Source organism: Aedes aegypti, chromosome 2 (genome assembly GCF_002204515.2).
Source record: "Aedes aegypti strain LVP_AGWG chromosome 2, AaegL5.0 Primary Assembly, whole genome shotgun sequence".
Classification (NCBI taxonomy): domain Eukaryota; kingdom Metazoa; phylum Arthropoda; class Insecta; order Diptera; family Culicidae; genus Aedes; species Aedes aegypti.
Window position 1 is genome coordinate 123,945,910 of NC_035108.1, and position 56,849 is coordinate 124,002,758.

At 38.5% G+C, this 56,849-nt stretch overlaps 3 long non-coding RNA genes across 3 annotated transcripts; 1 reads left to right on the forward strand and 2 right to left on the reverse strand.

The window, feature by feature from the left end:
- Positions 1 to 27,836: 27,836 nt before the first annotated feature.
- LOC110675987 lies at positions 27,837 to 28,452 on the reverse strand. Its single transcript, XR_002499972.1, has 2 exons — positions 28,339 to 28,452; positions 27,837 to 28,276 (listed from the first exon to the last, which is right to left on the reverse strand). It is a non-coding gene; the product is annotated as an uncharacterized LOC110675987 (long non-coding RNA).
- Positions 28,453 to 28,554: 102 nt separating this feature from the next.
- On the forward strand, positions 28,555 to 51,105 carry LOC110675988. Its single transcript, XR_002499973.1, has 3 exons — positions 28,555 to 28,675; positions 50,663 to 50,929; positions 50,987 to 51,105. It is a non-coding gene; the product is annotated as an uncharacterized LOC110675988 (long non-coding RNA).
- Positions 43,076 to 43,499, reverse strand: LOC110675989. The gene is made up of 2 exons (XR_002499974.1): positions 43,363 to 43,499; positions 43,076 to 43,308 (listed from the first exon to the last, which is right to left on the reverse strand). It is a non-coding gene; the product is annotated as an uncharacterized LOC110675989 (long non-coding RNA).
- Positions 51,106 to 56,849: the final 5,744 nt, after the last annotated feature.

Genomic DNA, 56,849 nt, shown 5'->3' on the forward strand with positions numbered 1-56,849 from the left:
ATGGTTTACAGCATAAAGTTTCTCCTAAAAAACACTTATTGTCGCCATATAAATATCAAGACCAAGCTGAGGTTGGTGGGTTCGAATCTCACCGGTGGAGAATCTATTCGTAAAGGAAATTTTCTCGGCTTTCCAGTAAATAATGTATCTTCGTTTGTAACACACGATATACCTTTGCAAAAATGGTAAATCGGCAAACGAAAGCACTCATTGTTACAAATTGCACAGGGTTAGTAGATGAAGGGTTAGTAAATGTTATCAATATTAGTAGATGGTAGAAATGTATACAATTTGATTGTTAGTAGATTAGTAGAATTCTTCAATTTGAATAACAAATAAGGAAAACCTGCATGCAAGTTGTGGGTACAAGTACACAACATAAACGATAAGTGGGCCAGCAGGCGTATTACACGCAACAGGTGGTAACAACCCCCAACCCACTATTGAGGAAATTGGAGAGGAAAGGAAAAACATACAAGAGGGTCGCCAAATTTTAGAATCGCCATCACTTCACTGTGAAAAAGGCGTTCGTGTGCTCAAGTGCATTTTTGAAAGTGTCCTCAAGTTATAATTAAAGTGAGTGGTAACCGTGCAAGTTGGGAGAGAAAGTGTAAATCTATCTTAATCTAATGCCTATAATCAATGGCTAGAAAGCTAGTACGGCTAGATAACTCCTCCCATTACCCTCACAGGACCTTTTATCTTACCGCTAAAATTTTGCCATCTTGGCTGGTGTGACAGCACACACACTTAAATAATTTTACCGACCTCAGTAAAACGTTTCGCCGAGAACCCAACAGCTGAGAATTCGGTAATTTTCAATGCCGAATCTCGGTACTTATTTTACCGAGATTTCGGCAATCCAAATTGTTTGCCAAGATCTCGGCGAACGTTACCGAGAGCTCGGTAAAAGTTTTACCGAGAATCGTCAAATGATTACCGAGATATCAGCTGTTGGGTTCTCGGCGAATCCGTTTAATTGTGCATGTTTCGGCCTAGTAGACGGAAGTCTGCTGTGCCAAACCCGTCAAGGATCATCGCTGACATCTGGCCATTTTGGTCATAACCGTGAAGAAGGCCCACAGCTCGGGGTACACACCCCTAAACGAAAAGGAGCTTTCATCTCTTGGCACGGTCACTCCGGTATCGACCTGGGCCGTGTCGATTGCCGTCAAAGAGGGAGGAAGCCTAACGAAAGCCAAACCCCTTCGACACTAACTCTACGGTGTCGTCGTTACCACCTGGTCAGCCTCAGAGTACCATCAGCTTGTTAGCAGCATCATCGAGCGCTCACAGGACATCAAGAGGTCGTCAGCAACAGCAAGAAGAAGCAGTCGTACCGGTACGTGAGAATCATTGAATTACCCACCAATAAACCACTATCAGATAACCCTAAAACCCACTTAGTCCGGTTTGCCAAATAAAACCCTAGAGATTCCCACTAAGTTAGAGTTCTTTCAATTCACATACTGCAATAGCCCTAGTCATGTGACGGTACACTGCACACCTTGGTCGCATTGTCATCAGCTCACCCAGTAGCAAACTGACCCTGAGACCCAGCTCGAGGGGTCTCTTGTTACTGAGAGACTGCCCGATTCATTAAATAGTTACATAACTATGGTAAAAGAACACTAAGCTGAGAAGCATGCCTTTCCAGGTGAGACATAACGCCAGAAAAAAGAAGAAAATGCAATTTTTAGCCCAGTATTTAGACGGTGGTAGGTAATTTGGCATGAGGTCGTTTGGCATAAAGCCGTTTGGCATAATAGTCGTTTGGCATAATGAGTCTGAAACCAACAATTTCTCAATTTTTCGTTTTTACGTTTCTTTTGAATCTTTCTAATGACATCAGGCTTGTTTTGGAGTCAATTGATAATTTCTTGAATAAATTTAAGCATATTGGATTATTGTTATTGCCAATAGTATTTTATTATTTATCCAAAAATTACCCTTGTTTCAAATATTGATTCTTTTTTGGCTATTGGAACAAATTGGAAGATTTTTTTTATATTTAGCACAAATTTACCTGTTGGTATTTACGTTTATCTCTCTATTAGCCATGCTCCAATCTGTCAGCCTATTGTATAACACTTTGTGTCGATGCTACCAATCTACTCGAATCGCGAGTGAGCTAGTGAGAAGGTTGTAGGCTACACAAGAATGGGTTACCATATTCAAGATGTTGCGCATGGAATCCCTAAAATGATGTAACACTCTTTTTGCAAGGCTAGCTATAGGAGATCGCCTAGATCACTTCTTGTCTAGCCACCGAATCGTTAAGATCGGCCTACAAACCAGTCCAATTTTAATCTGTAATTTGTTCAATAAATGTATAGTGTAGTGTTCAATAAACCTTTCATGTAGTGTAATAAAGTGTAAAATCAGTGTAATAAAGTACCAAACGCGTTAAGTACTTGTGTTGGAGTGCCAGAAAATGCATACCTGATTTGGGGACACCTACAAACCTACCCTGACCACAGACTTCGGAAGACTTAAACCTACCCTAGACAAAATCTAGACGAGGAAATTAGTTGTAAAAATTTGTGAGACATTTTTTAAGGCTAAGGTTTTTCTGAAAAAGGGAAATTAGAGCCATAATGTATGATAGGGTGAAATGGACTTCGAAACATAATTGTATTCACTGTATGAAATTTGTATTGTACATGAATTGTTTGACAGTATATGCATTTATTTTTGTTTTGATTTTTTTTTTTGAAATTTCATCTTAAGTTTTTCTCAGTCATAATATAATAGATTAGCGAACTGGCGAAAAAATCTATTTTCTGAGCAAAGTGAGAAACCCAGAGAAGTTGTTTGTTGCTAGTGTGATCGAGGAGTTCTGATCTTTTACGTATCAGAACGATTAACACTCTTTTTAAACTTGAATTCACTAAACTACACGAAAGTGTTCATCTTGATTCGATACGTTTTACCATCCTGTCTTCCATTACGCCCTAAATCTCCCTTATATTACTATATGTGGGACAAAATGGTACGAATGTGTGCAGAAACTCTATTGTTCCATGCGGTTTCACACGCTTATAGCCATAGGGTGAAGCATGTTTAAAAATTTCAAACGTTTTCTCCGACATACATCTCAAAAACATATTTGCGTTATGAGAAACTCATAACTTTGACTCAACCAAAAAAGTAGACTTTTGCTGAAAATCACATGCACCACATACCATCCATATAAGTCCACCGATCCACGGATGTTGTAGAAAATCTGCTTAAAATCTATCCAAATAAGATCTTGCTATTAAGCGAAACCTAAATGAATCAATTAACCATCGTTTTTTTCTTGTGTTTTCTGCTTGTGGGTTCGTACATCCATTTTTGGCCCTTCATATAAGAGATTGACTGCTCACAAACAAAAGTAAATCTTGATCAAACCGCTTTTCAGATTATTTCAGTGCTATAGGAAGGCATCTGTTGCTACAATAGATAGTAGCAGCATATCATCATCATATCATCACAACAAATTTCATATATGTTTCAGCGGCCGATCGACAACGGACCAGATCTTTACTGTACGGCAAATCCTCCAAAAATGTCGTGAATACCAGGTCCCAACGCATCACCATTTCATCGATTTCAAGGCGGCATACGACAATATCGACCGCGTAGAGCTATGGAAAATCATGGACGAGAACAGTTTTCCCGCGAAGCTCACGGGACTGATAAGAGCGACGATGGAAGGTGTGCAAAATTGTGTGAAGGTTTCAGACGAACACTCCCGTTCGTTTGGATCCCACCGGGGACTACGACAAGGTGATGGACTTTCGTGCCTGTTGTTCAATATTGCGCTAGAAGGTGTTATGCGGAGAGCTGGGCTTAACAGCCGGGGTACGATTTTTACGAGATCCACTCAATTTGTTTGCTTCGCGGATGATATAGACATTGTCGGCCGAACATTTGAAAAGGTGGCAGACCTGTACACCCGCCTGAAACGCGAGGCAACAAAAATTGGACTGTTGGTGGATGCGACCAAGACAAAGTACATGCTAGCCGATGGAGCCGAGCGAGCCCTGTTGCCTAGGTAGTAGTGTTACGATAGACGGGGATACGTTCGAGGTGGTCGAAGAGTTTGTCTACCTCGGATCCTTGCTGACGGCTGACAATAACCTACTATAAAGTGGTTATGGCAGCCGGTGATGCTGGAAATGCTTCGGAAAGCATAACCTTTGAAAATAATGAAGTTTGATGCCCATATTGATATGGTTCCGGATATGTTCCTAATTGACCACTTCCCCCAGGGCACCTGGAACGTTCTATAGAGTGGTCTGTGCATCTAATGGTTCTGAATACGCTGCAGGAAACATCATTTTTAAGGTTGGTGTCCGCTTGGATATAGCTCCGGATAATCTTTACATGATTGGAAATACAAACATGACTGACCATGCTTTCCGGAACTAGTTTTACGGAAATGGTCATATTTCTGAAGATTTCCAACCAATCTTAATGCGTCCGGTGGCATTCAACTTCCTATTAGTTCTAGTTTCTAGGAAAATTGCAAACATCTATCTAACTTTACACCACACAAAAATACAAGCGACAGAAAAAATGACATTTGGACATGACCTCAGAAAATCCGGAACATCTCCGGTGTCCAGTGGCCAATATGCATGGCCAAGGAAGTTCCTAAAACTGGACCAAATTTGCCGTTGACTGCTTCCAGATGCATCCAATTTCATCCATTTTTCATAAAGTTATAAGCATTTGAATTTGGGCAAAATTTTGCCTATCTCAATCATTTTGCCTATCCCTTGTACATGCTAGCTGGTGGGGCCGAGCGCGACAGTGCTCGCCTAGGTAGCAGTGTTACGATAGACGACGATACGTTCGAGGTGATCAACGAGTTCGTCTACCTTGGATCCTTGCTGACGGCTGACAATAACGTTAGCCGTTAAATAAGGAGGCGCATCATCAATGGAAGTCGGGCCTACTATGGCCTCTAGAAGAAGCTACGGTCAACAAAGGTTCACATCCGCACTAAATGTATCATGTACAATAGGGACGTTCCGATATTGCGAAGTATCGATATTTGATTCGATACGTTTATCGAATCGAAGTATCGATATCACCGATATATTGAATTAAAATATCGATATATCGCAATATACTGACGTTGAGTTTCGTACGATTCGCAAACAATTCTTTGAACCCTCAATATTATCGGAATGTTGATCGATATGGACATGAATATCTTCTTTTACGATACATCGTATAACGATTGGAAGTGCTTTCAAATACCACCAGTGCACCAGATTCCGCTCATTTAAGGGAAGTTATGTGTTCAAATGTTTATTATAAAATAGCTATTGTGTCGATCAATACTATTCTTATATCACAATGCAGCTCCAAGTATAGAAAATCAGCGACAAAAGAAAAAAATAATTTGAAAAACTTTCATCAGAAATTATTCAATTGCATTTGTTACTGTACTAAGTGTTCCTCATTTCCAATCTGTTCGCAAACAGATTTCGTGACGAACTTACTGAAAAATGCATTATTTCGAAATTAGTATCTATCCTGATTTTTTCTTGGTTAATCCATAGCTACTACTGCAATAAAGAAGCCTGTATATTAAATCGACATTTCTTTAAAATTTTGTTTGATTTTTTTGCATTTTTGTGGAACACACAAAACTAACTAATGATCCAATCACTGCTCACGTTGTTTTGTGTTTTTAATATGAAGAATTTTTATGAAATGAAAATAATGTCAAACGACTTCATTCGAAAATTGTTAATATTGCTAGAATTTTTTTCTGAAATGTCGTTAAAAAAGCGAAAATATTGGTAGTTGACATAAAAATCCATTTTTACATTAGTGAGCGGAAATAGGGGCATGAGCGGATGCTGGTGCACTGATGGTATTTGAAAATCAATTGTTTTTGAACAAAACTCTACAATTGTTATCCAAATATTGGTTTACGATATATCGGAAGGGAATATCGATACCACCGATATATTGAATAGGAAATATCGATACCAAAAGATCAGCGAACGCATTGGCGTAGCTAGGATTTTTTTCTGGAGGGGGCCTGGGGGGGGCCTAGCAAATTCTTGGCTCACCGAAGTAATATTTGGAGATTGTTGATAATTTTCGGTGATTACTACACACTGAAACACGATTATAACGTTTCGGCTTACTGGTTTTCAGCCATCATCAGATCTACAATTTATTTTAAAAAAATTACCGAAGTAATGTCGCTTGCAATAATCATGATTTTCACAAATCTCGTAGTTTGCACAAATTTGCGTTGATTTTATCTGTTTGTGATTTTGTCTCATATCTCTGCATATCAGTGATACTTGTAAATTTCAATTTTCATTACGGAAAATATTCATTCTTTGTCTAATCCAGTAAAAAATCCTTCAAAAATTCTTTCGAAGAACTCACAAGGAATATCCCTTTGTAATTCTTACACGAACTTTTCAGGTATCGGGGTCCTCTTCATAAATTACTTTCGTACTTTTCCAGTACATTCTTCAATAACGCCTTTACCAGTTTCCACTGAGTTCCTGTTGGGACTCCCACGGAAAACCATTCACGGGATTAGTAATTATTATTTAACAGATTTTTGCTTGGATTTTCCCTAGGTTTTCTAATCTATCCATAAAATTTTTCGGAAAATCTGTATCAAATTCCTCAAAATAATCTCTTGAAGAATTCCGAAGTTTGAACGTACTTGTTATACATAAATTAATTGTTAAATGAAAATATCATCCTGTTGTACATTGATAATTTGTTGAAGATTTTCTTAAATTACTGAGGATTTCTCCAAGAAATAGTACAATAAATATTACCAAAATTGTCTTCTAGATCACCAAAAATGGAAGCTTTACACAAATTCTTCAGAGTGCACTAACAGTTTTTCCAAATTTACCTTCGAGATTGTTCCTAAGGCTTCTCTTCAGATTATTTCAACAAATCTTTCAAAAAATCTCTGAGAAATTTTTAAACGGTTGCTTGAAAAATTCACAGCGAGCATTCAAGACTTCCCGCAAATAAAAAAAAACATTGGTTGATTGTTTCGTGACTCATCCATAATATTCCACAAAGTTTTCATAAATAATTAAACAAGATTCAATTCTTAGTGATTTTTCAGAGAAGTTTTTCACAAATCTATCTACATTTTTTCACAGAAAATTCTCAAAGTGCTTCATTAGATTTATCTAAAAATCAATTTGATATTGATTCCCGAAGTCCTTTGAAATTCTGTCTCGAATACAATATTTTAAAATTTCTTCAAAAACGCCTACCTATTATTTTTGTAATTCAGTCATTCTAAAGTTTTTAGCGCAATACGTTAGGCTATTTTTTCAAAAACTCTGCCGTGAAAATATTTAATAATCTCCCAAAAAAAAATGTTCAGAGATTTCTTTGGAGAATTATATTATTGTTTCCTCTGGGTTGTCATCCTGGTCATTGATATTATTCAAGTTCAAATTGAATTTGGAAAAAATACTTACTCTTGGTAGTGTCATTCTCAAAACACACCAAGCCGTTCCCATAGGGAACGTTAGCCACAAGGAAGGACGTATCAAATAATACTGTTTCATATGGTATGCCTTCTTCAACATCTAATCCAATTTCTCTCGCCGTTCCCTTACGGTACCTATCCATCTAGTATTCATTACTTTCTTCTCCATGCTCACTCTTACTTCTAGCAAAATAGACCGATATGCCGGTAAACAAATTCAATAATGCTTAAGTATTTTCAAGAAATTCAAATATTCACCGTAGAATTTTGGAACTTTTTACGAAATTTCTGACGATGTACCTCGCAGAAAAAGCTCTGGTGTTTTTTGTAAGAATACCTACAAAAAATCTTGTTTATTTTTATCGTCGATTGTAATGGACAAAGATTTATGTTAAAACGGAGAGAATATATATTTTGGAGGGATTATTTTTAACTAGTGTGGTAGAACTGTAGAAGTTTAACGTGAAAATATTGGCGGTATTTTTCAAGAACATTGCCAAAGATGTCTTATGGTAAAATTCATAATTTAAAACAAACTTGGAGCAAACTTTTTGCATTGCTTTGAAAAAACGTTTAAGAATTTCTGATGGACTTTCAAAAATTAGGAAATTAGGAGAAGTATAAGAATTCTGATTTTTTTCAAAACTCCAAGAATTTATTTTTTTTTTTCATTAGATTCTTTGAAATTTTACTTTTTGGAGTACGATTTTTTGTACGAGGTTGCGAGGTCATGCGAAGGATAGAGAAACAACAAAATGTTAAAGCAGATAAAAAGTAACAGATGGATAACGAAACAACCAAAGATAAGTGATAATCTATAATCTTTTCTCTTGCGGTGAAAAACTACAGGATAATTTAAATCTCTCTAAGGAATTAAACAAACACGAACACCTCAAGGAGCTCCATCAGCATCTTCTTTAGAAATTATCAATTAATGCTAGCTGAATTCCTTCTTTGACTTCTGGACTCCCCATAATTCCGCCAAAAAGCCTCTAAGCATTCTGCCAAATTTCTTTATGAATTTTTAATAAATCCCTGCACAGTCATTTTGCTAATTTTGGAAGCAAAAGTTTGCCTGGGGTTTTGTCAACAAATTTCCTCTGAAGATTCGAGGCCAAAGAATATTTCAAAATACTTCTCATAGATAATTCCTACATAATCCGGGTAATTGAAGCAGAATTTACAGAAACAAAAATTATAGGAGAATTGATTACACAATTTACGATGTATTTTGAAAGTATTTCTGAAGGACTTTTTTTTGAAAAACTACACACTTAAATTATTATTGTTTTATGGCTATATCGGTCATGCGACTCAAAGGAAAAGGGAGTCTATAGAAGTAAATGATGGAAACGAATAGGTGCATAGGCGTCGCAAGGGAGCGACAAGATTGAAATTTAATTAGGTGGTGAAAACTGAGCAAGCCATTTTAAAGTCAGTAAGCATCGAAGCGTCCTGTATTTTGCCTAGCTTCTCTACTGGAAAAGGGTTGGCTCAAAGCTTTGAGCTTTGCTACCAACACAGGCAAAATACAGGAGGCTTCAATGTGCTCATATACTGACGGCAATCAACCGAACGGTTCTATCGATGCGTGTCAATTCCCAATATCAGTCATCGATGGTCGCACGATTCACCAAAGTCAGAACTGCCACACTGTTACTGTGTACGATAAGCGAGGTTTTTCCCACTATTTTGAGCAAATTAAAAGAACGTAACTACTGAAGAATATTTGTCAATTGATTCAGAAAATTTTTCTTCACTTAAGAATTATATAAATTTTTATTTTTGTTCAAATATTTTTATACATAATCATCCAAAATTCTGGAGGGGGCCTGGATGACTCTGGGGGGGCCTGGCCCCCCTGCCCCCCCTGTTCCTACGCCAATGAGCGAACGCTTACCGTTCGGATATCGATGCGGTTGGATTGAGAGGGACCAAAACGCAAATAAAAAGCGTTCTTGATAGCTCAATCGTGATTGGAATAGTAAATTTAAAAACTTGTTCATGGTTCTCATTACTTCAACGCTTGTTTCAGTGTATCGATTTGGCGTGTGTGGGGTAGAACCGAGGTTGGAAAGATGCGGCCACGAACCGAGTATTGTGGCGTGAAAATGTTGATTCAGTGTTATCTGTCTTTAGATGTTAACTAAATAAATAAATAATAATGCTTCAGCGAATGTACTTTTTATTTCCTCTGAATAACTACAACATTCAAGTGTAAGTCGTATCTGGTGTCATCGTCGTCGTTGGTGTCGTCGTTTTCGGTGGACAATCGCACTCTCTTACGCACTCACCAGTCGCAGTGTTGCGTACGTACCCCGGTTGACAGAAACATCCTCGGATGCACGGGTAATCGCACGGTTTGTCTTCTCCCAAAGTATCACACGTGACTGGGCAAGCGGATGCACATTCCGAATAAACTTCGTATTCCGCTTCGCATTTTGGGAATAGTAGATTACATTAATGGAAGGAATACAATAACAAATTGATTCAACTTACCACAAGTTTGAAGTGAATCGGCGGAGATGACTCCAATAACCGCTAGAACAACAATCGCTACAAGTTTCATTTTTGATGTGAACTATTGGAATGGATGAGAGTGATATCATATTTATATGATTTATCGATATCCGTTCTTTGGTCGACACTGTATACAAACGTGCACATATGATGATAATAATTATGTGATGTGATTCAATCTTAACGACCGCGATGAATTGAGAGATAAAAAACTTACATTCTTCTCCGTGGGGTGCTGAAGTGAAGATAAGCCCATCGGTTTTCATTGAAGACGAATGATATTAGCATGTCTCTTCTTAAACATTTACAATTCGTAGTAGAATGGAATTGGTGTCAGAATTGTACCAATTAGTTGTTGAATATTGACGAAAGAGAAAGTTTGGTCACATCTTGGATATTTACAAAAAATCCAATTCTAATTACGTGTGTTAGATTTTGCAAACATGTTTGGACATCATTTTTGGCCAATAGTGGTACAAAAGTTCAAATAAGCGGGGCAAATGTTCTGCTATTAAAGGAAGAGACTTTGATTGCATTATTGACATTATCCAGCCTTTCATAAAATTTGAATCACCCTCTTCTTACATTTTTTGCCTACACTTTAATTTGTTTATGGCATGATCAAAGTAAGCTTCGTCATATTGAAAATTTAGTGAACGTCAGAGGTTTTCACTGTTGGTTTTTTAAAATATCAATGCATTTTCTAATTTACAATTATATTATTTCTATTGTTTTAGGTTAATGAAAAGTGTTTAACAACAGCATCTTGAAATATATTAGATTCTATTTCTCATGAAGTTTACATGGCTAAACGAACTGGGTTAAAAACATGATGATGAAATGATTTCTTCAGCGAGATCATCAACTGGGTAACGGATCACTACTGAACGTTATGTTGTCTTTGTAATGAGCTCAGAGGACATTATCAGTTTTATAAGGTGCCTAGTGATTTTCCACCAGAACAAAAAAAAGTGGCCCTTAGGACGCAGCATATCCATGGCTGGTTTTTACATGTGATAGCTTCCATTCTACCGCGGTATTCTGCTGATATCCAAATTAAGCCGTGCTGTGGGGAAATCCTACACCTTTCCCCCTCTTTTTTTTCTTCCACGCATTAATCTTATAATCAGGGTTTTATTCCATAGACCCTTTTCTATATTATACAGTAAACGTTTAAATAATCCATCAATGGTACCGTTTCAATTCATATTACGGACACCTAAGGCCTCACTGAAGTATAACTCAACATAGAGTATACAAAATAAATCATTCTGCATGATTCCTCAACGTTATCTGGCGTCGGAAACCCTTAACTTTCAAATGATGGGTAAAGAATATGCTTCCGCAACTTGAATAATATTAAATAAATCAAAATGTGTGGCCTTTTCATGATTCTTATTCCAGACGCTTTCTCATTTTTTACTCATATTCCGAACACTTTGATTCGAATTCCGGACAGCTCATGAAAATCATTAAAAGGAAAGTCAAATCATCAATAGAAATCGTCGAACCACTAAAAAGACGCTTAAGGCAGTTGGGCATTATAAATTTGTATACATTTTTATGGAAAAAGCTTATTAAAACGAGCCTCGGATGTGAGAACTTTTGAACGGCAAAAATTGAAACATTTCGTGTGAAATGTTTCCCATACAAAGTAGAGTGTCCGGAATTTGAAGCTGTCCGTAATATGAATCAAAACGGTATTGCGATCGAGCGCAATTTAAAGCCTCATCGTAACAAAACCAGCCATGTACGGTTGAAGGAGTTCGTACAACTCGACGTTAATCCATTTTCGAACATTTCATTTTCTGACCCCTTTTATCTCAAAATCCATGAAAAGCTTACGAACGGCAATCTGAAAATAAAGACGAGCGGACCTATAGATGGACCAGAATTGAGTTGAAACATCAAGTAGTGTAGATACTCCGAAAATTATGAACAAAACAACGTCTCCTTTGGCGTATTCTTTCATTCTACAGTTTCATGATTGCTCTCTTTGTATTCCTTAAACTAAACGCAGAGAAAGTAATTATTTTTTTAATTCAGAAATTGATACTCCCTTACTTACCAAAGAATGTACAAATAAATGTAAATAGTGAAAATTCTTGACAGCTTAATCAACAATCTTAAATCAGCCTACTAAGATCAAGCTATAAAATTTGTACACAAGAAATGTCAAATTCCATTCATCCCTCGTAGTTTTATAGCTAGCGTAAAAAGCTGGATAGAAACCAATCCAGCTTTTTACGCTCGCCATAAAAACAATATGCTATAAAATATTTGACAGTAGCTGACTATCAGCACTGAACTGAAACTTGGAAATATATCCTCAGCATGCCTTGACGAACCGTAAAATTTCATTGTTTTTCTTTCTGTCCTTTGGTTCAGAAAGGGGTATGGGCGCGTTCTGCCTATTGCCAACATAACCTAAAACATGCAGGGCTCTAGCGCCGGAGCCGCTCTACATCGAGAACAAGAAACTTGCCAACATCGGGAGACGAAATTTGTTGGTTTCACAGGTGGCCACTGAAGTGCCGTGAATCATGTCGGTTTGCAAATCAAAAAAACTAGTTTAGCGTTCACCACAATCGGCGGAGGTGGACAGCGCTATCAAAAGTCGCCGAATATGATTGTTTGACAGCATAAGTAATACCAGACTCCTGATCGACACGGGCTCCGACGTCTAAATCATTCAGGTCATACACAGAGACAAAACAAAAGGTGCATCGAAGTTCGATCTACATGCAGCAAATGGTTCGCGTATCAAAGTGCATGACAAGAGAATAGTGACGACCGATTTGGGACTACGGCGCAGATTCAATTGGAATTTTCTGGTCGCAGACGTTGGTGTGGCTATCATTGCAGCCGATTTTCTTGCGGCTTTCGACATCGTTGTGAATTTGAAGCATCGTCGTCTTATCGATGGTGTTACGAAACTTACATCTCTTGGTGGAATAACAGAAGCAGCTGTTCATAGTGTAACAGTTGTTGCTACGGATCATCCATTTCGAGATCTTCTCAATGTGTTCCGTGACGCCATGCTTCCGACAAGTATCAAAACGATGATTAACCATGACATTACGCACCACATTCAAACAAGAGGGCCGCCAACCGCCAGCAAATACCGTCGGTTTGCACCGGACAAGCCGGAAGTCGCCAAGGACCTTCCAGCAGCAGTTGGGCCAGCCCTCTACTCTGTGCGCAGAAGAAGAACGGTCAATGAAGATTCTGGGCCAGATAGTTTTCCTGTCCCGCATATTCACAATCTGTTAAATGCATTCCAGGGAAAATCAATTTTCACCACACTTGATCTGGAGAGGGCGTACCATCAGATTCCGGATATTTCGAAGACGTCCGTTATAATTCCGTTCGGACTCTTCGAATTCACGCGAATGCAGTTCGGTTAATGCACCACCACAATCTAAATGAAACCTGAAAAACAAAAAAGAATGATTATGTGACAGCAAAGCAACGAAAATTATTTCAGTGAGTCATGGGTTACTAAGGATTTATTTTCGAGTTTCAGTTCAGTGGTGATAGTCAGCTTCTGTCAAAGATTTTATAGCATGGCTAGCGTAAAAAGCTGGATTGAAATTTGGAAAAGTTATAGCCATTTGTTGTTTCTGTGGTAGGTCATTTGGCATAAAGTCGTTTGGCATAAAGCCGTTTGGCATAATGGTCATTTGGCATAAAGTCAATGGCATAATGGTTGTTTGGCATAATGGTCGTTTGGCATAATAGTCGTTTGGCATAATGAGTCTGAAACTATGAATTTCTCAATTTTTTGTTTTTACGTTTCTATTGAATCTTTCTGATGACACCAGGCTTGTTTTGCAGTCAATTGATACAAAATAACACTTTATTCAACAATCATTCGCTCTTGAATAAATTTTGAGCATATTAGGAAAGTTATTGCCATTAGTATTTTATTATTTATCCAGAAATCACCCTTCTTTCAAACATTAATTGTTCTTTTGAGTTTCGCTATTGGAACAAATTTTTGCACTGTAGATTTGTATGTACATAGCACAAATTTACCCTTCTTTTAATTGTTATATATTTTTTTTTCTAAATATGATGTTACTATAATTGTAGGTATGAAAACTGTTGATTTGAAATTTCAATAAATTTCTCCTACATTGGAGCTATATTTTTTATGTATTGTTTTTTTGTTCCCAACTGACAAAAGGGCGGCAATCGATAACATTGATCTGCTCAAATTATCAGCGAAAAGAGAAATCGATTACTTCGATGGGTTGCAGTGATGCATTTTACACTAAACGTGAACCAAAAGTGAACTAAACGCGTTGTAATTTTGCACGTGAATGCAGTAAACACTGAATTCTCGTGCAAGAGTCTGACGTTGCTCACGAACTTTCACTTTTAAATGCACAATGTATGGAACCTTAAATGTTCCTTAACATCTTTTTTAAATCATTCTGCTTTAAAATATGTTATAAATTTGTAAACAATTTTTCTTCCGCGTTCATTTTTCTGCTTCTTAAGGTTCAATTTTTTAAACTGATCAATGTTCAAGCCTACTTGATCCCTCGTTCAAAAATTTGAACTGGAGCGCAAACTGAACGCATTCAAATGCAACACTGATGGGTTGTGCTACTTTTCTCCGAATGTCGGTTCCCCGAATGTCGGTTCCCAGAATGTCGGTTCCCCGAACGCCAGTTACCCGAGTGCCAGTTCCCCGAATATCCCGTTTCCCCAACAAGTTTTCAGCATTCATATTACGGATCTCTTGAAAATTTTCCGTTTTGCGGTAGCCGCCAAGTTCTACTGCAGCTGTCAAAGTTCTACCGCAGCCTTGAGAATCATTGTATCATTGAACGTAACCATCTAATCAAAGTATGCTAGTAGAGTCCAAAGTTTTGAAAAACAGCTGAAAACAACAATGATCAGTCACGGTATCATCGCAGCCGATCGATGATGTTTTGTGAAAATCAGTAATGTGACTGCTGCGGTAGCTTTCTGTTCAACCGTAGAACGGAAAGTTATCTCTAAAATTGCAATAATTGTCGTAATTTTATACATTTCAGGGTGGTGAATAAACTGACCAATAATTCTGAACGCACTGAACGTTTCATTATGCCTTTAATTTTACCTTCTTTTAAAAATAGACTGTTCTATACATTTATACTGTCCTAAATTTTATTATTTAGTATAGCTAAATATTAACCATTTTTATAATTAGCTGTTTTAGCGATTCTTGCCATATGTGTTGTTGGAATGATAATTACTTTAGAACTTGCCAATATTCAACATATACTTTTTTTTAGGCAAACGCGTGATATGCTGTAAAAAATATTATTTCAATCACAAATTTTTCCTTCTCTCGATAATAGACTGTGTTTTGATGTACACTTCCAAAATTAAAATTTATATTGAACCGTTGTAAAGTTTTGCTACAAATATTTTCTTTTAAAGATGTGTTGTTCATTTGAGCTATACTGTGAACCGATATTTTTTGCGTTAGAGCCTTAAACAATTTTAACGAAAAATAATCTGCTCTTGTATAGAGACTATTTTTGCATTAAGTCGCATTGATAGATCTTTGGATTAGAGCTTTCGATATTTGCAAAAAAAAAAAATCCATTCTTTTATCAAGTAATTTTCATCGAGTGTTACGTCCAAACTGGGACAGAGCTTGGTCTGCAGCGAAATATTCTATGAGCGTTCCCTTGATGAATAACTGCGAACTTTCTTTGCCAATTTACTGTTTTCAAATATGTATATCGCAACAAGCTCAAAGATACTCTATGTTCTGAGATGTAGAGACCCGTCACGAGTTTTATTTAGTAATGAATTCTAATGTCACAACAATTTTTGAAATTCTTTGCTTGAAAAATCTTTGAACGAGCACCACGTTTGTTTAGAACCTACAAAATTTTTTTTGCTAAGGGTTCGGTGGTTAGAAAAGGTTGATATTTATTTTAAGTCAATCGTTATGCCAAATGACCATTATGCCAAACGGCCATTATGCCAAACGACTTTGCGCCAAACGGCTTTATGCCAAACGGGGTACAATCGTTGTTTCTGGACGTGAAAATGGTAGTTTTCGGTTTAAGAAATACTGTTACCATTTGCCTTTGTTCTGTGCAACTCTCTCTGTTCAACCAACCAGCTCAAAACACACCAGCCAAGATAATACTTATTCAAACAGACTTTGAATCGATTTCAAAACTTTTCACATTTTTTGTGACTAGTTTTCATAATATTAACTATTAAAGTAGAATGAAGTGTCATATAAATTTTGACTTGTATTGCTGTGTGGGTTTGAAAGGCGAATATCAAATGCGGGAACACCAAACGCAGTAAGATTTCCTACAGGCAATTCCATGTCAAAGTTAGCTTTTCTATGCTAGGTTGGCGGTGATATGTGTAATCGTTGCTTGGTGTCCTTTGATTGTTTTGTCTTACCGCATTTGGAGAACATTTAGTGGAGATTTGCTGCAATCTCAAATGCAGCATCAATGCACACAGCAATATTAGTTAAAACAGAGTGCACATTGAACAAACATATTGTTTAAGCACTTCCCCATAGATTCTTACTACACAGTCCAACCTCCGTTATTTAGATTAAATCACGGTGCTCAATAAAGCACACGTTCATAGATTCTGCACCCATCCGAAGATTAATGATCAATGATTATATAAATATGATCCCGATAGCATCTCATCTCATACAGTATTTTACATTCAAGATGAAACGTGTAGCAATTCTAGTTCTTGCGGTTGTTGGAGTGATCTACGCTGCTTCATGCCCACCATGCGGTAAGTGTACAAAGTTGTTCCTTTTTTCACCCACAACTAATATACTAACTATCACGTTATCAATACGCATAGGCCCGAACGAAGAGTACTCGGAATGTGGAACAGCTTGCCCGGAAACTTGCGACACTCTGGGAGAAATCAAACCATGCATCCTTTTATGCGTTAAAGGGTGTTTCTGTCAGCCAGGCTATGTACGCAACAACGTGACTGGAGCATGTGTCAAACCATGCGAATGTCCTCCGAAAAGTGCAGTTACACCTTGTAGTTAGATCGTGTAAGCTCAACGAATAAAAAACTGACTAGCATTAACAAGCAAATTCAGTATACCGTCAAGCATTCACCGAGCATTTAAGAAAAATTTGCACTTCAAAAAATTGTATAGCTTTTCCAAATAATTTTAACCGTACTAGAATACCACTCGTAGCTTGCAATTATATAATAATTCAGGAAAAAATTTAAAACTAGTAATGCATAACAAAATATTACTCAAAAAATATGTTTGAAAATATGATGTTAAGGTCGCCTCGTACCATTCTCTGTCGCCATTTACCGTGCGTATAGTTTTCGTCATGATTTAGGGGTCTATTTTGTAAATCGAGCAGATTCATGTGACTCGTCTGTATTCACTGTCGATCAAAGTAAGCATGCATATTTCAGATGTCATCCATCGACTCCCATAGTAATCCAGTCACATAGAGTGACAACTGTCGAAAACTCGAGTGATAGTGCTGAGTCGAGCGAATTTTTCAGACGACAGTGACTCCAGTCGAGTCATTTTGATCGACTCGACTTATAAAATAGACCCCTTAATTTTGTATCTTGAAGAAACGTTATTGGTGGAGCAACTATGTTGCTAGTAGTGTGCGCACTCATTTTTAATAGTATTCAAATCTCCATTTACAATAAAACCATTAAAAGTTTAAAAATTGGCTAAATAATTATTTTTTCATTAAATCGTTATGGAAGGTTTATTGTTTATTGTCCAAACCTGGGAGGGAGAAACCGATACTAAATTTATGTACGTCATAGTGAGCCGAGATTATGCTGTCACGAACTGTCACTGTGAGCCCAGATCTCAAACAATGGACTAACATGAAAAAAGCACGTAATTGATCAAAATGTATTTTTTGCATTTCATCAAAGGTGACAAAAAATTGATTAAGAAGCTATGCATTCTTATTTAAAAGTGATGTCACGAAAGAACCTTCTATTCTGATCAAATATAAGGTATTCGAATACGCATCATTTTACTTTTTCCAATAAAAACGGAAATGAAATGCATAGACAACTTTGGCCCTTTTTCCATGTATTTCCGGAAAGATCGAAGGTACACAACAAAAGGAAACGAGCGATTTCCATCAAGTCTGCTTTGATTGTCATTGGCAAGCTGGAGTTTTCTTGCAGTTTGAAAAAACTTTGCGTCAAATTTCGTGTGTAGTATCTGTACCTCCCTCCCTGGTCCAAACCATTCCATATTCAGTCAATTTGTAAACAACAAGGCCAGTAATATGAACAGTCGAACTTCAAACTATCTAATCGAATAAGTGCCCTATAGCTCAATAAATCTTCAAAATCACATAGGACAGTTTTGTTTTTTTACAATATGAAACTCAATCGTAAGGGATCTAATTTTCGACCCAGTGCTAGTTTTCGACCCATTGATAGAACAAATGTTATTTAAATTACTTATTAAAATTTTGAAACATTTGTTAACCACTGGAATATGCCATTACTGTTATACCTGTCATAATCCAATAAAAATTGCATTTATATAACGAATCTTTGATTCTAAATTGATTGATCTGATTTTTCGGTGTCTGAATCAGTCCTTTTTTCTTTCATTGATGAAAAATTGCCACATTTGAAAAAAAAAACTCAACTCAGTATAAAAACGGATCAGAACAATGCCTAATAGATACAGTTTGATTAAAAGAGATCACATTTAGGCAAATTGTATAGATTTAAGTGCATCTATAAGCGAAAATATATTTTAAAAAGCGTTTGAAATTGTTTGAAAATTGAAACACCAGGTTTCAATTTTCGACCGGTCGAAAAAGCATGCCATGATTTCAGCAGGTGATGTGTTTTAGTTTTCGACCCTTCATCAAAAGTAAATATCGTTCATAAAGGTGGTGCCTCTTTGTTAGAGTTAAATTGCTTGCTTCAACGGTTTTCACGGATCTTGCTTTAATTTCATCAAAAATATATGGATTAATATATCACAGCGCTCAGAACAATACAGGCAAGTCGACACAGAAACCGACATTCAGCAGCAGCATCAGGTAGTCAACAAGACTCGGTTATGGTATTCCGCAATTACATGTATTCAATTTAAGATTTGCAGTCCGTTTCTTGTCATGGATAGTCCACAATGGAGGAGAAGACACAATTTGAAGTGTGGATAATCCGCAGTCAGCGACGGGGATGGCCAGCGAAACGTGTCCCAAAGTCGGAGTATGTTAAAGGGTTTCTTGATGCTCCAGGTGAATTGGTAGAGTATGATAAATAAAATCGCGAGATTGTTATAAGGGAGCGGAGGAGAGAATCAAAAATTAAGAAACAAGAACACGCTGAAGCAAAACGAATCAAGGATTTGAAAGGAAAAAAAATACCGAAACAGCACCTGGTGTAGTGGTTAGAACATACGCCTCTCACGCCGAGGACCTGGGTTCGAATCCCATCTCCGAGATAGTTGGTCCCGAGATGAACTAGCCCAGGGCTAAAAATCTCGTTAATAAAGATAGAAAAAAAAACCGAAACAGCCCAAAAAAATAAATTCGAACCCTAAAAACCCGTCAAAGTCGAGTGCTAAAAGAAAAATTTGATTTTTTTTATTTGAACTTCCAAAGAATGGAATGAAATAAATGTTTTAAACAAAATGGTGTTACATGTTTAAATGACCTCGAGACGAACCAGCCAAGGGCTGAAAGTCTCGTCAATAAAGACAATAATAATAATGTTTAAATGAAAATATGCTATTGCTGTACTATATCCTATCGCAACAATAGAATGCAATGCAGTTTGTTCCACGTAAGATCATTTCAATGATAGAATAATAGATTAGTGTCCATGAATGTCGTTTTTCCTTTGTCATACAGGTTGTGCTCAATGTGAAGATGAATCGAAGCCAAACCTCAAATGTTCAAGAGCATAAATCTGGAGAAACAAACATCTGTTTAAACTGAAAACTTCACAGATAAAAATATTTAAATTTCAATGTAGCGTAAACATAAGAAGATAGAAAAAGTAAACCAAATTCATTTATTGTCAAAGCAAGTTTGATTTTCAACTAAAGACGCATGAATGTTACATGATCGTGTAAATTTAAAGTGTATTCGATTAAAAAATAAGCGACATTTCTGTTTATTTTGATGCTTCAAATATGTGCATGGAAATAAAAAGAAATTTTCAACATATTTTTAGCTGTGTTAATCGGTTGATCACTAGCTGGTGGTGACCAACCGATTAAGTTTTCAGCACAAACGGATGTTCGGTTTTCCAGATTTGTTCTCTTGAAAATTTGAGGTTTGGCTTCGATTCATCTCCACTTAAATCATAATATCGTAGTCCACACCTTAATCACGCAATACCACAAATGATGAAACATTTTACATTCAATATGCATCGTAATTCTGCAAAATGAAAAATGAAAATGAGAATATGCTTCGTAATTAACTAAATGTAAAATGTACCATGTAAACCACATTGAGATCTTCAAAGGATGTGAGTGGAATACTAAACCAGTATTTATGGCATTTATGAGCCTTCCTTAGCTCTATCAAATAACAACTGTGGAACTTCTTATCTTAAAGTTTGTTACTGAAATGGAAAGCATACTCTGTTGCTATTGGGATGAAATTCCAAGAAGAAAAGTGTTCGAATAATATTCTATAATAAATTGATAATTTTCGCACATACATCAATGTTTAAAACTTCCCACATTGTCATTCAATGATAAAAGCAAGAAAAAGTAAATTCATTTCCTTCAGATTAGCACAAACTTGATATAAATTTCGTAGAATAGTGTTTTCCTCACACAATATACCGATTATATTGTTTCAATTTGACACAGGTCGAAAATTAGCACATGCATGGGTCGAAAAATAAAACAATAATGGGTCGAAAAATAGCACAAAAAGATAAAGTAATTTATCTTCAAAATTACATAAAATACAATGAAATATCATCTGATAGAAGCTATACACGAACAAATAATATGTTGTTTTATTCGGTTGCCAAATTTGAATATTAGTTTATGATTTTTGCCAGATTTTAAGAAGTTTTCCACTTCTATACAGGTTTCATGGGTCGAAATATAGTGCTTTTACCCTATGTATGTTTATTTATTTTATGAACTTTTAAATAGAAATGAAACTTTTATCGAGCTTAAGACCAACGAAGCTGTCTTTTACAATGATTACATTTAAAAATGATGTACTCTAAAGAACAAAAAGATTAAATAAAAAAAATGTTCGGGATCCCTCGGTGGATTTTTTTGGGGAACACGTCAAATGGAAGCTAAAAACCTATGTTTTCGAATGGTGAAAGATTTAGCGATGCCTATTTTTTGTGATAAAACTTTCCCATATAAACGCCGTGTCTTAGCAAATTTGGTCATCTCCACTACACTTGGCCCTGCAGCACCATCCGGAAACCTGAACATGAGCGTGTTCTTCACCAAGCCTTCCATTTTTCTCGCAATGTTCCACTTTATTCCACACAAAGCACTTTAGCTGTGAGACAGCTTTTAAAATATTGTTTGCGATCTAACAAAGCACGTCAATACCGAACGAGAGCTGATTGTCAACTGTTAATTCAATAAAACATGAAACCTTCAATTTGCCAAATGACAGGTAAGTCCGGTAACATTTGAACATGATGATCTACAGTGTTTCATTTATATTTGCTAAAAGACCTTATCCCGCAACAAAGACTGCGTGCCATAGTGGTAGTGTATGTGACTAGTAATCTAATAGTCAGAGGTTCGAGGCATGTCTTGTGATATTTTATTTGTTTGTAAAAATAAGCTAAATTTGGGAAGCATTAGGAGAAATCTTCCTTTTTTTGCAGGTATGCATTGAAAATGTCCAAATGATTTTGCAATCCACCGCAGACGATACGCAGGCTTCGTGCTCTGGCAGAGAAAAATGTGTGTTGAAATTCAAACCAATGTATCTGAAGTGCTGTGAAAACTTCACTCAAACTGGTCCATCTTCTTCTTATTCTTGACATTACGTCCCTACTGGGAGAGAGCTTACTTCGAAGCTTAGTGTTCAATAACCACTTTCACAGTTATAACTGAGAGCCTTGTTTGTCAAAGTTGTCATTTTCGCATTCGTATATCGTGTGGTAGGTACGATGATATCCTATGCCCAGGGAAGTCAAGGAAATTTCCATAACGAAAAGATTCTGGACCGACCGGGAATCGAACCCAGACACCTTCAGCATGGCTTTGCTTTGTAACCGCGGATTTTTACCACTCGGCTAAGGTAGGCCCCTAAAATATGTTGAAGTCCAAATTATATTACTCACCCAAGAAGACAGTAAAACGTTGGAAAGGGAGATTGGATTCAAAATAAAAATTATATTTGCACTAAAGCAGTGTTGACCAGACTCAGTTCCCCGAAATTCGAATTGTGAAGCCAAGAACTGTTATAACTGTGCGTTGTATTCCTGAGATGGAGGGAGAGGTGGTTGGGCTTGAGTGTTGCACATGGGATCCGACAGTTTCGATCTCGGTGGGCCGCAATTCAAGTTTCGATGAAATGATTCGCACTCACTCACTCACTCATTTCATTTCACCGAAACTTGAATTGTGCCTCTCTGGGATCAAAATTGATCGATTTTGTGTGTAGTACTCAAGCTTAACCAGCTGCTTTTCTATCTTAGGAGGATAGAGCATGGTTGTAGTAGTTCGTGGCTTCGTAGTTCGGAAAATGTTATTTTCGGGGAAATGAGCCTGAGCAACACTGCACTAAAGCATGAATCGCGTTTTACTATTTCCAAAAATATTTTATTTTTTGTTTTTGATAATCTTATTTCACACTATGTTTAGCTAGTTTAAGGCCAACATGCTAAGTTGTTTAGCTTACTTTACACGATCTAACTGCAAGGTGTAACTGCACCCTTTGGGGGACATTCACACGGTTTAACGCATGCTCCGGTCACATTATTGCGTACGTAACCTGGCTGACAGAAGCACCCCGGGACGCACATGAGGACGCACGGTATATTTTCTCCCAAATTATCACACGTTTCCGGGCAAGCTGTTCCACATTCCGAATATACTTCGTTTGGGCCTATGTGTTTTGATAGTGATAGTTAACATGGGTGAAAATGAAATCAACTTGTTGTAACTTACCACATGGTGGGCATGAAGCTGCGTAGATCACCCCAACAACCGCAAGCACTAGAATTGCTACACGTTTCATCTTGGATGTGAATTACTGTATGAGATGAAATGCCAACGAGATCTTATTTATATGATCATTGATCTTCGGATGGGTTCAGAATTAATGAACGTGCGCTTTATGGAGTAACGTGATTCAATCTCAATAATGATGGTTAGATTGCAATTACAATCTATAGAAAATTGTATAACAAGAATTGATAGAATGTGCACAAATTTTTGACTAAGACAAGTGAAACGTTTTATGACTATTCCACTATAACATACATTTCTTAAATTGAGATCACATCTTCTAGGTGTGGAGCTCATATTGATGAAAACAAATTAGGGACCGTCCATTAATTACGTAACATATTTGGGTGGGGGGGGGTGTTAGTCTACGATTTTGTGACGAATCATGTATTAGGTATGAGGAAATAGGCTACGATGGGGAAGGGGGGTGTCAAAAATTGGCCAATAAATGTTACGTCATGTGAGGACGCTGCCTAATATGAATTTAACCACTCTTGTGAAAGGATCGAAAAATCAATAATTTTTCTAAATGAACCAGTACGGCAATCCTAGAAAATATAGTTAAATTTATGAACTTCTATCTTACTACTGAGTTACTCAAGTACTCTTAAAAAATCTAAAATATCAGGGTGAGTATAGCCTCAGTAAAGTATTATTTTGTTTTCGTAGGAAATTTCTGAACGAGCAAACAAAGAATCATGGTATATCCTCTTTATCTCGATATCTCCATATATCATTCATTACCAATTCTCTTTCCATATGTCGATATGCCCAATATCAAAGGATACTAGACCAGATATTTGCGTTTCTGAATAAAGTAGGAATACGAAATGTCGTCTGACTGTTTATAATTTCTCCTACTTTCCTGACAATGGAGCGGTTTTCAATCTAGTATTTATTAAGAATATGTTCTTTGTCTCGATCTCTCCTTATCTCGATGGTCCCTTCGATATCGAGGTGTGGAGAGTCAACTGTATAACCTTTGACTTGTCATAGTTGAAAAAGTGTACACACTCAAGAAAAAATACTGTTTCAGCATTTCCCCATACATTCTCGTTTTCCCACAGATCAATCTAAACTCCCTTATTTAGATAAAATCACGTTAATTCATATAGCGCACGCTTAAAAATTCTGCACCCATCCGAAGATCAATGATAAATGATCATATAAATATGATCTCGCTGGCATCTCATCTCATACAGTTAATCACACCCAAGATGAAACGTGTAGCAATTCTAGTTCTTGCAGTTGTTGGAGTGATCTACGCTGCTTCATGCCCACCATGCGGTAAGTTACAACAAGATGATTCCATTTTCACCCATGTTAACTATCACTATCAAAACACATAGGTCCAAACGAAGTATATTCGGAATGTGGAACAGCTTGCCCGGAAACGTGTGATAATTTGGGAGAAAATATACCGTGCGTCCTCATGTGCGTTCCAGGGTGCTTCTGTCAGCCAGGCTACGTACGCAACAATATGACCGGAGCGTGCGTCAAACCGTGCGAATGTCCTCTGAAAGGCGCGGTTACACCTTGCAATCAGATCGTGTGAAGTAAGCTCAATGAATAAAACATTTACTGGCTTTATAGGGCAAAACCGGTTTAAATGCCGTACCTATAAAGCACTTTGATGATATCGAAGTACATGTCCAGAGTTAAACAATAAGTAAACAATTTTAAAATTTGATTCAAGTATGTCATGTAAGTTGGAAAATGTGAGTCCTTTTCTCTCCCTACTAATGCTAAATATCTAGCTATTTCAAGTTTCAATGGAAAGTTTTCAACATTGGTAGATAGAAATAAATAAATTAGCCAACACTTTCCATTATGTATAGAGAAATTATCAATTTTTACTGCAGCTAACCTGCGATAGACTACTTAGTGCTGAATACTTTCCCGTGTAATTTGAAACATATTAGTGAAACATTTTGCTCAAATAAACATGTATTTTTCTACATCCATCTTGTTTTTGACATTATTATAATATCACAAAACATTGCGCGGGAAATTCACATAATAGCTATCGATTTGACGAATTTTCGACGTTATATGGCAAGTTTCAAAATTTAACATTAAACGCAGAGTTTACCATTACAAAATTGGCTGATGGCAATTGAAAACTGTTTGGAGCTACCCTGTCGAGGATTGATTATCAATTGGTGAGCTTGCTTCATACTTCTATAAGAAAAGAGAGGGGAATTTGTTTACATACCTATATTTCTGTTTTTGTAATTACAAAATAACTTTGAATGGTTCGACATGAGAAGTGTCGATGGTGTAATTTATAGACTCATCAGGTACCAGGTATCAAAAGGTCGGCTCCAAAGGCACGTTCCCCGCCAAATGGGAGATTTGTGCCATCGCCACATTTGAGCCTGTTTCATCATCTACCCGATGGGAGAGGAAAGAGAAGGGAAAGATGGGAGGAAATAGTAGTGGGGTCCCTTGAAGAGGGAAGATCGCATGAGCGAATTGAGAGCATGTAGTTCCATACCACAATGGGTTCGAACAGCGCCCTAAAAATGGCACTGCAAAACGCATGAGCGTAAAGAGAGCCTGTAGCTCATAACCACAGCGGCTTAAGAATAACAGAAGGTCCTGAAGATTCTGGTTTCTGAAATCAGTTTCATTTAATAGGTGTTTACCAAGTAATTGGAATCGCCATTACGCGAAAACTTGACAGTTACATATCAGGTGATAAGAAGTTCCATAATCGGAATCACAACTATCACACACAAATGTACTGAATATTTGCCATGTGATAGTTGAGTCGGCAGTAGCCAGTCAAGGTTGTAATCAAGCGACTGCAATTTTGCTTTGACAGATTTGTTAAATACTTAGCCACCTTTGGGATGGCTCAGTAATGTACAGACGTCCACTCGTCCCGCGAAGGGAGTTGTGAGGAACATTTCCTATAAGCAAAGTGACAATCAATTGTGAGATCACTCGAAGCAAGGACAATTGTGTCCCGATTCCCCGGAAGTGGAAACATCCAAATCACTAGGATTTCCAATGGACGGAGAAAATCCATGGAATTTGGTCACAACCAATTCCCAGTTTGTGGAGTATAACAAACGCAAAGTCTGCGAATTTACATTCTTATGGTTATATAGAAATGTAGCGATGATCAGATAATGATTCATCATCTGATACATGCCAATACGTCAACTCGTGACTGATTCTGTTCGAGCAGAGCATTATGTCTAACACTTCTTCTCTAGCAGATACCATGAAGGTTGGGCGATTTCCTACAATAAGTAATCCAAGATTTGAACTACTTAAGCATTACATCAGACTGGAGCTTCTCAAATTGATATCTGAGCTGCTCCAGATGATGTGATGAATATCAGCATCACTGCCCACAATCAGTAGAAGGCCTTTTCATAGGCAGTGAACGACAACTCGTTTGAAATCATCCATTTGGGATGGTTCATCATGTGGTAAATACACCACAAAACGAAAGACGTATTTCCTATTGAGGTCACATACAGAAATATCAATTGTGACAGCACATACATCTCTGGTTGTTAACTCAGAGTGTAGCGATGTCAGCGCTATTTACGAGCACGCATGCACGAGGCATGGCACGCGAGTTTGCCATTTCATGTTTCTGAAAGTAGCAAAAACTGGGTCCACTAGGTTATTTAGAAAAAAGTTCACAAAAGTAAGGTTTTTGAACTAGCGCCACTTGAGCTGTACCATTGAAATGAGTCAACAAAGATTGATCGTTTCTGACATTTTATGCTGGAGATTGATCTAAGCTATCATAGCCGTAGCCACTACCCAAACTAGACAGGATTAAGCTTTTCGCAATCTCAGAACGAAAAAGACCTGCAGCGAACAACACCACCAGATCACTATCTCCTAAAAGTCATAAAACGCGAAAAGCACAGAATACACTGTGTAAAACGCATAATGCGAAACCATAGAGGTGAAAATTTTAACTAAAGTATCAATGTATCAATAATCCCACCCTTTTTTAGTCACCTGTGAGATGGACTTTTACCACCGGAACAGGCAGTCCGTAATGAGTAGTGTGTGATCCTTTGACCGTGACGCTTGCTCCTGCGGGGGCGAGTGAAGCGGTCAGACAGGATCAATCTTGTTACGCGCGCAGTGCAGTGGGGGGGAAGAAAAGTGGCGTGATCCGCGAGATAATTTTGTAGTGTGTGATCCTTTGACCGTGACGCTTGCTCCTGCGGGGGCGAGTGAAGCGGTCATGCACACACACACACACACACACACACACACACACACACACACACACACACACACACACACACACACACACACACACACACACACACACACACACACACACACACACACACACACACACACACACACACACACACACACACACACACACACACACACACACACACACACACACACACACACACACACACACACACGGAACAGGCAGTCCGTAATGTTAATTCTTAGCCAGTTGAAACAACCGCTACCGACACTACGCGGCTATCTAGGCTGATCGGGAAAAGGAAGTTAACAATGATGATTAACTCCTGACGTGACCAAACAGCCGTCAATCTACCCTGTCGAGTATTGATTATCAATTGGTGAGCTTGCTTCATACTTCTATAACAAAATAGAGGGGAATTTGTTTACATACCTATATTTCTGTTTTTGTAATTACAAAATAACTTTGAATGGTTCGACATGAGAAGTGTCGATGGTGAAATCTATAGACTCATAGTAGAGAGTAGTATTTGGTGTTATTTGGGATAATAATCTGTTTAGATACCAACCTAATTTATGAAATAAAATGAAATACAATTACTCAAACTTTGGAATAATTTTTTGCTTATATGCATTCTTTTGATAAGTTATCCTTTTATCCTACAATTTTTTATGCAGAACCGTTTTTGGACAGTCCCGTGGCATTACACATCTGTGGTTTTTATCTCGCACATACCCTGGCAGACAGAAACATCCTTTGGTACAGGCCAACCCACACGCCTGGTAAGAGTCGCCTCGCTTTTCACAAGTTTCCGGACAAAGTGTTCCACACGTGCTGTACACCTCATTGTTGCCGCATCCTGCAAAATCTCGTTGTGATCAGTTAATATGGATAAGTTCACCTAGCGAAAAACAGAAGTACCTTGAAAAAGTTCGTCACTAAGAACAGCTCCAACAATAGTAACGAAAATTACGAATATAAGTTCTTTCATGTTTGACATGCGGGTAAACGCGCCCAATGCATGTAGTAAAACTATGAGTGGAATAAAATCGGCAGGTGTTGATTGCCTAAACATATTATGACAAGCCGATAAAGTGGAAATCCCGTGAAAAGGCCATGAAATTCAATTTTATTTGAATTACACTCTGCTAGCTGATAACATTTTGTCGAGTGGCTGAGCCAGTGATAGCAGGTATATCAGAAGGCTGTGTCGATGGTTGCAAGTTGTTTTGCAAGTGCGCTATTGACATGAAGTTAAGTATGGAAATTTAAATGTTACACTAGAGTAAAGCGGGGCAAAAGTTTCTTTTTAAGTGTACCAGCTCAATTCAAAACATATGTTACGAAAGTCATTGTAATCGAATAGTATTCAAGTAAGAGACTTTCACTCCAAACAACACTGAAAACAACTAAGGATTGGAAAATTTGTGATTGTTTGTTGGCTTAAAAACAAAAATTATTAAAATTTTCGATCAATCTTCCCAATTGTCTCACCCAATTCAAAAAAAAAATCTTAGACTTTTGTGTGAGGGCGTAGCTTGGCCTATTGTAATCATGCTTTGAGGTGAAATTTGTCCCACAATGGGACGAAATTTCGAAACAGCGGGGAATAAGTTCGAGCCAGTATTACCATACCGAAACTGTCTAATATCTACATATTATTTCTTTTTGAGCGAAACGTGTCTAATCGCATAAAAAAGTTATCAAATTTTCAATTGTGAAAACTGCCATATCTGTGTTCTGTGTATATTACAATTTATCCTGTTTTTGGCAAGTTCCTCGACACAAGTTGCAAACATTTTCGAACAAGTTTATTCAGAAAAATTTGAGCTTATATATTAAAGGTCTTTTGTGTGGTACCGTAATTTCGGGTGAAATTGATCATTTTTCACGGCTTTTCTAGTCTGTTTTCTATAATGTTAACAATGCCAAACAACTAAATGCAGGAAAACAAGTACGAAGGTGAGCCTCATCGACTCATGTAGCGAAATTTTCTAACAAATGTCATTTTGGTGTTAACAAATATCTCTAAAATAAAAAAATCAGGGGATCTCATTTCGGGGTGAAATTGATCACTTGTCAATGCCATTATTGTTAGTTTTTAAAACAACTCTACATGATAAATTTGAGCTCTCTGAATCCAAATATGTTTGTCAAATTCTTAACAATGCAATATTTATATAAATAACGAACAGTTAAATTTCAACAATTGCACGGAAAACGCCTAAATGTATGCAATTTCCTAAGGAATTCAAAGATATGTAACAGAAATTCAATTATTTCAACCATATGAGCTGATTGGTACGAGTTTTGGTAATGAAATCTGGTTTAGGGATATATCTCAAGCATCCTCACAAACTTTCAGATTTATACCATGTTCAAATCCTTGCATAGAAATAGAAGTTTATAGGTGTTTCTCAATACTGCACCGTGCATGAAATTTTACATTATTTTCATAATAATAAACATTCTTTAACGCAAAAAAACTTCACAACACACAATTCGACAATAGTTACGACAAACAACGTTCATTTATTATAGCTTACATTGATATTTGTGCTCCATTACGAATAAATAAAATCGTGTGATATGATGATCAATTTCACCCTTCTGATCAATTACACCCGATTTTACGGTATTCATTTCTTATTATCTGTTTAAGTCAGTGTTTTTGATCTACATTAAAAATCCTTCTATTATTACTTTTGTCTTTGAAAACCCATCCAAAACTAGTTGGAAAATTATTAGAATTCAATGACTATAGAAAAACTTCAGATTATTTGTAGTTTATCATCCAAATTTCAGCCAATTCAGACTACCAGAAGCTGAGATACAGATTCCTAAACTTGGGCATTCTGTATGCAAAAAAAACACATTTGGTTACTAACTTTTGTTACTGGATGTATAGTCATTCTAGCCAAAGAAGCCATTTTTCTAAGTGGTCAGGCTACTGAGCTATCTGCAAAACAAAACTCCCATGCTCATTAGGGCCGTCTGGTGGCGTAATTCCGTATCAGTACAGTAGAGTAAGGTGGGGCAAAAGTTCGACCTTAGTGGTATAATCAAAGTTTCCAGGAAAACAATAGCAGTTGAAACAAAACAAATACCATACAGTGAACCTTCAACATATTGGCTATAATTTTGCTGAACAAACTTGTGTCAAAATATTTACCCATTTTTAGTTATAACAGTTTCAAAATTGATTGTCTTATTCGAACTTTTACCCCACCGGTGGGGCAAGAGTTCGAATCTAGTGTGGGGCAAAAGTTCGCTGACTAAAACATAAAATATCGATCCTTTTATGACAGGCATACTTTACACCAGCCGTAAACTTAAGTTTGATGAAAAATACACACTAAATTTTCATCGAAAAATTGCCCAAAACCGGGTTAATTGTAATATATTCAAAAATAGCAGTTTTTCGCAAAACTAAGTGGAAATGTAAAATTTTGGTGACAATTTTCACACGATCAGACAAATTTAACTAAATTTGGAGATAATATGTGGATTTTAGGCAATTTGCAAATTTTTCCGTGAGTTTATACATGGGTCGAACTTTTGCCCCGCTGATTCGAACTTTTGCCCCACTATGGGCCAAAAATTGTTTTCAAGCATCTATGCAAAAACTAATACACCTCAAAGCAAACTTATGATAGGCCTAGAAACGCCCTTACATAAAATATTGAAAAAGATTTTATCTTCAATTGGTTCAATGCAACGAAAGTTTGACCAAAATTACAATATTCACGTCGAAAAACAACAAATAGCCATAACTTTTCCAAATCTCAATCGATTTTTATGATATTTGGACTGAAAGTCTCTTACTTGAATAGCTTTCGAACCACCATGACATTTATAAGTTTTGTTTTAAATTGAGCTAGAAATCTTAAAAAGAAACTCTTACCCCACTCGAACTTTTGCCCTACTTTACTCTACAGTACTGTGCTATCCCTTTTGGGATAGGAGATATTCAATAACACCCACCTTGTGATGAAATCCCGTAAGCTCTGGGTCTCCTATAACACGGATTCCTATCCGAGCAAAGTTGGTTAACAAAAATATAACAAGTTGTGTTATCCGATAACAAGCATTTGATAACATAGTTTGTTTTCATTTTGGTTGAATAAGTAGGCAATATAACACACGTGATAACATTAGTTTATACTAAAGATATCATATAAATATCTAATTATGTTATCATTTGAAACACATTGATAACAAGTTTTGTTTTCCCGCCAATTTCCCTCATTGATAACTCATTATGTTATCAATTAATTATAAAGATCGAATTATGATAACACACATTTGACGTCATTCACCCGTTGGTGGCATTCTCGATCTGACAGCTTAAAACTCGTTGATAACAAGAGTCTTCGTATTGATAACAAAAATAACAAAATGTATTCATGATGTACACCTTGTTATCACTATGTTATGCGGTAGTTATTCGACTGTGCCCTGGATAATGCCCCCCAACCATGTGTCTAATAGGAGACCTGACTGTAAATCAATATATCTAAATTCTTTTCAACTATTTGTGATATACAAACATCATTTTTTATTGCACAGTTAGTTATTGATCAAGCTGTAGGCAATTCCCGCCTAAAGAATCTTGCTGTTATAAGGTTTTTGACATTTTGAAGTTTACATGTACCGTAAAACGGGGTAACTTTGATAGTTTTTTCGAAGAAAACTTGAATATTTTTGCATGCTGTTTCAAAGATTTACAATTTATATTTTTAAAACAAGTACTGGCATCCTAGCTATCGATTACAGTCGATAAATTGCCAAAAGATTTATTTTGAATGGATATATAATTTTTTATATAATCGAAAGTTGGTTTTCTGTTTTGGGGTAACTTTGATAATGGAGTATGATTCGAACAAAATTGAATGAATAACGAACATTTGTAGGGCATTGCATACCTCTAGGCGTTTAACGTTATATGGAAATTTCTGACTTAGATTACAAAAATGGTCCCAGTTTGTGAATATGCTTTTCGCTAAGAGATTTGAGACCGTATTCAAGTTCTATGATAACTAGGCTATCAAAGATAAGTGGCCAACTATTCAAAACTACATCAAATAGTGATCGTAGAACAGATTGTTTGTAAGCGTTTTGAAAATGCTGAAATTGTGTAAATTTTTTAAATTCGTATAAAAATCCTAAAATGTTCTTGATTAAAATGAAAACCGCTCTTACATGAAGTGTCATACTAATATTCTTTAGTTTTGCATTCGTTTTGCTTAACTGATTATCAGAAATTATGATATTTCATTTAGTATGCGATGGGTTACGCACTATCAAAGTTACCCGCATTATCAAAGTTACCCCGTTTTACGGTACACGACGAAACACGTGTCAAATGTACAAATTGAAATTAAAACGTGCTCCGGTGGGGATCTAACCCACGACTCCCTATTCGCTAGATGGGCGCTTCCACCTACAAGCTGCGGAGCCCCTTGAGAGACCTCGACGCTCGAAGGCGAACTGAACTCGATTACCCCAAAGCACATGGGATCATCATTTCGGAGTCTAATATATGAGATGTACATTTGACACATACATCGTCGTGCACATGTATAGGTATATCGCGAGATGTTTTTTTAGACACCGGCTTCGTGACCAAATCGCTACCTTACTTCATTTTCATTTATTTAGATAACATCTAGACAGATAACACTGAATCAACAATTTCACGCCACAATACTCGGTTCGTGGCCGCATCTCTCCATCCTCGGTTCTGCCCTACGCTCGCCAAATCGATACGCACTTGATTCACCCACCAAGCTCGCTGCGCTCCACGCCTTCTTGTACCAACCGAATCCGAAGCGAACACCATCTTTGCAGGGTTGCTGTCCGGCATTCTTGCAACATACCCTGCCCATCGTATCCTTCCAGCTTTGGCCACCTTCTGGATACTGGGTTCGCCGTAGAGTTGGGTGAGCTCGTGGTTCATCGTTCGCCGCCACACACCGTTTTCCTGCACACCGCCGAAGATCGTCCTAAGCACCCGACGTTCGAAGTGCTTGCAGGTCCTCCTCGAGCATCGTCCACGTTTCAAGCCCGTAGAGGACTACCGGCCTAATGAGCGTTTTGTACATGGTATATTTGGTGCGGGTGTGAATCTTTTTCGACCGCAGCTTCTTGTGGAGGCCATAGTAGGCTCCACTTCCACTGATGATGCGCCTCCGTATTTCACGGCTAACGTTATTGTCAGCCGTCAGCAAGGATCCAAGGTAGACGAATTCGTCAACCACCTCGAAAGTATCCCCGTCTATCGTAACACTGCTACTTAGGCGAGCCCTGTCGCACTCGGCCCCACCGGCTAGCATCTGCTTTGTCTTGGTCGCATTCACCATCAGTCCAACTTTTGCTGCCTCGCGTTTCAGGCGGGTGTACAGGTCTGCCACCTTTTCAAATGTTCGGCCGACAATGTCCATATTATCCGCGAAGCAAACAAATTGACTGGATCTCGTAAGAACCGTACCACGGCTTTTGAGCCTGGCTCTCCGCAAAACACCTTCTAGCGCAATATTGAACAACAGGCACGAAAATCCATCACCTTGTCGTAGTCCCCGGTGGGATCCAAACGAACTGGAGTATTCGCCTGAAACCACACACACAATTTTGCACATCTTTCATCGTCGCTCTTATCAGTCTCGTGAGCTTCTCGGGAAAGCTGTTCTCGTCCATGATTTTCCATAGCTCTACGCGGTCGATATTGTCGTATGCCGCCTTGAAATCGATGAAAAGGTGATGCGTTGGGACCTGGTATTCATGACATTTTTGGAGGATTTGCCGTACAGTAAAGATCTGGTCCGTTGTCGATCGGCCGTCAATGAAGCCGGCTTGATAACTTCCCACGAACTCGTTTACTACAGGTGACAGACGACGGAAGATGATCTGGGATAATACTTTGTAGGCCGCATTTAGAATGGTGATCGCTCGAAAGTTCGCACAATCTAACTTGTCGCCTTTCTTGCAGATTACCCCTTCCTTCCACTCCTCCGGTAGCTGTTCTGTTTTCCAGATTGTGCCTATCAGCCGGTGCAGACAAATGACCAGCCTCCCCGGACCCATCTTTATGAGTTCAGCTCCGATACCATCCTTACCAGCCGCTTTATTGTTCTTGAGCTGGTGACTGGCATCCTTTAACTCCCTCAAAGTGGGTGCAGGTTGGTTTTCATCCCCGCAATGCTGACGAAGGCATTTCCTCCGTTGTCCCGTCCTTCATTGCCTGTGCTCTCAGCGCCATTCAGGTGCTCGTCGAAGAGCTGTTACCGTTTCCGTCTATAGCGTTCCACGTTCTTCCGGGTCCCTTGCTGCAGCATGGCCGCCCGCGCTGCGATCTTCTCCACCAAAGCCTCCTAGCACTTCTCGTCGAACCAATCGATCCGTCGACTCCGTCTCACGCACCAAACGTTGCTCTCAGCTGCATCGTTGATGGCTGATTTTACTGTTCTCCAGCAGTCCTCAAGATGGGCTTCATCCAGCTCACCCTCTTCCGGTAATGCAACATCGAGGTGCTGCGCGTACGCCGCTGCCACATCCGGTTGCTTAAGCCGCTCTAGGTCATACCGGGGCGGCCGTCGGTACCGTACGTTGTTAACGACGGAGAGTTTTGGGCGCAGTTTGATCATCATCAGATAATGGTCAGAGTCGATGTTAGCGCCACGATAGGTCCTGACGTCGATAATGTCGGAGATTTTGCCGTCCATCAATCAGAGACTAGGGTGATCTCCAAATGTATCGGTATGGAAGGCTGTGCTACAAATTCCCATATGCTTGGAGGCTGCGAAATCAATTAGTCTCCTGGCCAACCTGAGCGTTTCGATCTCCTATGATGATTTTGATGTCGTGGCTTGGGCAGCTGTCGTACTCGCGTTCGAGCTGCGCGTAAAGAGCATCTTTATCATCATCAGTGCTTCCGGAGTAAGGGCTGTGCAAGTTTATTATGATGAAGTTGAAGAACCGGCCTTTGAGCCTCAACTTACATATTCTCTCATTGATCGGCCACCACCCGATCACGCGTCTCTGCATATCACCCATCACAAAAGCTGTTCCCAGCTCATGTATGTTGCCGCAGCTCTGGTAGATGGTATGGTTACCTCTAAACGTTCGCATCATTGATCCCTTCCAACACACTTCCTGCAACGCTACGATGCCGAATCCGCGGTCCTTCAGCACGTCGGCGAGTAGGCGTTTGCTCTCGATGAAGTTGAGAGATTTACAGTTCCACGTACCGAGCTTCCAATCGCTAGTCCTTTTACGTCGCCGATAGTCCCGGTTCGTATTCTCTCGTTGATTATTCGTTGCTTGATTTTTTACGGCTGGCTTGCAGGGCCTGACACCGGGGGTGGGACATTTCGCATAAAGACGTTTCGCATAAGGACATTTCGCATACGGACGTTTGGCATAATGGACATTTGGCATAACGAGAATTATATGCCTTCTTTGAAATGCTACCTGTTCTTGTATGAAACTGCTTTATGCGAAACGTTCATTATGCCAAACGTCCGTATGCGAAACGTCCTTATGCGAAATGGGTCACCCCCCTGACACCAACCCCCTAGATTTCCGAAGGACCATTCCCCCTAAATGTTCGGAGGACCATAGTGCACAGTTTAGCTTAGAGTCCTTCTCTGGCACACGAACGATGATCAGCCGCCCCTGACATGGGGAACAGACGCTGTTGTGAGCCGCTCCTAACATGGAGTACAGACGCTCAAGGTTTGCAGAAGCAAAAGCAAACCCCCCTTCCCTGTCAGCATACGACCAAAGTTCCCACCGGGGGTTGGTTACCCCATCTTCCCTAAGGTTACTCGTACCCCGACCAGTACCGCGAGGAGGTAGGGATAGGAGTTGCTGGGCAAGAGGCTAAGGACCGTATAGAGGGGTCTATATTATTCCTTCAGGTACGTGAGGTACCAATGGTACGCCATGCCCAGCCATTTACCAACCAGTGCTTACTTCATGAAAATATTAAAGCAGCAAGGCCTATGGTGTGGTTTATCAACAATTAAAATACTCATCCTTTCTTTATAGGGTAGGTGTACCAGTTATGGACATAGTGGTTCCCTATTTCGCCATATGTGATTACTTGGGCGTCTTCACATTTTGAAAGGTTTTGTGTGTTGTAGTAGTGAGATTCTTGATATATCTTGATGTCGAAACATTTAAAAAGATTGAAAATGTGAAAGTTATCAAAATTTTATATATGTCCAAATAGGGAACCATTATGGCCATAACTGGTACACTTTCCCTACATATACGATACCAATCGAGCATTTTCAATAAGAATACGAAAAAGTCCATCAAGGTCGATTGTGCCCCATTACCCCGAATGCCATTTACCGGAATTCCATGATCGCGAATTCTATTTTCCTGAATGTACATTAGGCCAGGGTACTGTCATGCAGGGCAATTGTGTTTTCGGGGTTGTGCAATTCGAGGTAATGGTACTATTGCGAAAATGTCGAGTCGCGAAGCACATGGTTCCGGGAAGAATGTCAAGTTGTCGAGGAAGGGCAAGAGTTCAAAAGCAAAAATCGATGAAGTGGTCAATAGTGGTGATGTGTCGATAGTGGTCACGGGAGTTCCTGAGGAGACATCGGCGACGGATCGGACATTAGCTGGTCGAACTTGTAAGTCATGCAAAGGTCCAGATAGTGACGAGATGGTGCAATGTGACAATTTGCGACAAGTGGCATCACTTTGGCTGTGTTGGAGTTACGGAGGAAGTAGCAGACCATAGTTGGAGCTGTCCAAAGTGTGTATCTACAAAATGGGCTCAACGATCGGGATCTACTTCCAGCAAACAGCTTCCATCAGCTTACGATGCTAAGGACAGCACGGGTACACAAGAACCGAAGACGTCAATGGGATCAAATACGAAAGACCAGCGAAGTTTCACCGTCGGTGGTGCAAATGATGGAGTTGAACCACGGGACATCGGGAAGCCTTTCAGCAAGGTTCGACAACAGATCGATAACAAGGAAGTGAACATCAGCGGTGCGTCTAGTGCCTTGTCGTCTTCATCGTCACGCAGGTCATCTAGAACCCTTCTAAAGCTTCAAATGCAGAAGTTGGAGGAGGAAAAAAAACTGGCCAAAGAATTTCTCGAACGAAAGTATGCCTTGCTTGAAGAAGCAGCAAGCGAGAGGAGCTCCAAGACTAGTTCCAGAGCTAGTAGCAGCCTAAGCCGAGTACGCGATTGGGTGCATGGCAACAATAAGCAAAGAGGAAATATGCCGAGTTACCCCGAAGTGTTCGATCCAGAGACGCACTCTACACAAAATCCGTGTGCTATAGAGATGCTGAATCAGTTGGCAGTACCGAGAGAGCAGTCATTTTCTTCACGACAGGATCATTGGACAAACGGGAGAACCTTTTCGATAAGAGCGATGTCCAGTGGAGCTGCAAATCCAACCAATCCGCCGACTGTTGGAATCTGCAGTCAACGTACATCGGTCGACAGGGCAGTGTTTGCAACGCATCGAGAAGAGGAAGATTTAACACGTCCACACGTGCCAATATCAAGCGTCGTTGGAGATCCATATCGACCGTCATGTTCTAGAAGAGAGCCAAGAGTTGAAGAAGACTTCGATGACCCATGCCCTCTTTCGAGAAAGCAACTGGCCGCGGGTCAAGCGATATCTAAAGACCTGCCAAGCTTTTCCGGGAATCCAGAAGATTGGCCCATATTTTTCTCGTCGTATACCAACACAACTGCCATGTGTGGGTTTACGGACGCAGAGAATACAGTCCGGTTACAGAAAAGTCTAACAGGAAAAGCGTATGATGCAGTGAAGAGCCGTTTAATGCATCCGTCTAATGTGAAAGGAGTAATAGACACGCTGCGCATGCGTTTCGGGCAGCCCGAAGCCATCGTCCATTCGCTCATAGCAAAAATCACAGCTCTGCCGTCACTGAAGGAAGACAAACTCGAAACGATTATGGATTTTGCGGTTGAAGTTCAAAACTTTTGTGCCATAGTCGATGCATGCGAATTGGAAGAGCACATGTATAATGTATCACTGTTGCATCAACTCGTGTCCAGATTGCCGCCATCAATAAAACTAGATTGGGCCAAATATCGTTATACACTACCAAGAGTCAACTTGGCAACCTTTGGGAACTGGATCTATTCCTTGGTGGAAGCGGCAAGTACTGTGACTATTCCAGCGATTCAGGAATTCAAACCCTCGCGCAACGATTCAAGACCTACTAAGAAAAGTGCCGGATTCTTGAACGCTCACCTGGAATCAAACGAAACGGAATTAAAACCAGACATCGACAACGTTCGGAATGATATGAACGGGTGCCTAGTTTGCAAGTCTAGTTGCAAAGAACTGTGGAAATGCAAACAATTTTTGGAGCTGTCCAGAGACTCTCGGTGGGCCGTAGTACGTGACTTCGATTTGTGTCGACGATGCCTGCAAAAACACAATGGTGTATGTAAGGCCAGAGCTTGCGGAAAGAATGGCTGTACGCGTAAACACCACGAGCTGCTTCATAATGAAAATCAAAAGGAAAACGAATCAAATCCGAAGAGTGATGGATGTGAACGGCACCAACCGTCTACGAGTTCGGCACGGCATGAGTGCAATAGCCACCGATCCAGCACCAACAATTCCCTGTTTCGTTACCTTCCAGTCGTACTCTATGGAAAAAGCGGTTGTATTCAGACGTTTGCCTTCTTGGACGAAGGCTCAAAGCTTACTCTCATGGATGAGGAACTTGCCAATGAACTTGAGCTGGATGGAATTGAAAGTCCATTGTATCTTCGATGGACTGGTGGTACCGAACGATGCGAAAAGGATTCTCGCGCTATTTCTGTTTCGATTGCTGGCGTATACACCGGAGCGAAAAGGTTCAAATTAGATGATGTGCGGACCGTACAGGGACTACAATTGCCGCGACAATCCCTAGATGCTGTGAAAATGATGGAACGGTATCCGTATTTGCGGGGCCTACCCATAGAGCCCTATGAAGCAGCCCGTCCACGAATTTTGATTGGACTAAAGCACGCCCACGTCAGCCTAGTGCTGCAGTGTCGAGAAGGCAAAGTGGAACAACCAATAGCTATAAAGACGCGACTAGGCTGGACCGTATGCGGTGGCAGCGATAACGAAAACGTACCAAATATGGTGCACTATTCGTTTCATGTAGGATCGCGCGAAGATCATTTGGATGATGACCTGCACCAGGCAATGAAAGAATATTTCGCTCTAGACAGTATGGGAGTAATGAAGCCTAGTCATGCTCTACTTTCATTAGAAGATCAACGCAGTAACAAAATGCTGGAATCGTTAACTAACTTGAACGGCAATCGTTATGAGACAGGTTTGCTCTGGCGCTATGATGACTTCCGTCTTCCGGATAGTAGGCCTATGGCGCTTCGCCGATATCATCTACTAGAGAAGCGTATGACCAAGAATCCAGAACTTGGGAAAGCCCTGGACCAGAAGATTGAAGAATACATTGCTAAAGGATACATTCGGCAGTTAACCAAAGAGGAAGAAGAGCAACCGGTTTCACGTGTCTGGTATCTGCCAGTATTCCCGGTGTTCAATCCGAACAAACCGGGGAAAATACGGATAGTCTGGGACGCAGCAGCCACCATTTTCGGTGTATCCCTAAACTCTGTCCTCCTGAAAGGCCCAGATCAGCTGTGTTCACTGTTTTCCATACTTCTACAATTCAGGGAACATCCAATTGGGCTTACCGGTGACATACGCGAAATGTTCCACCAAATACAAATCCGGGAACAGGATCGGTCCTGTCAGCGCTTTTTCTGGAGGGATAAATTTGGAAAAGCCGCCGTTTTCGAAATGGATGTCATGACCTTCGGAGCGTGCTGTTCGCCTAGCAGTGCGCAGTTCGTTAAAAATCTGAACGCCGGACGGTTCGTTGGTAAATACCCACAAGCGGTAGAAGCTATAATCAAACGGCACTACGTAGACGATATGTTAGTGAGCGTAAAGACAGAGAAAGAGGCGGTCGATTTAGCGCATCAGGTCAAATATATCCACGCTCAAGGCGGTTTCGAGATCCGCAACTGGATAAGTAATTCCCAATTGGTTTTGCAGTCGTTAGGAGAGGATGACGTGAAATCGAAGAATCTCGATCTATCAGCCGAGGTGATAGCAGAAAAAGTTCTAGGACTGTGGTGGTGCACTGACAAGGATACGTTCACGTATAAAGTATGCTGGACACGCCACGACGAAATGCTTCTACAAGGACAACGTTGTCCCACGAAAAGAGAAGTTCTGAGGGTACTCATGTCAATTTTCGATCCCCTCGGTTTGATAGCTCATTTTCTGATTTATCTCAAGATGCTATTGCAAGAAATTTGGCGTTCTGGAACCCAATGGGATGAAGAAATCAGCGATACTCTTTTTGCGAAATGGCAACAGTGGTTGCGAGTGCTACCTGAAGTAGAAGGCGTCGAAATACCACGATGCTACCATATTCGAAAATTTACCGATTGTGAACTACACACGTTTGTTGACGCCAGTGAAAACGGATTCGCTGCTGTATCGTATATGAGGTTTTCTAACGGCAAGGAAGTTGAATGTGCACTAGTCACAGCTAAAACTAGAGTCGCGCCATTAAAGTTCCAGTCCATTCCCAGACTTGAGTTACAGGCCGCAGTTCTCGGAGCGAGACTTGCACGAACAGTAGCAGAGGCACTATCCATTAAAGCAACTCGACGCTTGTTCTGGACAGATTCTCGAGATGTACTGTGTTGGATCAACTCAGACCACCGTCGATTCACACAATTCGTAGCGCATCGAGTTAGCGAGCTTCTTGATTCCACGGAGGCATCCGAGTGGCGCTGTGTATCAACGAAGGAAAACGTGGCTGACGACGCCACGAAGTGGCAGGGACGACCCAATGGCCGATTTGCCCGATGCAAGATTAGCTGCCTACTCTCGACCGTTCACTCACGTAGGAATAGACTATTTTGGGCCAATGGAGGTCGCAGTCGGTCGAAGAGTTGAGAAACGCTGGGGAGTTCTGGCTACCTGTATGACTACGCGAGCAGTGCACATTGAGATAGCCCATTCGCTCAACACAGACTCGTGCATAATGGCCATTCGTAACATGATCGCCCGCCGGGGAATTCCTCGTTACATATACTGCGACCGAGGGATCAATTTCGTTGGTACGAGCAGAGAGTTAAGCCGCGTTGAAGGGGAGCTCGACCTTGACACCATGATGAAGGAGTTCACCACTTCAGAAACCGCTTGGTGCTTCAATCCACCTATGTCGCCGCATATGGGTGGGTGCTGGGAGCGGCTTATCCGCAGTGTGAAGAACAGTTTGAAATCTCTAAACCTGCCACGTCGACCATCAGATGAAGTTTTGCACAACGCCCTGACCGAAATCGAGAACGTTATTAATTCGAGACCACTCACACACGTTCCGATCGAAGACAACGCTGCCCCTGCTCTCACCCCTAACCACGTTTTGCTAGGCACCTCTAATGGGTCCAAACCACTCACCATGCTCAGCGACAGTGGTACCATCGTACGTCAATGCTGGCGTACGTCTCAGATTATCGCCAACCAGTTCTGGAGAAGATGGATTGCTGAGTATCTACCGGAGATTACTAGGAGGACGAAATGGTACAGCTCCAGATCGCCATCAGTGAAGATCGGCGACGTAGTCGTAATTGTGGACTCAACATTCCCTCGCAACTGTTGGCCCTAGGGTAGGGTGATCGCAACTCGCCCTGGTCGAGATGGGGAAGTACGATCAGCAACGGTAAGGACTGCTACCGGTGTCTACGAAAGACCGGTGGTTTAGTTAGCTGTATTAGACGTTATGCGCGAAGATAAGTAGTCGATCAGCAGGTCGACGTACCTGGGGGGAGTGTTGGCAAGCCCCTTGTTGCCAGCGCGCACCTTCCACACAGCAACCTTAAACCCTACACACACCAACTTACGCCGAGATGACAGGTAATTCCAACAGCTGTCGATCGGTGAGTAAAGATAAAGAGCAAAACATAAGACGAATAGTTAGTCTCCCAAATATTGATTCTCTGAAATAATTCTTGAATTACGAGTGAATTCGTTCAAATATCCTTTATTTTATTTCTAAAAGTGTGAATTAACAACACTTGGAGGTAACTATCATATATTATGAGGAAAACAATAGTTTAAAATTAGTAAATCTACACTAGGTGAATTGGATACTACGAGCATACGTAGAAGGTGATCATAACCATAAATATATCGATTACATTGCATTTTTCTTGAACTGTGACGGTAAGAAATCAAGTAGAATTACTTGAATGTCTAATAATGATTTAAATATTTAGTATCCCAAACCGGTGCCAAGTTTGCGACCCGAAGAGACTACGACTCAGACTGACTAGATAGGAAACTAAACGTAAGTGACCTAAGACTATTACGAACACTGGCATGCATTAACCTAAGAGACACATAAGACATAAATTAACTAAAAACTACGACGCTATGTAAAGAAAACTAAGACTAATAGACTATGTATGTATTTACTATTGTTACCATTCAGGAAAATTATAACCTACCGCATAATTACGTCAAGTCACTGCGTTTCATTCATCGGTGGTTATAGTTGCGGAAATTAACCCAGTACCAGTGTTGGTTGGTTCAGACAACCAATATTTTTTTTTTTTTTTTTTTTTAACTTGTGTTTGAAATTTATTAGATGTTTGCCTTAAATATCGCAGCAAGACTTGATTTTTCAGTTGCTACCAGCAGCGGCTTGACGCGTTTCATTCATCGGTGGTTATAGTTGCGGAAATTAACCCTTGCAGTACCAGTGTTGGTTGGTTCAGACAACCAATATTATATGGTTATGATCACCTTCTACGTATGCTCGTAGTATCCAATTCACCTAGTGTAGATTTACTAATTTTAAACTGTTTTCCTCATAATATATGATAGTTACCTCCAAGTGTTGTTAATTCACACTTTTAGAAATAAAATAAAGGATATTTGAACGAATTCACTCGTAATTCAAGAATTATTTCAGAGAATCAATATTTGGGAGACTACCCAACTAACAATTCAGAGCCACAAACAAGCATGCATGTTTAATTATTGTTCAATAATGGTAATGACAGCTGAATAAAAAATTTGCTCTATAAAGAGCTGAGAAGGTGCTTTTTTAACACTAACTTAGGTCAATGTTCAACGTTATGCATTAGAATGAACAAAAGTTGAATCGCCACTTATTAAACGTTTCCAAAGATTCTCATTCGACTAGCCAAGATTGTTGTACTTATGAGCTGAACAAGGCATGTTTCCCCCAATTTAAAAGCCAATATTCCACTAAACAAATGTATATGTATAAAAGAATATTCAGAAGACGAACTAACGTTTTACTTGCGTCACACTTCAGCTATTTCCACATGTTAAACATAAGCATGAATAAGAGCTGAATAAGTATCTTACAAAATTCTTATTCAGCTTCAGTTTATTATGAGAACAGTTGATCCAATAGAGGCCAAAATTACGATTAATAAACACATTGTTCAGCAATAAATAAGCCTTGTTAAAGCGATCACACTATAGCTAAATTTCATAAAATGGACAAAATATCCGAAATTCGTGTTGAGTTCCGAACGCATTCCAAAGCTTATAACTTATGCTTTCTCAAATTGTTTTAAAGAGCTGTTCAGAAAATAAATATGGTCAACCTCCAGAAATGTAGGATTATTTTGATTAATAAAAACAAACATTTGAGCTAAGTATTCATAGTAGGAGCGAAGTACTGACAAACAAAGCGTGATATTGACTTGATTGACATAATTATCTGAAGACAACATCAAAATTTCGTTTGTTCTTTGTATGTAGTTAATTTTAGATATCCTATTCAGATCTTTTATATATTATATCTATCAATTTAATATCACTTTTAGCTATCCATATTATAATTTGCTATTGCTAAGCTTTTTTCGCCTGCTCGGGATATTGTTCCGTACAAGAAAAGTAGAAATTTCTTTGACAGAATCGATTAAATAAATTTCTATAGCTACATTTGAAATGACATTTCTTCACAACTGAATAGTGCAATCTAAGAAAAATGATTTATTTGGCGATTTCTGAAAAAAATCCCACGCGTCAAGATATTCGAACATTTTTCTATTCAGGCGCATAGTGCGCGGAACACTTCAAATGATACATACATACGGAGGACTATTTCTTTAATGCAAAATAGGTTTATGAAAAATACAAATCAATAATATAATTAATTGATACAAATATAATTTATAAAATAAATTAATTTCAATTTAAGTTAATGAACCATTCAAATTGAAGTTTTGAACATTCTCAAACTTATTATGAAGTTAGCTTTAGGTGAATCGTAGCCAAACCTCAAATTTTCAAGAACACAAATCTAGAGAACTAAATATCCGTACAAGCTGAAAACTTAATCGATTGGTCATCACCAGCGTGTGACCAATCGCTTAGGTTTTCAGCTTGAACCGCTGCGCTGTCTGGTTCTCTAGATTTGTGCTCTTGCAAATTTGAGGTTTGGCTTCGATGCATATTCACCTAATCATTTCAGACTGATTTCACTTTGTGTAAATAAACATTATTTTTGACCATCATTGACATAAATTTTCTCACTGTGCACTATAAATAGCTGACTGAACTCAGCTTGGATCAGCACTAAACAGCAGCTGAATAATATGCTTATTCAGTTGTTGATTAGCGTACCATGTGTTGATTATAGACGATGTTGAATAGAAGCTCATACATGATCAATATTCAGCTATGAGAGGTTTATATTTTGCACTGGACGAGTTATACATCAATTATAGGATGGCACAGATGGCAAAGCATACCGCTGACGATTGGAAGGTCTCGAGTTCGAATCCAGTATCTAGGCGATTTTTAAATATAGTTGTTATATCATGCACTACATTTGAAGCGCCTAGAAAAATATGTTTTTGTTTTTTATTTGTTTTTAAATATTTTTGGATCAGTCGTATAAAAGCTGAACTGAATGCTTGTAAAACGTTTTAAAAGCTGAAAAATAAAGTTGAAATTCAACGACATGCTCTAAAGTTTCTCCAAATTTGTGTGAACAACGCCTGAACAAAGGTTGGCCATGAAAATTATTAAAATGTTATTAAACATGAAGCTGAATAAAACTGCCATAATGGTGTTTGTTAAATAAGTGAATGTTAGTTGGGTAACTATTCCTCTTATGTTTTGCTCTTTATCTTTACTCACCGATCGACAGCTGTTGGAATTACCTGTCATCTCGGCGTAAGTTGGTGTGTGTAGGGTTTAAGGTTGCTGTGTGGAAGGTGCGCGCTGGCAACAAGGGGCTTGCCAACAGGTACAATCAGGGAAATGGAATTCGGGGTCATAGTATTCGCGGTGATGAGTTTCTGGGTAACGTGGTTGAATCAAGTTCATTTGAAATTAAAAGATTGTTTGACATTAGCTGACACATAATATACTAATAATTCCAGTGTTTGCAAAGATGATTCTTTGACTGTAGTTGTGAAAGTTGCTCTAAGAACACACAACTGAGAAACATCTAGGGTTTCATGCAATATAAATATGATGCTGCAAAGAAGAAAAAGGGAAAATATTGTATACACATTTTATTGTGCTCTGGCGGAATAAGTAAATTACGCGTATAACTAACTTAATAGGTACAATCTGTGATTTGATGAAGCTTCTCATTACAAATGGAGAAATAAGTTTCCCTTCGATTTTCCATTAAATAATGGAAATAGATTACCATCAATTATTCACCATTAATAAAACTAAATTTGTGTGTGTGTTTTCAATTGGGCAAATGCTTAATCTACCTATTGAGCCTTAATGCACTGGTTACATAAAAGTGACTGTGCCATATCCTGGTGTGGTCGGTGCCGGTGTAGCTGTAGTAATACACGGACATTCTTCCAGCCGAACGCATGGTCCATTATCGTATTGGCGCACGTAACCATCCCGACAGAAGCAGCCCGGAACACACTTCTTGATGCACAAGATGTAAATAAGCTCGTTGTTGCAAGTGCGCTGACAAGCCGGTCCGCAGCAGTCGTACACCTCGTTTGGGTCGGCTGAAAAAGGTAAGGATTTCTTAAAAGCTTTTGAACAGTTGTCGTTTTATCACTGAAACTTACCACAGGGCGGATCTGCAGCGCAAGCGTAGCAGATGCTCGCAATGAAAACCACTAGAACTAAAAGTTTCATGATGATGAGTGATATCGCAGATCCAACTATGATAGGTCTTTTATAGTGATTTACAGCGTATAGCATTGAATCATTAGATACAGATGCAGAACGTGCAGTTATGTACGATAAGAATGTCATTTAGAATGACTGTCTTTCAAGATGTCAATGTTCAGATGGGAATAATGATGATAATGATCCTGCTAAGAGTAATTTGCATTTCAACATATTCCAGATATTCAGATGCTTAACTCATATACGGTCTGATTCAAACTGTAATACAGTTTTAACTTTTTGTATGCTTCGGATTCTTTTTATGGCTCTTTGATTCGTTTTCACTGAAAGCTAAATATTTTAGTGTTCCGTATTTTTCACGTTAAGGTTAGAATAGAACGTTGAGTCTACGGCCTTACAGTTAAGGTCAAAATACGCGTATCTGTCAAAGGATACAAAAACTAGTGGAATTAAATGGTATAAGTAGTACTAAATTCGGTTTATCTTTACTTACTAATAGGTAAACAGCTACTAAACAGCTCGAAGACTTATAAGGAATAGAACGCCATTTGGTTTTCACGAGGAAATTTTTGTTTAGTTTTCTTGAAGTAAGAATCAAGATGTCAAAAATGTTCTATTATATATAGTTGCTATGGGCATACTAGTGAAAAAAGATCCAAAAACGGTTAGGAATTGTCTCTGAAAAGGTGAAGTCAAATATTTTGTGATTTTTATGTCTCTACCTCTACCAAAGAGACATGAAATCAAAATCTTAACAGATTGATATTTGAATCTGGAAAACAAGTTTGACATGTTCTTAAAAATAATAATCCCTGCTACTGATTTGTTTTAGTATCATTTACGAAAATTATCTGTCGGATTCATATTTTTTCATGATGCTCTTAACATTCCTCGTGCATTGGAATCATTTTTGGTCGATCGGCACGTTAAAGGAGCTGTAACTTTGTAGAGAAAAGAGATAGAAATCGCAAATTTTTTGACTTTTCCTAACTTCTAAAAACGAACATTTTCGTGCTAAAAGAAGCTTTCAGTGACCTCTAGATGCGGCGCCACAAAATAAGTGATACATTATGCATTAAGGGTCATAAATGACCCATGATTTTGAAACGCTCTTAAAAATACAGTTTTGAATCAATTTTGGTGCCTTTGGCTTTATATTATGGATATAGAAGCCTAGAATGTTTTTTTTGCCATTCTGAGCACAAGGGAACCTAGAACCTGTTTAAGAAGGAACTGGCACATATCATATTCGTGGTTTTTCATTCCAATTTACAAGAGCATCAACAATTAGATTTGGCCTGATTTGGTTGATGTGGACATTTTCAGACCATCATATAGTTCCGCATGATGGCAGTCAGCTGAAGAGCCAGGATTTTTCATCCAGATCCAATAAGATACCATGCCAAACACCAAACATAAAATTCTTCTTCTTGTTTCTGATGTTACGTCCCAATGAGGATTGAACCTACTTCTCAGCTGAATGTTCCTATGAGAACTTCTGCAGTTATTTACTGAAAGCTTTCTGGGCCGGTGGGATTCAAACATAACCGGTTCTGCCAGGGATGCCACCAGGAAAAACTTTTGTTCGCTACCAGATTTTCTAGACCGATTCCGATAAGGCTGCAGAAATACCTTCAACAATTCGTTCAGGAGTTTTGGCAGGAGATTCCTCCGAATAATTTTAAGAACTTTTGCAGGGATATTTCTACAAGGATTCCTCTAGAAATTTTCCCAGGTGTTCCTGAAGAAGTTTCTTTCGAAATACGTCCAGTGATTTCTCCAGCAAATATTTACTGCAATTTCTCCAGGAATCCATCCAAGGATTTCTCAGGGAACTTATCCAGGAATTATTGCAAGGAGTCTTCCAGAGATTCATCCAAAGATTCTTCCAAAATTTCTTCCAGAGAATCTTCTAGAATCTTCCTCCAAGAAAAACTCTACGGAAATTTTGGCAGAGATGTCTCCAAGGCTTTATCCAGGTTACTCTACGACAATTTCTTCAAGGATTACTTCAGATATTTCTCCAGAAATACTTCAGGTAGTACCATTGATACCTCTAGGAAATATTCCTGAGGAAATTCTTCCTGAGAAATTCTTCCGGAGTCCACCAGAAATTCATCTAGGGAGTCTGCAAGGAATAACTTCATGAACTCCTATGAAAATTTCTTAATTCCACAGGATACCTTCAAGAAAGTCGCTACATGAATTATTCGAAGGATTTTTCGAGTTAATCCTCCAGAGATTCCCCTTGAAATTTCTCTAGAGATTTGTTTTAAGCCTCTGAAAAATCCTCCATGGATTCCTTCAAGATTTCCTCTAGAAATTCATACAGGGATTTCATTGAAAAGAAAAAGGATTTCTTCAGAATTTCTTCCACGAATTTTCCTGAAAAAGTTTTTTGCGAAATCCATTGATATGTTCCTGGAGGGATTTTTGGAGGGATTCATACCTAGAGGAACTTCTGCCTAGATAAATCCCCGGTTCAATTCCTAGAAAAATTCCTGGATTATTTCTTGCAGGATCCTAGGGAAGGATTCTAGAAGAAATCCCTAGAGCATAAAATATACTTTTCGGCTACGCAGTAACTTTTTTTTCATTTATTGTTTATTTTTTTCTGGTGGAATCCCTAATCCCTGAAAGAACCCCTATATAGATTTTGCTGGAGAAATCCCTGGAATTATCTTTGAAGCAATCCATTGAGAAATTTATGGAGAAATCCCAGGAAAAATCTCTGGAGGAATCCGCGATAAGATTTTTAAAATGAATTGATGTGGAGTTTTTACTGGAGGAATTTTCGTAAAAAAATTTCTAAAGTAATCCCTGGAGAAATTCTTAGGATAATTTCTGATGAATTCCTGCAGGAATTCATGGAAGAATCTCTAGAAGAGTTTCAAGAGGAATCTCCGGAGGATTTTTTGGAGGCCCTGGAGGATTATCTGGGAAAATCCTTAAAATAATTCATATAGCAGTTTTCCTGGTGGTAACTCTGGAAGAATTCCTGGAGGAAATTATTGAGGAAGCTTGAGTTGCAGAATACCTGGGGGAATTCGTGATGCATTCCAGAGAAGAAATTACTGGTTTAACCCCTGGCCAGATTCATTTCTCGAGCGCGTGCACGGTAAAAAATAACAATTGTGATTGAACACTGAGAAAGCAGTCACCGAATAGCTAAAGTTTAGGCATTAAGACATGAAGCATATTATTACAGCAACGTCGTGGTTATTGCATGAAGTTTGAGCAGTCGCACACACAGTTTTGAGCTTCATCCATGTTTGTCTTCTGGTTCACCGAATGTGACCCTACAACAAAATGTTGGCAATAAAGTAAAATTGACAATATTGAGAGTTGATATCTTGCATTGAGTTTTTGAGATGATTTCATGACGTTCAAGTAGCTGCAAGCTGCATTGTTGCTTTGGATCAAATTTACACGTGTCCCTCGGCTCCTACTCGGAAAGTACAAATTTCTTTGACTTCTCTGAACAATGAGTATCGAAATGCTTATCCTACGATATACGAATATTTAGAAGGCAGATTCGGCGAAGACTGCTTTCAGTTTATGATTTTGGACTTTCTCTGGGAACACTAAGTAGAGAAACAGACATCGTTTTATATAGGATAAATTGCTACAAAGGAAAAATATTTGTAATATATATTATGCGTGGCGCGAAAAATTCTTAACTATCTTAAAAAACGCTTGCTGGTACTTCAAATCGTTTTGGTGTCTTCTGCGTGATCATGCCTTGGACAATTAGGAATAATCGCGCAGAAGACACCAAAACGATTAGAAGTATCTGCGGCGATTTACACGCATTTTAAGAAGTTTTCAAGATCGCCGTCGCGATAAATAATCGCGCAATGCACAGTATAGAGAAGCGGATCAAATTTAGTTACGTTATATAGATTTTTAGTAATGTTTATTGTTCTAACTAGATACTATTTTCTTGTAAGCCTACCATATTTACAAAATAAAAGCAGGTTCAGTTTTTAATTAAACTTTCTGAATACAATCAATGACGTAATTAGTTTTTCTAGATGATCCCTAAAAATTGCACTGGTTACACAAACGTCACCGTGGCATATCCCGGAGTGGTCGGTGTCGGCGAAGCGGTAGCACTGCAGGGACATTCTCCAATCGGAACACATGGTCCGTTGTCGTATTGGCGCACGTAGCCATCCCGGCAGAAGCAACCCGGGACGCACTTCTCAATGCAATACATGTAAATATTCAAATTTTTGCAAGTGCGTTGGCAGGGCGTGCCACAGCAGTTATAAACCTCGTTGGGGTTGGCTGAAAAAAGGGTTTGTTTTTTTTTAAGAGATTGATATTTAACGCATTATAAATGAAACTTACGACAGGAATCATCCGCGCAAGCGTAGCAGATGCTCGCAATGAAGACTACTAAAACAATCAGTTTCATGATTATGAATGATACTGCAGAAGTTCCGATGATAGGTCTTTTATAGTGATTTGTATCTAGTGGCATCCAATCATATTGGATACAGATGTAAAACGTGCATTTACGCATGATCATAATGTTTTTTTTTTATGATGACAATCTTCCATGCAACAATGTTCAGATAGTGGTAATCTGAGAGAGACTCGCGAAGAGGAAAAATATCAACGTCATATGCAACTTAGATTCCGCTGTCACGAAACGTCAAATGCAGCCCGCCGTTTTTATGGCTGCAAAAGTGAAAAGTATTGTATTCACAATAACCTGTTATTAAAAACCTCAGTCGACGGAGAATTTTTTTTTTCAAAATTGCTGATAAATCTAAACTCAAGATAAGTTATTTCTAATGTCTGCTACGTTTGCTGGCATGAAATTTCACTCAAAAGGCTACACACTTAAATTATTTTACGGATTCCTGTGAAATTTAAACAGCTGAACAGTTCGGTAATAGTAGTTTACGGAACAAGTTGCAGAATGATGATTTTTTCAGTACGAGCTGTACATATATCCAACGAGGCTCGCCGAGTTGGATAAATACAACGAGTGCTGAAAAAAATCGAATTTCGCAACGAGTTGCATGCAACATTTTTTTCTATTACGATAAGATCATTTCCAAAAGTACAAACAAACATTTCAACAGAAACCACGTGGGCATACATCCATGTGTAGTATCATTTCAGTATTTTGCAATTCTGAGGTGCTTGATCAATGTATTTTGAGGCTTGATCAATCGCGTAGGCTGCGATATAAGGTACCCCGGGGCAAGTGAGAATACGGGGTAAGTGGGACCTTCCGTCATGGCTCGTTTAGGAAAGTTTTTTCAAGGGGGTATTCTTCTAGAAAGTTGAAGATACAATAATAAGGAATGTATTTAGTACAAAAAATATTGTTATTTTTATTACCATGTGCTCCTTGTAACAGTTGTAAGCTCAGTGCCATTTTCAACTTGCATGATAAATTGTGACACGTTTCACGTTCTGCATTGGCTCGCAAAAAATAATTGTGTCATAAATCGAATTACCATCGGTAAGTTACAACTTTGAGTATTATTACCTGCTGCTTACGAAAAACAGGTATTTTGTTTTCATTCCATATGAAAATTTCTATGGTCTAACTTACCCCAAAATATCTTAATACCCGGGGTAAGTGGGACATATCAAAACAAGAACCAGAATTAAAACTTTTCCTACACGTTTTAAACATTTTCTTAGAAAGTAGCATTAAAACATTCAAACGAATGATTTTTATCAAAAAAAAAATCAATCTTATATTGCATGATTGCTAAAAAAAGAAAAAATGACAAATTTTCCTGAATATTATTTTTTATTTTTATTTTTGAAATACGAATTTAAAATTGAGCGAAAATAGAAATAAAATTTAAAATAAATCGTGAGAACGATTACTTTTCTATTTTTATTGAGCTTTATTTGCTATTTCTACTAAATTTAGTAGTTGCGGAAAACAATTGCATCCCATCAAGTGATTTTCCGTTATGCATAAGAATAATAACAGAACATATTCAAAAATTCGTCAATTATTGAAAGTTAACTTGCTGCATTTCGATTGATAACTTATAAATAATAAATTTTGAACATGTTTTATACCTCTTTACGCTTTTCGGGAGAAATGTTCAGTTAAAATTAAATGCGATGTGATATATTATTAAATGCAGGGTTTCTTCCTAAAACGTTACGTATTTTCTGGATGATCCTTTATGTACATCAAATATGAACTCAACATAAAATATCTGTTATTTAACAATCCTACTATTGCAACGGTTGACTCACTGATGTGGTCTTACGCACGAAACTGGATGTGTCCCACTTGCCCCATTTAGTGAGGCAGCTGCGTCTAAAAGCTCATTGTACATCTTTCTTCTAAGGTTTTAACAATTTCGAAATTATTCGATCAAATTCATGCACAAACCAGCAAATATGTTGCCGAAATGTAACCGTGTTGTTGAATTTTCAAAATATTCACATTTGAAAATTATTCTGAACAATTTGTTTGAACTATCGTTTTTTTATGTCCCACTTGCCCCGGGGTACCTTAGTAGGGTGCAGAACAACTTGGGCACTTCCATGATTCACTTTGGCATGTGGGGTTTTTCTCGGCCGAATTGCCTGAAACTTTGTAATAAGAAGCATTTCGATGCGACGCATATTGTGGCCAAATATGAGCTCAGTAGCTTTCAATAAAACCCACTGCCGAAGTGAATCAAAAGTGCTAACAATAGGATCCAGTTCCCTATCTACGAATGTCACAAATTTTCTAGTTCACATCATACAGACCCATATTTTCTATTGAATGAAAGAACATGTAAGACGGGGCGTAGAGTAGCGGGTTCCGCTGCCACCGCTACAAATGCTGGACGATCCGTTCCTAAACCAGTATTGGAAGATCGGCCAATCGTTGGAAAATGCAGTTCGCCGAAAATGGATTCTCTCGGTATCCATGGATGATACCATGCTTCGGAAGTAGGGCGCATTAGAACGCATCCGGGTGCGAATCAAATGCACCGCTATCCGAAGCTATAGAATCAGATGCTATGGCAGAATAGACTGGGATATTTGGCTGACGCCTCTCAAACTGAACTGAAAAGTGCTGCTTTTCAGCACCGAAATCGGTGCTGAAAAGTAGCACTTTTAAGCATTGTTTTTTTTTTTGGTAGGAAAAGCAGGCCATTATCTGGTACATCTTAGCAATGAAAGTAGTGTAAATAGTGGGCCGGTCTCAGCGAGAATAACTCACTTCTTATTTTCATTGCATATCGACGGAATCAGTAAAAAACTAATGGATTTTGAGACACTGGTGCAAAAATTACAAAGACATCATATAACAGAACAAGCTCTCCGAATTTGGGGTACTTTACTAAAATTGTACCTTGTCCACATTTAGTTATATGGTACAAATACTTTCAAATAATGATTATATCCGATCATGCTTGCGCTTAGCTTAGCTTAGACTGACTACACATATCAATGGTTGCTATTCCGTGATTGACCGAAGTCAGTGAAAATGCACAAAGAATCAACTAGAAGTTCGGCTGGGATTGGCCATAATCTTCTTCAGTGTGCATAATTCAGTGCCTCTATTTATACATGGTCAATAACGGCGCCGGCCACGTCCTTGCAGTCAGGTGGGATTGAGGGAAGGAATGTTAGTGTGTAATCTTTGCTATTTGGAGACCGTGTTTGCCTCTGCATCTCCACAAAGGTTACTGGGAGGGATGTTTGTTAATGGGAAGGATCGTTGGGTCACAGGATTCACTTTGATAAGCGACTAGACCATGATAAATAATTATTTGTGAGATATAAACATGCTTATATGTAAGTATAATATTTTCATTTGATATGAACAACATCTATGTAGAGAAAAAATATGCCGACACTTGATGTGACGAACGTTTCAAAGTTTGTTGAATAAAGTGAACCTTTTGGAAGTCTACACTTGAAGTGTCGAACCATTCAAAGTTTTTTTTTAATTACAAAAATAAAGGTAAAAAGAAGAAAGTGTTTTGAATAAAAAAAAAATTTAGACATAAATAATTTATGAATCAGAGTTTATGTCGACACTCACAGTGACGAACCATTCATATATTTTTGAAAAATCATATTTACGTCTCACCGTTGTAACGATTAAGGGTGCAATCATACATATTTTATAGATTAGAAACAGTAGCATAAAACGAGCTCACCAATTGATCCGTCATCCTTGAGCAGCAACAATCCTCTTTGAACTTCACTCGTTTAATAGGCTATATAAAAGCACTCAGAGAAAATAGGCGTGCAACCCGTGAGGGAAAACAACTGACGACTGCTCGGGCTTTCTTGACGCACTGCCCAAGAGCAAGCGTCAACGTCGGAAGATCAAAAAGAACTAATCGAAAGCGGCACTTTTTCACTTTACTCGATCGACGCGCGACATGTTTGATCCTGCCCTCATCGCCGGCCCCCGCAAGAGCAAGCGTCAAGGTCGGAAGATCAAACACAACTCCATGCCATGGAATCGGAAGACCACACACTACAAACGCGAACCTCTTTTCGCACTCGCGCCACGCGGACCGAAAACAATTGGTCTTGATTCCATCGCTCGCCCTGCAAGAGCATGCTATGGAATCGAAAGACCAGACACTACTCGATTATATCCGATCATGCTTGCGTGATCCAAACTATTTTGCCATATTCAAAACAATTACTTATTAGGCAATACGCTAACTTTTAAACGAATTCCAAATACCTCTAATTGTTGAAAAAAGCATGCATTACTCTCCATAATAGCTTTCTTTTCTTTTAATACGCCATCTTGATAAGACCATGATTTCTCAATTTTTCGGCTTTGTCCGAAATTGTGTGCTCTCCGGTACTGAGGGAGCTCCCCCTATAATGTTGGCTGATTAGTAGTTCAAATAACAATTTTTTCATTTACTTTAAACAGTGAATTTTGTAACTTACACGCCAAAAATCCTAGGTTTACACGTAAGGTACCGTGGGGTAAGTGGATACAGCAAAATCAATAGTTAAATTCATTTTTATGTACAGCTAACGTGAATAATGTAACTCAAACTTTTCTCTGTGGATAACAAATAAGGGACTATTATACTTCAAATCGTCATTTATTTCGAATTTTCTGATAGTTATGTATTGAGTATGAGAGACTTAAAAATTTGCGCCAAATGATCCACTTGCACCACCATGGTGGGGTAGGTGGATCACCATTAAAAAAAATCTGTTCTCGAAACAAATGTAGTGTGATTAAGTTTAATAAGAATGGTATTACCCTCGTCAAGTTATTAGTGCTAGTAATGTTACATTTTAATACTTTAAAATATAAAAGTATCTTTATTTAATCAAAATATAATAAAAAATATGTATATATTAGTTCATACTAATTTGAACAAAAAAAAAAACATTGTAACTAGAAAAATTTGGAGAAAATTCATCCATTTATACGCATAAGATATACAGAAGTATTGTAGGATTATTCCTAACGATGTTTTCGAAAAACACTTTTGATTTAAAAATATTAGTTACATTTACTTTTTAATAACAAACTGAAATCCTTCTGTTTTATTTATGAATATATGTGTATCATCTGTCTAGAACAATTTATATGGTCAAATCATGTACGAGACTATGCTTTCGATTGGAAAATTAGTATATTTTGCTCTTTTACAACTCAGCTTAGATAAACCACGAAAAGTTTCGTTTGAATTTTGAAATTATTATTTTTTTTATATTTTTTTATCCCCGAAAGGTTAAAAAAAACTTTCAGGTGGATTAATTCAAATTTTCTATGGTCAATTTGACAAATTCAAGCTGGGAATATAACAAAATAAAGAAAAACAACATTTGCGGATATTAAAGCTTTTTAAAATTCTCGTAAGCAGTCTGCCAATAAATGATAATTATGCTTGATCCACTTACCCCACCCCATTAAAAAGTAGGGGTAAGTGTACCATGTCCAATATATTTGTATTTATTTATAAAAATGACATATTTTTCATTGTGATTCATTCAATTAGAACTAATATGCTCACCATGTGTCGAAAAAAATAATAGAATTCGATTTTAGACAGAGATACAATGGATTTTTGATTGATGGAAAACAATTTTCAAATTAATTACTTTTTGCAGCTAACAAGTTTGCTTGTGTTAGTGTACGTGTAGTACCAGTTTTGCAATAGTTTCAGTGTGGGCGTAAGAATATAACCTAAAACGAAGCAATGGTGCGAAAACATTCAACATATTCAAGTATTTATGCTT